At 36.0% G+C, this 71,721-nt stretch overlaps 1 protein-coding gene across 3 annotated transcripts; it reads right to left on the bottom strand.

Moving 5' to 3' along the window:
• Positions 1–14,659: 14,659 nt before the first annotated feature.
• On the bottom strand, positions 14,660–38,680 carry LOC107857885. 3 transcript variants are annotated; one of them, XM_016702663.2, is made up of 15 exons: positions 38,431–38,680; positions 37,063–37,214; positions 36,925–36,982; positions 35,311–36,823; positions 35,182–35,213; positions 32,529–32,661; positions 32,142–32,239; positions 31,728–31,772; positions 30,733–30,838; positions 29,818–29,944; positions 21,568–21,683; positions 20,583–20,659; positions 20,188–20,322; positions 16,186–16,254; positions 14,660–15,213 (listed from the first exon to the last, which is right to left on the bottom strand). In XM_016702663.2, exons 2-15 carry the CDS (start codon positions 37,206–37,208, stop codon positions 14,941–14,943), a joined length of 2,928 nt encoding a protein of 975 aa, XP_016558149.2. In that variant the 5' UTR covers positions 37,209–37,214; positions 38,431–38,680; the 3' UTR covers positions 14,660–14,940. The 3 variants fall into 3 exon arrangements, with proteins under 3 accessions (XP_016558149.2, XP_047262369.1, XP_047262370.1); XM_047406413.1 differs by having other exon boundaries at positions 37,063–37,228; positions 38,431–38,639; XM_047406414.1 differs by lacking the exons at positions 14,660–15,213; positions 16,186–16,254 and having other exon boundaries at positions 20,212–20,351; positions 38,431–38,641.
• Positions 38,681–71,721: the final 33,041 nt, after the last annotated feature.

Raw genomic sequence — 71,721 nt, 5'->3', positions numbered from 1 at the left:
TGACTGTAACTGACAGTCCTGGTCTACTGAAATCTGAAAAACTATCTGAGTTTTTTTACTGAGATTGGGACTGAAACTATGGGAGGTAGTTGCTTAACCGACATGTCCCAATAATGTATATAGCTAGGTTGGGGTCCAATCTCTGCCCCGACTGGAAGAGTGTCAATACCGCGCCACTGGTAAGGACAGTTGTGAGTGACCCTTAGTTGGCAGGTACTCGAATGAGAACGGTAGGAACCCTAAACTGACAGGTTAAGCGACCTCATCAACCCTAATCTGGCAGGTTAAGATGTCTCAACCTACGCTGCCTACGTAGTTCTGGAACACAAGGATGACTACTAAGAATCACACCCTAAACTGGCAGGTAAGTTCCCATCCTTGGGTTTACTCAGTGTTAACTTCTACTCCCATCTGAAGAGACAAAACATGATTTAAATGGCTGTACATGGACTGAGTAACTGACTTCCGTTGACTGATGGAATAGTACTACTATCTGAGAATTTATAGAGATCATGAGATTTCTGAGATTTCCTTAGTCACATAACTGACTGAGTTCTATAGATCATGGCTTGACTGAGCTTATCATTATAATGTGACATGGCTCTAGGCACAAAATTATATTTTTTGGGTACTAGTACCCTCAGGACTCGATGGAAGGAAACTGACACACATAACTGACTTGATCATAAAATTGAGTCCACAATTCACCATATCATAAGTAGGGGATTTCACACTAAGCATAGTTCTCAACATCATAGGTATGAAAGGAAAATTCATACAACATATGTATACTTGCATAGCTTCAATATCATGCTCAATCCATATCACAACAACGACGCATATCAATCACGGAGAATTTATGTTAAATCATAAAGCATAGAGCATGAACTTGTCATTTAAGCACTATTAAATCATGGGACATGAATTCTATCATCCTAGGCCTTTTATCAAACATTTTGCATGCATTCTTTTAGCTTAGGTGTTTTTTCATGAATTTCCCCATTTTCAACAACATAAAGTTCATGAATTTCAACTAACGAACACATATACTTCATGAAAACACCTTTAGATATCATCTTGAAACTTAAACAACAATCATGAACATGTACATGGTCATATCACAAAAAAAGAATCACAATATAATATTTAAAACATGGTTCTTGAGCTCTATGAACGAAATGGATCCACACTATGCATATCTTAGATGGAAGATTCTTGATGATTGATTGAGGAATTTGCTTGAACTTGAATCCCCAATTGAAAACCCTAATATGTTCTTGAGGGGATTTTGAGAGAAAGAGTATGTTTTGGTGAAATAAGGGCTTAATTCCATTTTTATGGAATATATATAGGGGTGGAAATATGACCCAAATACCCCTCTAGATGCGTCATTTAATTTCTGTGAAAATTACCCGATTTGAGCCCCCGATAGGATGCGGAGATATCACTTTGGCCCCTATTTGTGACCTGGAAACTCACCGCGATATGGTGGAATCATGGAGAGACACTGGAAATTGACAAACGTCATTTTGCCTTATGGTGCGATGAGTTACTGACTAAAATGACGCTGTTGAAACTTTAAATCGCCATAACTTCTTCACCGGGTGTCCGTTTTAGGCGAATTTGGTATCGATGGAAAGCTTATTCAATTATCTAAAATTTGGAGTTTATAAATCTGCCAAAATACCACCTATAAACCAAGTTATGCTCGTTCAAATATGACCTATGTGAAATCACACACAAAAACTTGGTGGATTCAAAAGTTTTTAGCTTGGCTTACTCTAAGTGACTCTTATGAACATGCTTACACATCATAAGCTCTATTATCACTATGATACTCATCCTAATTCATGTACTCTAATATGAATCACAGGATAGGAGGTTTCATGTGTAGGAATGACGGTTCATTTTCTAGCTTAGTAATATACGGGAATTATAATATCTCTCCCTTGGAAACATTCGTCCTCGAATGAGACTGACTAAAACTAGGAGAGATGATAAACTAGAGTAAGTACAAGACATATACTACTAGACCATTATCTCATGACAGACATGAATGATAGGCTAAACATATCATGTTGGACATGCATATCTAATGCATGAGTAACTGATTTATGAATGCATAAATGAGATTTCTGATAACTGAATTCTCCCAATGAGAATGCATATTTGATGCATGATTATACAATAGACTCATACATTAAAGCATGACTGAATATACAATGGTACTTGATACCATATTTGTGGTCAAACGTGAGCATAAACTAAATACCAATTTGTATAGAATACTGAACGGGAAACTAAATAAGCTTAAGGAGAATTATTACCTTGAGCTTGATCTGGATTGGTGGAGAAGAGGTGAGGATACTTGGTACGCATGTCTACTTCTGCTTCCCAAGTAGCTCCCTCAACCGACTAATGTTGCCAAAGAACTTTGACTAAAATGACTTCTTTGTTCCTCAGTCTACGAGTCTGATAGTCTAGAATTTCGATCGAAATTTCCTCATAGAAGAGACTGTTCTGATTGTCAATGCTCTGAATAGGGACTACGACTGATGGATCACCAATACATTTCTTGATCAAAGAGACATGAAAGACTGGATGAACTGAGGCTAGATCTGAAGGCAATTCGAGCTCATAAGCTACCTTGCCTAAGCGACTGAGAATCTTGAAGGGACCGATATATCAGGGACTAATCTTTCCCTTCTTGCCTAACTGCTTCACTCCCTTCATGGGAGAGATCTTTAGATAGACATAGTCATCGACCTTGAACTCGAGATCCTTTCTATGAATGTCAGCATATGACTTCTGTCGGCTCTGAGCAGCCCAAAGTCTTTCTGTGATTAACTGGACTTTCTCTAAGGTATCGAATACTAAGTCAGGCCCTATGACGAGGCCTCACTAACTTCGAACCACCCGATTAGATATCTGCACCTCATATCATAGAGAGCTTCGAACAGAGCCATTTTAATACTAGAATGATAGCTATTATTGTATGCAAACTCAATCAAAGGCAAGTGGTCATCCCAACTTACCTTGAAATCAATTGCACACGCCCTTAGCATATCTTCAAGAGTCTAAATGGTCCTTTCTGCTTGACCATCAGTCTGAGGATGAAAAGTTGTACTGAGATGAACTTTGGTACCAAGACCTTTTTGGAATGCTTTCCATAAGTCAGAGGTGAAATGGGTACCTCTATCTGAAATGATAGATAATGAAACATTGTGTAATCTGACCAACTCCCTGATATAGAGTTTGGAATAATCCTCGGCTGAATAAGAGGTATGGACTGGAAGAAAATGGGCTGACTTGGTCATTCTATCTACAATGACCCAAACTGAATCATGCCGATGATGAGTTCGAGGCAAACCCATCACGAAGTCCATGTTTACTTCTTCCCACCTCCAAGTAGGAATGGTGAACTCCTGTATGGAACCACTAGGTTTCTGATGTTCTATCTTAACCTTCTGACATATAGGATACTTAGCCACAAATTCTGCAATATCTCTCTTCATCCCACTCCACCAATAGATCTTCTATAGGTCGCGGTACATATTAGTGGCCCCTGGATGAATAGAATATTGCGCAGTGCGCTTCTGCAAGAATTTGCTGCTTTAAATCATCTACACCTGGTACACAGAGACGACCCTGACAACGAATGACACCATCTCTACCTTGGGAGAAAACCTCTACTTTCTGATTCTGAACTGACTCTTTTATCTTGATAAGGCTAAAATCCCTATCTTGCTTCTCTTTCACCTCAGAAACTAAAGATAACTCTGAACTATCCTAAACACATACACCACCCTCTGAAGAATCGACTAAGTGAACACCTAGTCTGGCAAGCTGATGGATTTCCTAAGTTATTTTCTTCTTGCTATCCTCAACATGAGAAACACTACCCATAGAGAGTCTACTGAGAGTGTCGGCCACAACGTTGGCCTTTCCCGGATGATAAAGGAAACTCATGTCATAATCATTCAATAGCTCTAACCACCTTCTCTAACGAAGACTGAGATCCTTCTGAGAAAAGACATATTGGAGACTCTTATGATCTGTTAAGACATCTACATGAACTTTGTATAGATAATTCCCCTAAATCTTTAAGGCAAATACTACGGCTGCTAACTCAAGATCATGAGTAGGATAATTCTTCTTATGGGGCTTTAACTGCCTGGAGGCATAGGCTATGAACTTACCATGCTGCATGAGGACACAACCCAAATCTACTTTAGATGCATCACAGTATACTACGAACCCATCTGAACCATCTAGAAGAACTAAGATTGGAGCTGAGTTGAGTCGAGTCTTCAACTCCTGAAAACTCTTCTCGCAAGGATTTGACCACTGAAACTTGACCTTCTTCTGAGTCAATTTGGACATGGAGGATGAAATATAAGAAAATCCCTCAACAAACCACCTGTAATAGCCAGCCAAACCCAAGAAAATCCTGATATCTGATGGACAGATAGGGTGAGGCCAGTTTTTTACCACTTCGGTCTTCTGAGAATCTACTCTAATGCCATCACGGGAAATAATATAGCCAAGGAATGCCACTGACCTTATTCAAAACTCGCACTTACTGAATTTGGCAAATAGCTAGTGATCTCTGAGAGTCTAAAGAATAATTTTGAGATAGTTTGAATGATCATGCTCTATGCGAGAATAGGCCAGGATATCATCTATGAAGACTATGACGAACATGTCCAAGTACTGCTTGAACACACGGTTCATCAAGTCCATGAAAGCGGCTGGGGTATTGGTAAGACCAAAGGACATAACTAGAAATTCGAAGTGACCATACCGAGTATGAAAAGCTGTCTTCGGGATGTCACATTCTCTAACTCTAAGCTGATGATAGCCTGATCTGAGGTCTATCTTGGAGAAATAACTAGCACCCTGAAGCTGGTCAAACAAGTCACCTATTCTGGGAAGAGAATGCTTGTTCTTGACCATAACTTTGTTGAGCTGGCGATAATCAATACATATCCTGAGAGAACCATCTTTCTTGCGCACAAATAAGACTGGTGCGGCCCACGAGGAAATACTGGGTCTAATGAATCCCTTATGTAAGAGTCCCTTCAACTGATCCTTCAGTTCTTTGAGTTCTACTGGTGCCATTTTGTATAGAGGAATAGAAATAGGCTGAGTATCTAGAATAAGGTCAATGCCGAAGTCTATTTCCCTTTCGGGAGGAATGCTTGGAAAATATTTAAGAAAGACATCTGAATATTCGTTAACTACTGGGATTGATTCAAAGCTAGGAGATTTGAAACCAGAGTCTTTAACATGAACGAGATGATAAACACATCCCTTAGAAATCATTTTTCTTGCCCGAAGGTAGGAAATAAGCTGACCCCTGAAAGATAAAGTACTACCCTTCCACTCTAGGACGGGCTCATTCGGGAACTGAAATTGAACTATGCAGTTTTTGCAGTCGACTGTGGCATAGTAGGAATGAAGTCAATCCATGCTGAGAATGACATCAAAATCAGTTATCTCTAACTCAACTAAATTTGTTGATGTGGCTTTCTGAAATATCATAACAGGCAATTCCTGTATACTCACCGAGCTATGATGGCTTTACCCACTGGGGTAGAGACTGAAAAGGGCTCTGCTAAAATTTTGGGACTGATTTCAAAATCGCCAGCTATATAAGGAGTAACAAAATACAAGGATGCACCTAGATCTAGCAAAGTGTAAACATGAACTTGGAAAATCTATAACGCACCAGTAATGATATCAGAAAAATTTTTCTGATCCTGTCGGGTCTGAAGAGCATAGAGTCTATTTGGGCGTTGCCTACTAGCAGCACTGGAAGTGGCACCCTACTAATTTAGGCAATCGGACTGGGTTGTGAAACGATTCTGCTAACCCTATGGACCTGACTGCGGACACTCTCTAATCTTGTGGCTTGGCTTGCCACAATCGAAACAAACATCGCTACCAGCTCTATAGGTACCCTTATGGTTTTTACCATAAGTCTAACACAGGGGATTAGTTTGGGCACTGCTGACACTGTCCTAAGACTTAGAGACTGGTGTTCGATCTCTGTTGCCGTCTCTGAATTTTAGAACTGGGGCACTAACGGAGAAAGGAGCTGGAACTACTGGCTTAAGATGGAACTGCGAACAGTTTTCTCTTTCTAATTTAGGTTGAGCAAAATTGAAACTACCTGATCTTTCTCTCTTTTTCTGCCTCTTCCTATTCCTAATCTTCTGTTCCTCTATTTGTTGAGCATGGGTCATGAGCCTAGATAAAGTCATATCACTGTTCAGCATCGCAGACCTACACTCATTTACTATATTATCATTCACTCCTGACACAAACTTACTCATCTTAGCCCTGTTGTCTGCAACCATATGAGGGGAATATCTGGATAGCTAAGTAAATCTAAGAGAATACTCTTTAGCCGTCATATTTCCTGCCTGAGGTTGATGAACTCGAGTACTTTTGCCTCCCTCGGCTCTTGGGGAAAGAATCTATCTAAGAAAGTCATGACAAATTCCTCCCACTCTATGGGACCTGCACCATCTACCCTCTCGAACTTCTACTATTTGTACCAAGTGTGAGCAACATCGACAAGAAGCAACTCTCATGATGTCTATGACCTTCTATACTTGGTCAATAAATTCTTGAGGATCTTCTTCAGACTTAGACCTGAAGAAAGATGGATGGTTCATTCGGGTGAAGTCCTGAATCCTAGCTGCGACTAGGTTGGCCACTGGATTAGCCAGAATAATTGGTGACCATTCATTTTGGGTAGCCACAGACTGAGCAAGTGTGATTAATGCGGCCCTAAACTCTGCATAAGAAACATGTTCGCCCAAAGGATCTTCAGGCTAAGGAGCGGGCTGGTTTCTTCTCTTTGGATGCATATTCTGAAATAAGAGAAGAACGGATTAGACTGCGAGTTTAACTTAAGATTATGCTCACTAGCACGACATAAATACTGAAAGAGGGGAAACTGTTCCTAAAACATCTCATAGCCTCTTGCACATAAATGTGGTGTGCAACACACCCATGCACAAGACTCTACTAGATATGGCTTTCAGACTTCCTAAGACTCTATCGAACCATAGGCTTTGATACCAAGTTTTTGCCCTAATTTTCTAAACCGGAATGCTACATGGTGCTTATGACCCTGAGGGACCACAAGCTAATCCATGACTCATATCTGTACTTGTACACTGCAAATATACTTGTAGAATGCAAAAAACATGAACAATAGGCCATAAGGTTCAACTGAATAGAATATTTGATAAATAATAACATCTATATAGGGTAACAAATATCCAAAACAACTGAAAGTTGAATCTAAAATCTAAACTAAATCTGAAAGCCTCTAAATACTGTCTAAAATAAGGAGTTAAAGGAACATATCTCCAACTAACTCCATCTAGCAAAACAGAACTGAAATAATAATAAATAAAATAAAATAATATCGTCCTTGAATAGATGAGGACTCACTGCAACTCTGCGATTGGAATGTTACTGTTGATTTGGAACTTGTGTCTCTAAACCTATGGTGTAGCATGAAAGAAAGTACCATAGCGCAAATGCGTTAGTATGACTGGGAGTACTGAGTATACAAGTGAGGTAGGCTAAATTTAAAAGGGTTTACATGTATGAACAATGCTAACTGACTGACTGATATGAACGTAAGAGTAAAAACATGCATACATAGTAACTAAAATCGTGAATACATAATATCTGGATCTGTACGCTAATACATGGTTTACTGTTATCTAACATGGTTGATACTGAAATTTTGATAACATGGATGAATGTGTCTGACAGTCCTGAATCTGATGGAACTACCTGAGTCCCATACTGTAACTAAATTGACTGTAACTGACAGTCCTGGTCTACTAAAATCTGAAAAACTATCTAAGTTCTTTTACTGAGATTGGGACTGAAACTATGGGAGGTAGTTGCTTAACCGACATGTCCCAATAATGTATATAGCTAGGTTGGGGTCCAATTTCTGCCCCGACTGGAAGAGTGTCAATATCGCGCCACTGGTAAGGACAGTTGTGAGTGACCCTTAGTTGGCAGGTATTCGAATGAGAATGGTAGAAACCCTAAACTGACAGGTTAAGCCACCTCATCAACCCTAATCTGGCAGGTTAAGATGTCTCAACCTACGCTGCCTACGTAGTTCTGGAACACAAGGATGACTACTAAAAATACACCCTAAACTGGCAGGTGAGTTCCCATCCTTGGGTTTACTCGGTGTTAACTTCTACTCCCATCTAAAGAGACAAAACATGATTTAAATGGTTGTACATGGACTGAGTAACTAACTTCCGTTGACTGATGGAATAGTACTACTATCTGAGAATTTATAGAGATCATGAGATTTCTGAGATTTCCTGAGTCACATGACTGACTGAGTTCTATAGATCATGGCTTGACTGAGCTTATTATTATAATGTGACATGCCTCTAGGCACACAATTATATTTTTTAGGTACTAGTACCCCCAGGACTCGATGGAAGGAAACTGACACACATAACTGACTTGATCATAAAATGGAGTCCACAATTCACCATATCATAAGTAGGGGATTTCACACTAAGCATAGTTCTCAACATCATAGGTATGGAAGGAAAATTCATACAACAGATGTATACTTGCATAGCTTCAATATCATGCTCAATCCATATCACAACAACGACGTATATCAATCACGTGGAATTTATGTGAAATTATAAAGCATAGAGCATGGACTTGTCATTTAAGCACTATTAAATCATGGGACATGAATTCTATCATCCTAGACCTTTTATCAAACACTTTTCACGCATTCTTTTAGCTTAGGTGTGTTTTCATGAATTTTCCCATTTTAAACCACATAAAGTTCATGGATTTCAACTAACAAACATATATACTTCATGAAAACACCTTTAGATATCATCTTGAAACTTAAACAACAATCATCAACATATACATGGTCATATCACAACAAGAGAATTATAATATAATATTTAAAACATGATTCTTGAGCTCTATGAACGAAATGGATCCACACTATGCATATCTTAGATAGAAGATTCTTGATGATTGATTGAGGAATTTGCTTGAACTGGAATCGCCAATTGAAAACCCTAATGTGTTCTTGAGAGGATTTTGAGAGAAAGAGTATGTTTTGGTGAAATAAGGGATTAATTCCGTATTTATGGAATATATATAAGGGTGAAAAGATGACCCAAATACCCCTCTAGATGCGTTATTTAATTTCTGTAAAAATTACCCAATTTGGGCCCCCGGCGTGACGCGGAGATATCGCGTTGCCCCCCATTTGTGACCTGGAAACTTATCGCTACACGATGGAATCACGGAGAGACACTGGAAATTGACAAACGTTATTTTGTCTTACGTCGCGATGCGCCACTGACTGAAATGACGCTGCTGAAACTTTAAATCACCATAACTTCTTCATCTGGTGTCCATTTTAGGCAAATTTGGTATCGATGGAAAGCTTATTCAATTATCTACAATTTAGAGGGTATAAATATGATAAAATACCACTTATAGACAAAGTTATGATCGTTCCAATATGACCTATGTGAAATCACATATGAAAACTTGGTGGATTCAAAAGTTCTTAGCTTGGCTTACTCTATGTGACTCTTATGAATATGCTTAACACATCATAAGCTCTATTATCACTAGGATACTCATCCTAATTCATGTTCTCTAATATGAATCACAGGATATGAGGTTTCATGTGTAGGAACAACAGTTTATTTTCTAGCTTAGAAATATATGGGGTATTACATGAAGAGATTCTAGTCAAAATCGTAGACTATCAGACTCGTAGATTGAGGAACAAAGAAGTCCCTATAGCTAAGGTTTTTTGGCAAAATCAGTCCGTTGAGGGAGATACTTGGGAAGCAGAGGCAAACATGCATACCAAGTATCCTCACCTCTTCTTCGCCAACTCAGATCAAGCTCAAGGTAACAGTTTTCCTTAATCTTACTCAGTTTTATGTTCGGTGTTTATCACAAACTTGGTATGCAGTTTCATGCTTATGTTCGCATTATAAACTTAGTATCAAGTACCATTGCATATTCAGTCATGCACTCATGTATCAGTTCATTTATGTAATTATGCATCAGACCTGCATTCTCATTGTGAGAAACTTAGTTCTTTAAAACACTCAGTCATGCATTCATGAATAAGTTACACATGCATCATCTATGTATGCTCAGCAGTATATGTTCAGCTTGTCAGTCATGTCAATCATGAGATCGTGTTCCAGTTATTCATGTTCAGTATGTACGTCAGTTGTCTTTTCTCCCCTCTTAGTCAGTCTCATTCGAGGACGAATGTTCTCAAGGGGGAGATATTGTAATACCCCGTACTTTTTTCTAGCTAATTTTATCTCAAGAATTTCTAGTATTAGCTTCTAAATTGAATGATGATTATTCCATGAGGAATTTTTAAGATTTTCACTTTTTGTCATGTGGAAAATTTAATAAGCTTTCCATCGATATAAGATTCATCCAAATTCGATAACCGGGTCATAAGTTACGACTATTTTAAGTTCCCATTGTAAAACTGTGCCATATTAGTCAGTGGCGCGCCGCGCCACAAGCTAAAATGGCAATTGTCCTTTTCTAGTGTCTCAGCGTGATTTTCTTCGCGTTGTGCCAATGTTCCAGGTCACAAAAGAATGGGCAATGCGATGGCTCCACATCGCGCCATCCCTCAGTTTCCCAATTATCAAATTCCAATGACACGGTGCGATAGCGCCGCGTCGCGCCAAATGTCCAATTTGGGAAATTTTTATTGAAATTACAAAACGCATTCAGGGTTAAAATGGTCAATTTTCAACCCCTATTTAAGCCCTTTAACACGTGATTCAGCCACTTTTCACCCAAAATACACTCTCTTCTCTCAAAAAACCTCTCAAGAACAACCTAGGGTTTTTCATAGAAGATTCAGAATCAAGAATTTTCTCCGTTAATCTTCATGAAATCACGAACTAAGGTATGCATAGTGTTCATTCATAGATTCCTTTCGTCCATGAAGCCCAAGAATCTCTTTTCTAAATTCAAGTTTATGGATTTTCTTATGAATTTCATAATTGGGCTGCTTTTATTCATGTGGATAATGAGAAATTGAATTCTAATCCATGTTGGGTGATAAATTCTATGTGGGTTAAATTATTATAGATATAGATTCATGCAAACCTATGACTAAACCCTTGAATGATGAAATTAGAATTGAACCATAATGTTTATTTATTATACAATGATGTTAACATGTACTATGCCTACAATCTATTTGATTAAATTCCTAAATGAAGGAAAAGTGCCTAAATAGCATGATACCATGAAATCCCCATGTATGTACAAGTTTATGCCTATCACACGTTTGATGAAATGCTTCTATAAATGTGGTATGGACTATGGTGTTAGTTATATATTCAAGTAAGTTATGCTTGGTCAGTTTCCTTCCATCGATTCTTGGGGGTACTTGTACCCAAAACATTAGTTGTGTGCCTAGAGCCAATGTCATGTTTTCACGTTACTCTCAATCAAGCTATGAATCCTTAGACTTCAGACAGTCTTATGAATCAGGAAATCTCCATGATCTCATGAACTCAGTCAGTTGTCAGATATCAGTAGTATTCCGCCAGTCAACAGAATTCAGTGACTCAGCCCATGTTCACTTCAGTTAAATCACGTTCGGTGTCTATTCAGATGAGAGTAAAAATTAGCACCGAGTGAACCCAAGGATGGGGACACACACTATCAGATGAGAGTGTGATCCTTAGAAGTCATCCTTGCGTTCCAAAACTATGTAGCCAACATAGGTTGAGAAATCAACATTATCCGATAAGGGTTGATGAAGTGGATAAGCACTGTCAGATAAGGGCTCCACCGTTCTCGTATAAGGGACTCTATCAGATAAGGGTCGCCCACAGCTTGTCCTTACCAGTGGCGCGGTATTGACACCCTTCCAATTGGGGTCATAGATTGGACTCCAAGTCAGTCATAATGGTGCATCAGGGGCATGTCGGTTAGATAACTACTTCCCACAGTTTCATATTACAGAATCAAGACTGTCAGATACAGTCAATTAGTCTCAGTAATAAAACTCAGATAATTCTTCAGATTTCAGAACTGTCAGATACAGTCAACTCAAATACAGTACAGAACTCAGATAGTTCCATCAGATTCAGGACTGTCAGATACAGGCACTCTTGTTATCAGTTACATTCAGATTCAGTAATCATGTTATCACATTATTAGTGTCAGTTGTTATGTCTTATGCATATATTCTCACGCTCATGATAGTTAGTCAGTTATTATTATTGTTTATGCATATGAACCCCATGCATTCACCCTACCTTACATGCATACCAGTACATTCAAAGTACTGACGTATTTACGCTATGGTGTCTTATACCATAGGTTCAGAGACACCAGCTTCAGAGCAACAGTAGATTCCAGATATCCACGAACAGAGTTAGAATTGAGTCTTCATCTTTCGAGGACATAATTATTTCCCTATTATCTCATTAGTCAGTTTATTAGTTGGAGTTAGTTGGGGACATGTCCTATCAACTCCTTACTCAGACAGTTCAGTCAGTTAGAGGCTTTTTAGGCGATCATGTTTCAAACTTCAGTATGTTCAGTTTTGTTATGGGTATTCTATTACCCCACACAGATATTAATCAATCAGATCATGTTCAGTATTGAACCTTATGGCCTTTCAGTGTATGTTTCTGAATTATTATGTCATATTATGCAGTGTACAGGTACAGATATCAGTCATGGGTTAGCTTGTGGTCCTTCGGGGTCATGAGTACCGTGTAGCATTTTGAGTACCAAGCTCGGGGCATTACAGTATGCTTGTTGAAAAAGTCTCTTTATGGCTTAAAGCAGTTGCGCAGGCAGTGGTATAAGAGGTTTGACTATTTTATGACCTCTCATATGTTTCAGAGGAGCAACTATAATAGTTGTGTCTACTTCAAGGAGGTAAGTGATGGTTTATTCGTGTATCTTCTCTTGTATGTTAATGATATGTTAATTGCAGCAAAGGATATAAGAGAGATAATAAAAGTCAAATCCCAGCTTCTTAAGGAGTTTGAGATGAAGCATCTAGGAGCAGCAAAGATAATCCTTGGCATGGAAATTATGCGAGTTAGAGAAAAATGTAAGTTAAATTTGAGTCAGAAAAGGTATATTGAGAAAGTGCTTCACAATTTCAATATGCAAAATGCCAAACCTGTAAGTACTCCATTGGCAGCTCACTTCAAACCCTCAGTCACTTTATCTCCAAAAATAGATGATGAACGTGACTATATGTCTCAAGTTTCATACTCTAGTGCCGTCGGGTGTCTTATGTATGCGATGATGTGTCCCCGACAAGATTTATCTTATGTCGTCAGTGCAGTTAGCAAATACATGGCAAATCCTGGCAAAGAACATTGGAAAGCAGTTCAGTGGATTTTCATATACTTGCATGGATCTGCTGATGTTTGTTTGTCATTTGGGCAAAATAGAGATGGAGTAATCGGGTATGTTGATTCTGATGCAGGAGATCGTGATAAAAAGAGGTCCCTCACAGGCTATGTTTTCACCATTGGTGGTTGTGCTATTAGTTCGAAAGCTACCTTACAAACTACGATTGTTTTCTCAACTACTGAAGCAGAGTACATGGCTATTACAGAGGCTTTCAAGGAAGCTATTTGGTTGAAGGGCTTGTTTGGTGAACTTAGCAAAGACTTACAGATTACTATTGTCTTTTGCGACAGTCAGAGTGCTATCTTCCTTACGAAAGATCAGATGTTTTACGAGAGGACAAAGCACATCGATGTTCGGTATCATTTTGTGTGTGAAATTATTGCTCGTGGTGATATTGTGGTGAGCAAGATTAGTACTATGATAATCCCGCTGATATGATGACCAAGAAGACATTACCAAGTGCCAAGTTTGAACATTGCTTGGACTTGGTTAGTGTTAGTTGTTAAGATGTGCCCTTAGGAGCTTTTGTGGAAGAGGTGAAGAGTTTGTCTAGAAATGAATTTGAGTTTTGAATTAGAATTTCTGTCAAGGTGGAGGTTGTTAGAGTTGTGACCTGAATTTTGGTTGATGGACCTTTATATATTTGGACCTAAGACCTATTTGTACGCACATAATATATAAGTGCGATTTAATGAGTTATTTTATTATTCAGAAAATTTAGTCTTCTCCACATTGTATTCTCTTTCCATTATAGTGAAACCTCCTATGCCTCTGCCCATGATTTTTCCCGCAAGAGTTTCAATGTAAATCTGTGTGTTGTTCTTGTTTTCTTTTACTTGTGTTTGCTTTTTCTGTCCGAATCCTAACAAAATCAAAGGAAAATTAAGTGAAATTGGGATATGATTGTCAATGACATCAAAGGGATATTAAGTGAAAATTGGGATATGTAAAGAATATACTAATGAAATAGTCTAAGGGAGTAACTGGAGAAGTTTTGGGAGTTAATGATGGAAATTTCGAGCATATATTGATCATGGGTTTAGACTTTAGATCAGTACTGAAGGTATGCAAATTCAATACCAAGAAATGGACATGACAAAGTTATGGATGGAGAGATAGTCAATCAAACCCATAAATTATGATCAAGTATTTCTTAGGTATTTCTTCTAGGAGGTTGCTGCATAAGAGTATTTTTGTTCACTTTTTCATTAAGAGGACCGTTGTTTGTTTTAAGAAAAAAGGGCAATTCAATGTACTAAAGTTCCCGCTAAATACCTAATTCAATCAATTACATCATAAACAACCCCAGCATCAGCTCTTTTTATTCTCATCGCCTGATGCATGCAGGAATTCAAAGTCTCTGATATGAGGTATGAGGTACTATAATTACAACATAAAAGCATAAAAATGGACAGAATTCCAATAAGAACATGCAAGTCTCTTAATTCCGTAGAATTATTGCCTCAGCCATATTTGATATTCTGGTCCTTTATCAACAAATTTCTGCCAGGCTCCATCCAAATGAACTTCCTTGGAAGGATTCCAGTCCAAATGACCAAGTTTCATCACAAGGGTATCTCCAATCTGTGCAACGTAACCATCACCGTTTGCATGATATATCTTTAAGGGGCTACGGCAATGGATTCCAGCTCGCCTCCGCGCCTCAATTAACTCGTTTATGACATCACGAATTCCAAAATCATAGAAGTGATCGTAAAATATTACAGGCTGCAAAAAAATGAATAAGAATTATGACCTCTCTTGAGCTTTAACTCAAGATTAAGGGTTCGTATAACCAACCATGTTGGAATTATATATGATATGATTTAATCTTGTAAGTGTGATCCATAGATACATACATATAAACTTAAATATGTTATGAATTGGCAGAAATAAAGCAAACCACAAGCAAAATAATAAACAAGAACACACAGATTTACGTGAAAACCCTTGCAGGAAAAACCACGGGCCAAGGCAGAGGATGTTTCACTATAATGAAAGGAGAGGAGTACAATGTGGAGAATGAGTATTTTCCAGATACACAAAATAACCCACTAAATGCTCTTATATAATACGTGCATACAAATAAGTCCTAGGCCCAAAAACATAAAGGTCCATACAGCGGGGGCGAAGCACCCCCATCGAGATCAGTGGTGGGCTCCGAGATAGAGGCCGATCACCACAGACCTCATTGAAAATCACAAATATGGATCGCACCGCGAAACTTTCAGGGCCGGCTCAACATAATTCGGGTCACAACTCTTAACAAAATACATTTAGAAAAACTGGCAGAGTGGTAACAGCTGGTAAGACTAGGTTATAGCAAGACAAAATAACTTAAAAGAGTTCTTTGTGAGTGCGTGTATATACAGACAAGTGTGTGGGTGCGGGTGTGTGGATATAAACTACAGATTACTGTAGGCCAAAGTATATTTAAATACATGATGCTTCTCATTTTGCCATAAAATCTGCAGTCCACAGTTCAGCTAGTATACCCATGTACTCAGTTTGGATCTGACTAGGGCTTTTCTAGTTTAAAAGCTGCTACTGAATGACAATGGTCAAAGATAACTGAAGGTTATTTGGTAAAAGGAAAAACGAGAGCTTTAGCTACTCTGTTTACTTCAGACAACCAAATTTTCTCTTCTCCTACTTCTAGGATCTACCACAAAAATAAAAGAAAAAGAAAAAAGGGATTACCGTTCCAGGATGGGTTAAAATGTATGCATATCCTTGCGTAAGCTTATCCCGAGGAAATGGCCAATGGCCCTGAAAGAAAGGAAAATTGGTTGTTATTACATGATAAGATATTTGGTATTAACATGTTAGAACCAGAATTAGATCATCCAAGTTGCAGCAGATCACTTTCAGCTCACAAAGTACTATAAAATAAGTGCATACAAACTAAGTTGCGCGGAATCTTTCAGTTTAGATGCCGCACCTGTGTCAGATTCTCCAAAAATACACTACTTTTGGAGAATCGGACACACATCCGTTGACATTTTTAAAGAGTCCGAGCAACATAGCATACAAACAAAAACCACTCCCCAATGCCAAGCAAGTAGAAGTCGGCTATATAAATCCTCATTGTTGCTCCATTTAAGTTCATCTCTAAATAGTGCATTGCAACTAAAACTCAAGTCATTTAGAGAAAAATTGAAGCTCAGATATAACTATTAATTTTGCTAAAGACACTTCAAATACCTAATATACAAAAGACAGCTGATAAAAGATCATTACAAACTTTGCAAACTCAACTCTGATAATTGACTTCTGCTGCTGGAAGTGTATGTGAAAAATTCAAGTTTAACAGTCTCATTGGGCCCCAATCATAAGCAAAGGCGGATCTAAGATTTTAGTTTATGGTTTCAATCTTTAAGGTTTTTAGTCTTGAACACGTTATATTTTTAAAGTTATGGCCTCATATTTAAGTACTATTTATTGTAATTTCAGTAATTTTTACACATAAATGTATACTCTGTGTCGAAAGTACTGGTTTCAGATAAACGAAGTACCTCAAATCTATATCTGCCACTGATCATAAACAAAGAAACTTGTGTGAAATTATTCTGCTTTTAAGGTAAAACATGTAAGTTGGATAGAAGGAACACAGATCAAATTTAGGACCATGATTCGAAAATGAGCAAGTAAAACATGGGAGCATATGTGAGCAGTGATGGAGCTAGGAATTCTCTAACAAGGGTATTAAGAAACGCAAAAATGTCACGCCTGGAGGATCTTGTAACCTAAAGTAATTTTTGTTAAACACCTTGCTGCTGTACTAGATGTTTTTCTTATATCAAGGGGATTTAATATTTATGTATAAACATAAAATTTATTGTTACCCTTAGCTCCGCATGTTTTTTTTTTTTTTTGGTGTGTGTGTGTGTGTGGCGGGGGCTTAAATCACAAATAACTCAAAGATATTGTAACAAGTTTCAAATGGTTTACGCCAAGATATAAGACGGTAATTAGTTCGCCATAAAATGCTGGCTAGACTTTCCGTAATAAATGCCTTTTAGCCAGGGTAATATCTCCTGTTCATGCTCAAAAGTCCTTGTACCAAATTTTGTTTTGGTATTTGACATCATAGACTAAAAATCATCACTTGGTGAGCTTAAAGTTTAGAATTTCAAATCTCTAAGTAAAGCCTGAGTCTCATGCTGAATTATTCTATTTATTTGATTTCCTATGCAAGTATAAAACTGCATATCGAGAGCTTAGGACCGAAATCTCATGGCAAGAAATTGGTCTTCTCCAGAACAGAAGTGCTCAAATTCTGAGGGACGAGATTCTAATTTTTTTTGTTTTTTGACAAGACAAAAGATGAGCTATATAATTAACCCTATTTGTATGAGAAGGCTGGCTTGGGACTTCCATGTCTCTGGCATGAGGTCTTAAGTTGTTCTCCGATGGAGTTTGGAGATCCCACTTACGGTTATCCTGAACCTTTGGCTTCATCATCAGCATACCTAAAAAAAAAAAGGGGCAGTCCGGTGCACTAAAGCTATCACTATGTGCGGTGTCCGAGGAAGGGCCCCACCACAAGGGTGTATCGTACGCAGCCTTACCTTGCATTTCTGCCAGAGACTGTTTCCAAGGCTTGAACCCGTGACCTCCTGGTCACATGGTAGTAACTTTACCAGTTACTCCAACATACCAGCTACAGAAAATCGATTTGTTGTTGAATCGCACTGGAAGTGAGGAAGAATGGCGGGAGAAGCCGCAGAAGCCGCAGAAGCCGATTCTATTTATATGTGTTGAAGTATGTGACCATCTCGTCTAAAAGCTTAAGTTCTTAGAAACGAACTTTTATTTACGTATTACTCCCTCCTTTTCATATTACTTGGCCCCCATAATAAAATTAGTTGTTTCAGTTTACGTGTCCAATTATGAAATTAAGAGAATTTGTTATATGTTTCCCTTTCTACCATTAGTATTAAATAACTACTCAAAGTAGTATAGTCAAATTTACAGTTCCATCGTATTATTAATAAGGTTAATTTAGTAAAACACACATCTAAATAAAGCTTTCTTAAGGGGCGTATCAGGTTAACACGGGTCAAGTAATATGAAATGGATGGAGTATATTCTTAGAACGCTCCCTCACATACAGACTTGCATGATTCTTTTTTTTCTTTTCGTGGGCTAAGCACGACAAATTCTTTTGATAATAAGTGGTGGTGAGATTCGATTTCAGGACCTCTGCCTGACCCAGTGTTCAGAGATGCGACCGCATCAGCGCATGCGATGCGACCGCATCAGCGCATGCGATGCGGGCTCCCAACGAGTCACATCTTTGATGCGGTGCAATCTGAGAATTGCAGGTGCATCAAGCCCTGTTGCATGATGCGATACGATGGGCCATGCGATCCGATGCATCGCATTATGGATTTTTTTTATTTTTGGGCAATTTTTAAATTAAAAAAAGGGTTGGAAGTGAAATTTTTTTTATGGGCAATTTTTATTTAAAAAAAAAAAGGGTTAGAAGTTTAAGAAAAAACCGATTAAAAATTTTAGGGTTTTTTTTTACCTGCGTTCTCTCTTCTCCACTTCTCCACGGAAGCTGCGCTGCAACAACTCTTTCTCCATTGAAGCTGCGACTAAGTGGAGTTGATGAGCGTCGTTATGGTTTAAGGGGTAGTACTTCAAGCTCATACGATAAGGGAAAAGAAGTTGCTACTTCAACAGGAGATGAGGAAGTTGAAGATGATGAGCATTATGTTGATACTCAAGGAATAGAAGAATTGGACAATCTTAATGAACTAGAAGAGCTTTAGATTGAACCACTATTAATTTAGATTTGATTTTTCTTCATTTTTTTGGGTTTGTTTTGCGTTGTTGAACTGATTTGTTGGTGTTTCATTAGAACTTTTGCTTAAATATATCGTCTTTATTGTTGATTATATAGTTGTTGTGGTCTTTTCAGTTATAACTTACTATTTGAATGCTCTATAGGTATTTTTTTTATTAAATTGCGCTTTATTTAAATGATGTGGTCGCATCGCATCACGCATCACATAATGTGTGATGCAGAGCCTTGTTGTTGTTTTTTGCATCACGCTTCCCTGAACACTGTCCTGACCTGATACTACTAAAATTTATAATACTAATAGATCACATAATATCCCTAGTTATTTTGATCTCTTTTTTGAAATTCAGAAATAGTAAGTGATTCCATAAAAGATTTCTAAAATAAGTTATATTGAAGCTTATGGTCATCTCATCTAAAAGATTAGGTTGTTAGAGAAAGCACGTTTTTATTTACTTAATTATGCTCTCAACACTATTTTCAGAGCCGAAATGGAAAGAGAAGAATCCCTAGCAGAAGAAGAAGAGTGACATTGAGTGATGAGCATAAGAATCGTGCCTGAGGGCAGGGGCAGCAGTGAGGTTCCAGACATGTGCTGCTTGCATGATTGTCTTTTTATCCAAAGTGATGATCTAATTTGGGACCAAACTTGCCAAGCTTTTTGAAAATGGAGAGCATATTAGAGAGATCTACTTAATCTTTTGGCCAATTTTAAAGGAAGTTTTGAGCCAAAAACTCTCAACACGGGTTTATATAGGTGAATGTCAACAAATTCAACCTCCGTGGCAGTGCATTTAAGTTGGAGCATCTGTCTCACTAAATGAGAGCACAAGTAGACATGTACATCTGCGTGTTTATGTGTGTGCTTGTTAGAACAAGAAAGAGAGGACCTGTGTGGATCCAGTATCATGATTCTCCAAAAAAGTGACAGCACGTGAGGGCCACCATCCCATCACACCAGTTGGTTTGCCTTGAGGATCAATTAACCTCCAATATTGGTTGTGTAAAGCAGAATGCAATATACCCTGCCAGAAAAATATCATTCACCAACAACCTGAAAAGCTAGCATTAAAATCTTTCTACACTAACATGAACAAGCAATATAAATCTAATAATGAGGATGAAAATATTACCTATAGATACCTCAGCACGAATTAACTATTAAAGGTTGCTTTACTAACGAGTAGATTACTTGGAACTATAATTTCCCAGGTCAGCGGGATAATTCTTGACCTTGGTGTATGATGTGCAAAACTACAAATAAAAAATGCTCTAATAGAAGTACCTTTGTTGTGACATCAAATGCTGAAGAGCTCCCACCAGTAGCATTGATCCAGTTAACTATGCGTTGGCGATGGGCATCTGGATGCATCAGAACAACACAATTCTACTATCATAAGGGACTGGAGGATGCTCCACATAATGGAAGCAACAACAACAACAACAACAAACCCAGTGTATTCCCACAAAGTGGGGTCTGGGGAGGGTAAGATGTACGCAGTCCATACGGCTACCTCCGAAGAAGTAGAGAGGTTGTTTCCGATAGACCCGTGGCTCAAGGTAAGGAATAATAAATAGAAAAAAGAAATAAGGAGTAAGAAATAATAAAATAGAAGTCAGAGAAATACGAAATAAGAGAAATAAGGGCACACGAACTAAGAAAATATGAACTAAGAAATAGGGAATAGGACACCCACCTAGTAGTAACATACACTCACAAACCAAAGACACCTGTGTACGCAGTCCTAGGATTACCAACCCGGCTACACAAGATCTCTCCTGACTGCTTGCTACCACACACTTACACTAGCCTTCACCCTTATCCGCGACCTCCACACCTTCTTATCTAGGGTCATGTCCTCGGTAAGCTACAACTGCTCCATGTCATGTCTAATCACCTCCCTCCAGTATTTCTTCGGCCTACCTCTACTCCTCCTGAAGTCATCCAATGCTTGTCTCTCACACCTACGAACTGGGGCATCTGCGTCCCTCCTCATCACATGCACTATATGAAAATTCGAAGTTGTGTAACCTCAATGTTTAAGGACATTGACACGTCTAAACAGGTAGAGAAATGAACAGTGGCTAGCACACATAGCTGGAGTATAACCACCTTTAGCTATTTGTGAATGCCAGCTTAAAAGAATTTGCAGAAAATGAAACGGTCAGTTGTCATAACCTAAGCTATGCACCACACTGGTCAAAGTATTTTTCTTTGGATCCATGCTGACCAAATAGTCAACTCTATGGCTAATCTAAATGAATCTCACCTTGGTTGTAACACAAGTTTCCACCTTCATAAGCGAGGCTATCCCAATACTCGCCAATAGAAAATGCCGGATTTGATGCTTCTATATATTCTTTCACATAAGCCCCTGAGAAGCCCCTGTGGACAACAACGAGCCTGTATTACTACATATGACCAAAGTCACCTTACCGAGCAGAAAGAATCCAGGATTGGATAGATCAGCCAGTTTATAAATATCACAGAGTATCTACTGAAACTGAAGTTAAATACTCCAGGAATTCATTAATAACAGTGCCGTGTCAGTTTCCCTCCCTAACATCCCATTCAAAGTGGCTCTTACATTTTGCTTCTGGGACACAATATTAGTTCTTCGGCGATAAATAAAGGATGATGAATTAAAATGGAGATCAAAATGAAGATGAAAAATAGCTCTACAAGAGGTCTGATGTATACTATATGAACACAATTTTCAAGAGTTCTTTATGTGGAATAGAATATATGACTACAAGTTTCCACCTTATCTTCATTTAGTTTCCACCTATCTTCATTTAGTTTCCACCATCTATTTAAGGGGAGACAGAAAGAAAGGCAGGAAGACAGAGATAGAGAAAATTTTAACAGATGCCCTAACTAAATTTCAGAAAGAAAGGCTAGCATGAATACAAAACAAGCAGGCGATGCAGTAGAACCACATATTGCAACAAAATACTTCTGTTTTTCCTCTTCTAATTCCCAAATTCTCTAACCAATATAATGCAAGATCAATGTGTGATACGGGTGTACCAAGCTGTCCAACAAGTTCACGATCATTCACACGTAGCCAAGCTCGGGAGTTACAAAAACTCCAAGCTATGTTCATGCAAATGGCCATGTGTGAGTTGGTACTTGAGCCTTCCAAAGGATTAAATGTTTTTAAGTGTGAAGAGGAGCCTTGAAGTGTAATAAACTTACACTCCAAGGCCACCCCTTGGCAAGGGTAGAATGGTCATTTGTTATCTCCCTTTGTGGACTAATATAAATAGATAGTGTTAGAGTAATTTTTGGAGTTAGCTCATTCCTATTATTCAAGAAACAAAAGACTTGTAATATTGGTGACTTCTCTTTCTCATTTTGGAGAGGCCAAAATCAAAAGCTCACTAGTAGAGTGATACTAGTGTTGGATCTTGGCTAGAAACTAGGGTCTTGGGGTTCTTGAGTTCCTCTTGGTCCAAATAAGAATTTGGTGTTGATATTCATTAGTCTTAGGGTCCTTTCTCATTGTTAGGGTTCTTAGATTATTGAATATTGTATGTCAAGTTTCTATACCTTTTGTAATCTTGATAACATTGTGTTGTTGAATCTAAAAGTCTAGTGAAGCCGTGTGGGGCTCTTTCGATTCACTAGCAAAATTGTCATTTATTGTTCTTGTTGTAAACTCATTTTTCTAGTCAAAACAAATGTTGAAGCCCTGTGTGGCCTCTTTCGATTCACTAGCACTTTGTTGTTCTTATTGTTGCTTCTTGTGTTGGCTTGAATCTCTAGATACACACTTAGTTTTATATCATTTGGTATCAAAGCTTGTGGTTGATTTTGTTCCAACAAAATCAATCTTGGGTTTGGTAGTTGAAAAATACCAAAAAAAAAAAAAGAAAAAAAAAAGGTTGCTGAAATCTGAAAATTTCAGAAAAAAAAAAAGAGAAATCTGTCCATCTTGTTCTTGGCCGAGAAAATTATGTTGTGTTGTCTTGGCCGAGATTGGTGTTTGTGTGTTTATATCTAGATGTTCTTTTGTTTGTCTAGTTTGTTTCTTGTGTTGATTTCTTTCTCATCAACACAAAAGGTGTCTAAAGCTAAGTTGAGCTTAACATATTGACATTGCTATTGTGGACTTGAAGTGGTAGTATGATGAACTTGAAGTAGGTTGAGTTTGTGTGTTGTTGCTTGACTTTAAAGTGGGTTATTGTTGGTGAATTGTGGTTGTGTTCTTGAAGTATTGTTGTGGTGTTCATCTTGATCTTCTCATCATCTCATATCTTGACCACTATAAAGACTAAAATAGATCCAAAGGGGTTGTAAGACAAAGTTGTAAATTTGTTTGTGAAAAGACTTGCCAACATCACTTCCTTGACTTAACAACCACTTTTCCTTAAAACAAGGAGCCTTGTCTTGTGGAACTAGTAAAGTCAAGCGTCATCTTTTTGAGTTGAAAAAAGTTGAAAGTTACAAGACTTTACTTTCCCTCCAAAAGCAAAGTCATCCATTACAAAATTGTGAAGATTAAGGCTTCAAGTTGTTGAACAAAATGTATGGACCCGTGACCAATTTCATGCGGCCACATCACCTTAATCACTGTTCACGTCATTAATTAAGCTCAATTTGGATATTCTAGTTTCTAATTATTGATTTTTAGTTTCTTCTAATTGACTCGAGAACTAATTAGCAAGCTAGGACATTCCTACTAGGTTGTCAATTAGTCCTTTGAAGCCTTGTATTCGTGTCATCGTTTGTTTGTGTGCTTTTGTCGTTTGAATACTTTGTAACTCCTTAACTCTAGTCCGACAAGAATTCCTTGAGTTTCAAACAAGAATCTACTCCGGACAAGAGCATACTCAAACCTTAAGGATTCATGGGTTACTAGCCAATCTACAACACTTGTAGAGCTCGAGTGTGAGTGATCGGAGAGTGTGTGAGTGAGGAGAGGTTTTAAACTAACTTGTTTGTTGCTTGTGTAGGTGATACCTTGACAATGGAGGGAACCACGTCTCAAACCGTGGATTCTAATGAAATGGAGAATATGAGGGTCACTCTTGAGGCTATGACCCGAGCTCTTGAAAGGTTCAATACGGAAGTAGGAGCCATAAGGGGAGAAGTGACGATTATTAGTAGGAGGTTAGAACAAGTGGAGAGTCAAAGGAACTCTCGTCCTTCTACTCCTCAACATATTTCGTCAAATAGACATGATAGAAATTCCTCCGCCACCGTTACTCCCGAAACATGGCCACAATTGCCAAATCCTTCACTAGCTCCACTAAATGCCGCAAGCCAAACCACTCATAACCCCCTAAACCGACACTCCAATAGACCAACCCATTCCCAAACTCTTTAAGTTCCGCAAGAGGGACTCGGACGTCAAATGCCTCCACAAAATCCGAACCCTCCCTTCCAAGCTCCACTAAACCAAAGACCACCACCTCCACAAAATCCAATCCCTCCAAATCAAGTTCCAAACGTCCAAAACCGTCCCGTCCACTTTGAGGAATATGGTAGAGAGTATTATGAAGGGTATGGAGCCTTTGACGATGCTTATATGAGGGAAGAAGAGATGAGAGGGGGACGTGTGGATCCAAGAAGATACCGAGGGTATGGAGAAAGGGGAAACCGACACCAAGAGAGAGACATAGGTAGGCATCAATACCATCAAATTGAGCCTACCTATCTTTAAGGGTGAAAGTGACCCCGAGGTGTATCATGCTTGGGAGTCGGCGTGTGATAAAGTGTTTCAAGTGAATGATATATCGGAGGAGAAGAAGAGCTGTTATGTCATAGCTCACTTTGAAGGCTATGCTAACACATGGTGGGAATATGTCAAACGGTTTGGTAATGAGCTGATTGATGGACAACCACCACCATGGTTTCGGTTGAGGTATCTAATGAGGCAACGGTATCTGGCCGAAAGTTATCGTCATGAGTTGCTTGCTAGGTTGTACAATTTGCGACAAGGGAATCGAAGTGTGATGGAATATATGATGAGTTTCAACAACTCATGTTGAAGCTTGATCATCGTGGAGAACAAATTGGCCATGACATCATTCGGTTCAAGTGTGGGTTGAACAAAGAGATCTCCACTCATTTGACGCTTCACAAGTTTGATACCGTTGAAGGAATTTTCCAAGCGGCTCTTGAGATTGAAAGGGAGCTTAAAGAGAGGTCGTCGTTCAAGGCAAACGGACCATCAACCTCGGGTTGGCCGAGGAGCAAAGATATGGTTCAACCATCTTCGGATTGGCCCAAAATCAAGGACCAACCCGCCACTATAAGGCTACCCGACCCTAAAACAGTCCACAAATTTCCTCCCCGACAAGAAGCTCACAAGTATCCTAATCCTAAAGGGTTCCAATGTTTCAAGTGCCAAAGTTGGGGACATAAAGCCAATAAATGTCCAAACCAATGCAATGTGATCCTAAGGGAAGGGATATTGTATTACCTTGGTGAGGAAGTGGGTCTTGAAAAAGAAGAGAATGAGGCCAAGCCTCAAGATGGAGAGGGACCCGAAAAGGAGCCACCTAATGATGATGATGATTGTGAGGATGCTTATCCACAAGAAGGGAAGTGAGTGATTCCAAACTTTGTAGTGAGGCGTGCCATGATTAGTAAGGTGATAGATGATCCTAGCCAACGGGAGAATCTATTCCATACTAAATGCCTTGTGAAGGGAAGTGTGTGCACTTTGGTAATAGATAGTGGTAGTTGTGCAAATGTTGTTAGTGTTGCTATGGTGAACTTCTTGAAATTGCCAACTACACTTCATACTAGCCCTTACAAGTTGCAATGGTTGAATGAATATGGTGAATGAAAGTCATGAGGCAATGTGTGATACGGTTTAAGGTAGGAAACTACCACGACGAAGTGCTTTGTGACGTAATACCAATTCAAGCGTGTCACTTGTTGTTAGGTAGACCTTGGCAATATGATAGGTCTACCAAACATGATGAGAGGTCTAATCGATATACACTTGAGAAGGATGGCCGAAAGGTCACACTTCATCCACTTTTGCCTTCACAAGTGAACGAGTTGCATCAAAGGATGAGAGAATTGAAAGAAAAGGGGAAGAAATCCAAAAATGAAGAAAAAGAGGGGGAACCCGTAGGTGGGGTAGTGGGGATATCCGGGGCTGCCTCAACATCAAAGGGAAAAGAAAACATGGTGATGTTGGTTAGAAAGAAGGAGCTCTTCGTGGATCATGATGAAGAGACACACATGCTTCTTTTTGGCACATTGTTTTAACACTAACCCCACTAATTCTTCTATTTCTCCTTTGATTTCTTGTGTGTTGCAGGATTATGAAGATGTTTTTCTCAAAGAACTTCCACAAGGGATGCCCCCGCTTCGGAGAATTGAGCACCAAATAGATTTTGTGCCAAAATCACAATTGCCTAACAAACCGGCTTATAGGAGCAACCCGATGGATACCAAGAAATTGCAACGCCTAGTTGAGGAACTCCTCAACAAACGGTATATCAAGGAGAGTATGAGCCCTTGTGCGGTCCCGATGCTACTAGTTCCCAAAAAAGACGGGACTTGGCGTATGTGCGTTGATTGCCAAGCCATCAACAAAATAACGGTAAAATATCGTCACCCTATTCCTAGGCCAGATGATATGCTTGATGAATTGAGTGGTTCGTGTTTGTTTTCTAAAATTGATTTAAGGAGTGGCTATCACCAAATCTGTATGCAATCGGGTGATGAATGAAAAACCGCCTTCAAGACCAAATTCGCTCTCTATGAATGGATGGTTATGCCATTCGGCCTAACAAACGCTCAAGTACTTTCATGAGGCTAATGAATCATGTGATGAAGCCTTTTATCGGAAAGTTTATTGTTGTCTATTTTGATGATGTGTTGGTGTATAGTAGGTCCTTAGATGAGCATGTAAAACATTTACAATATGTGTTTGATGTCCTCCGAAAGGAGAAGTTATATGCTAATTTAGAAAAGTGTTCTTTTGGTGTCCAAGAAGTTGTATTTCTCGGTTTTGTGGTGAGCTCAAGAGGGGTCGAAGTAGATGAATCTAAGATTGACGCTATCAAAAATTGGCCAACTCCCAAAACCATAGGTGAAGTGAGAAGCTTCCACGGGTTGACTAATTTTTATAGACGCTTTGTCAAAGGATTTAGCACCATTGCCGCCCCCTTGACCGAAGTGATTAAAAAAGATCGGCCTTTCAAGTGGGGAGATGAACAAGCTAAGGCCTTCAAGGACTTGAAAGCTATGCTCATCTCGGCCCCTTTGTTACAATTGCCGAATTTTGACAAGACTTTTGAGGTTGAATGTGATGCTAGCAAAGTTGGTATAGGCGCGGTTTTAATGCAAGAATTGAAGCCTATTGCCTACTTTAGCGAAAAGCTCAAAGAAGCAACTCTAAACTACTCTACGTACGATTTAGAGTTGTATGCCTTGATTAGAGCCTTGGCCACTTGGCAACATTATTTATGGCCTAAAGAATTCGTGATCCAAACGGACCATGAGTCCTTGAAGCATCTTCGGGTACAAGATAAGCTTAACAAACGGCATGCCAATTGGATTGAGTTTCTTCAAACTTTCCCTTATGTTATTCATTACAAAAAGGGTAAGGATAATGTGGTTGACGATGCTTTGTCTCGAAAACACGTTCTTGCGTATACTTTGTCCTCAAAATTGATGGGTTTTGAGATCTTAAAGGAATTGTATTCCGAGGACCCTCACTTTGCTCCTATCTATAGGGAATGCGAAGAATGGGGTAGGGACAAGTGGGATTCGACTAGGGGTTCAAATCCCTATGCCAAGTTTGACGGTTACTTGTTTAAAGGTAGGCGATTGTGTGTACCCTCTAGCTCTTGGAGAGAGTTGTTTGTGAGAAAAGCACACAATGGTGGTCTAATGGGTCACTTTGGGGTCGAAAAGACCCTTGGAATATTGGAGGAGCAATTCTACTGGCCAAAAATGCACAAGGATGTGTCTAGGATTTGCGGCCAATGTGTAGATTGCAAAGGAGCCAAATCTCGGCTCCAACCTCATGGGTTGTACACCCCGCCACCCACCCCTATACATCCTTGGCTTGATATATCTATGGATTTTGTGTTAGGGTTGCCAAGGACTAGAAGAGGTCGGAATAGTATCTTTGTTATGGTTGATCGGTTTTCTAAGATGGCACACTTTATTCCATCCTCTAAATGTGATGATGCACCTAGTGTGGCCTCTTTGTTTGTTGATAATGTTATCAAGTTGCATGGTGTTCCGAGGACCATTGTGAGTGATAGGGACTCTAAGTTCCTAAGTCACTTTTGGAAGTCCATGTGGGATAGGCTTGGTACCAAGTTGTTGCTCTCCACTTCTTGCCACCCACAAACCGATGGCCAAACAGAAGTTGTAAATAGGACTTTGGGTGGTATGCTACGTTCCATGATTAAGGGAAAATTGACTTCTTGGGAGGAACACCTACCATTAATTGAGTTTGCCTATAATCGTGTCATACACTAAAGTACGGGAATGACTCCCTTTGAGTGTGTATACGGCCTCAACCCCCTTACCCCTTTGGATTTAACTCCTTTGCCAAGTGATCTTATGATTAGCATAGATGGAAGAAAGCGGGCAGATTTTATGAAAAAGTTGCATGAGAAGGTGCGGCTTTGACTTGAGAAGAAAAATCAAGAGATTGCAAAGCGGGCAAAACAAAGGAAGAAAGAAACTCATTCTTGAACCGGGAGATTGGGTGTGGGTGCACCTTAGGAAGGATCGGTTTCCATCTCAAAGGAAGACCAAATTGATGCCAAGCGGTGATGGTCCATTCCAAGTACTTGAAAGAATCAATGATAATGCCTACAAGATTGACCTTTCCCCGGAATACCAAGTGCACAACACTTTCAACGTGTGTGATCTTTCTTTAGTGGATGCGGTTGAGGATGACCAAATATCGAATTTGAGGTCAAATTTCTCAAGATGGAGAGGATGATACGGGTGTACCAAGCTGTCCAACAAGTTCACGACCATTCACACGTAGCCAAGCTCGGGAGTTACAAAAACTCCAAGCTATGAGTGATACTAGTGTTGGATCTTGGCTAGAAACTAGGGTCTTGGGGTTCTTGAGTTCCTCTTAGTCCAAGTAAGAATTTGGTGTTGATATTCATTAGTCTTAGGGTCCTTTCTCATTGTTAGGGTTCTTAGATTATTGAATATTGTATGTCAAGTTTCTATACCTTTTGTAATCTTGATAACATTGTGTTGTTGAATCTAAAAGTCTAGTGAAGCCGTGTGGGGCTCTTTCGATTCACTAGCAAAATTGTCATTTGTTGTTCTTGTTGTAAACTCATTTTTCTAGTCAAAACAAGTGTTGAAGCCTAGTGAAGCCGTGTGTGGCCTCTTTCGATTCGCTAGCACTTTGTTGTTCTTATTGTTGCTTCTTGTGTTGGCTTGAATCTCTTGATACACACTTAGTTTTATATCAATGAGTTTACAAACACCTGAACTTGTATTTTGAAATGGAAGACACAAGTACTAAGTTCAATAGTATTAAAACCAACAAGCATTACAGCTTCACCTCACAAAGTCAAGGCGCCATCCATCAAAACCAACATCATTTCGGAGCCAATTTAGCCACTCTTTTATATCTTGTCGTACAAATTCCTGGGAATGATCAATATTTGGTGCAGCATGAAATATATCACCTACACTTCAACACAGATAAAGAAGGGGTAAGCAGAAAACTCCTATAAGAGGAAGCACTTAAGAGTCTCTTCTCACAAGTCTATGTCATCAGATCTGATATGCAGGTGAAAACTGAAAACAACAATTTTAGAGAGTATCCAGGAAACTCAAAAAAGTTAAACACCAAAACTGGACTAAACTCTAGACAATTCCTTCCCTTCACCCTGCTATACTGTCATAAGCATACTCTACTGTCTTGCAAAAACTTATACAAATATGAGCAGAAGCTATACACATTGGTGTTCTAAGAAAAGATAGTACATTGAACAGAATCCAAATGAAACAATAAAAGAATATTTTGCCCAGTCCTTAACATAATAAAAGCACATGGTTCAAGAGACAAATAAGAAGTGTACATGAGCAAAGATTTAGACAATTAAAAAGAACAAGAAGTATTTATAATGTTTAGCTAAACAGGAGCACATTAGCAGAAATTAGCATTGGTAGTTGCTTTAATCAAAGATTGAACAAAGATATGTGAGCAAAATAGTGGTATTCAATTGCACAGATAACTAAAGAAATATCGAAGGCTGAAAGTAGGAAGCTTGCGGCGCAAAGATGAAAACAGTTTAAAAGAGCACTAATGACAGTATATATCTCCATAAATTTTAAATTACAATTGCACAAACTAAGTTATAGGAGCTCTTTAATATCTAAATGTTCTTATATATAAACCTTTTGTCATCTAGAAATAAAGCACATGATATTTACAAATAGATCCCATATGCTTCAAGGAGAGAATCTATACCACTTGAAGGATTTCCACGGCCTTGAAAATTTGGGTCATCACACACAATTGCTTCAGGTCCCCATGCAAGCTTGCCTCCAAAAATGTTCCAAACACCATTTGGACTCTACAATCAGCCAATCAGATAAGAGGGTCCATCAAGACTTGCAGCATTAGATTGAGTCAAAAGGGTGATTACACCTGTTAGTTCATCTCTGACTTACTCCAAAGCAGTTTCTATAATTGTTTTATACAAAATGTACAATCTCAAGGAGCAGAGGAATTACACATAACACATCCACAAAAATTGGGTAGAGATGGCAATATTAATTTAGAAATATGTTCTTTCATACATTTGCATAGAAGATAAAGGTAATGTTATTGAACGGACAGGAATAAGCAAGACCACAAACAAAAGAAAACAAGAACGCACAGATTTTACGTGGAAACCCTTGACGGGAAAAACCACGGGCAGAGGAGGAGGAAATTCACTATAATGGAGAGGAATACTAGGAGGAGACGAAAGTCTCAATGACATATATTTAAAACCGCCAAAAACAACCCACTAGATCGCACTTATATAATACATGTGTACAAATAAATCCTAAGCCAAAAACATACAGGTCCATACATCGGCCCGATCCCTACGCTACCACCACAGATCCCCCAAAAAATCTCAAACATGGGTCGCACCGCGATCTTTTCGGGACCGGATCAACAAAATTCGGGTCACAAACTCTAACAGGCAATAATGGAACAAAGACCTTCATAATAGATAAAGCAAACTATATACACTGAAGAACTTGGACCAACTAAGCAATTGCATGTCAAATGATATTTAAATCACAGTCAGCAAGCAAAACGGAAAGGTGTTTGAAGCATGACCTCCAAACAACTCATAGTTGCTTTTAGAGCTGAAAGGTTTCCTTCATGAACGTTTCATTTCCAAACAAAACAAAGCTAACATAATCTCCGATATACTAAGAAACAAGAATAGCTGTTTAGAAAGTGATTACCTGTTTGTGAGCACATCGATGGTTCAAAACAACATCTCCCAAGGCCTGGAAACACAAGCAGAACAGCTATATGATAAACCACATTGCTCTGCACCTATCAGCAGCTTAATAACCTCTACATAATTCAGAAATTACCAATTTTGTGTAATAAATTACATAACATGCTCTAGCAACAGAAATATAGCAAATTCCATTTTGATGCACTAGCAGCAGACATATGTACTAGTTAACGACAGCTAAAACATAACAGCAAGCAATTAACATGTATTCTCAAGCTGCACCGACTTTCATCTCGTACAAAAAGAATACATGAGAAGAACCATGTAATTTAAAGGATCATGGTAACTGCCTGAATATAAAATATTAAACTAAAAATGCTAGGAATAACAAGTCAATCACTAATTAGATACAGACCAGAAGATCTTGGTTATGCATCTCTTCTATGCAGCCTTTAAGCTCTTCCAACGAACCATAAGCAGAATTCAAGTTGTAAAGATCAGAAGGCATGTAACCTGCAATAATCCAGTGTTATTTACAAAAGAACAAGAGCCGCCAGAATTCTATTAAACTAGATCTTTTTATATGAGGCAGTTAATTCAGGAGGTTAAGAAGCACTTCTTCGCCCCGTTTATAACAATCAATTTATATGGAGATTGTTCAATAATTAACAACTCTTTCGAAACAAATAACAAGATGAACTAAGAACAATCATCTAGAAAATGATATAAATTGAGCACCATATGCTGTTATTAGCAGTTCCCGTTTGGCTTATAAAGACAAATTGATCAAAGAGGTAAAAACCTTGAGGAGCAACTGATTCGGTTGGTGGTGGAAACCAAACCGCTGTGATACCGCAGCGGGACAAATCAGCAGCTTTATTAGCAAGCTCAAGATACCACTGTCTTCTCCAGCTTTCCCAATTGAAACCTTGGAACTTCAAAATCAAAGAGAGCTTATAGCTACTAAGGATCGAAATTAAAAAAAGCGACCAGAATGTAAAAAAGAAATAGAGGTAACAGTAATGATAGTGATGTAAGGCCAATGAAGAAACAGATGTCCTAAGTGAAGCCCCTGGAAGAGGATGAGAATTTCAGATAAACATTGGCTGCTACAAGAGCTGCATACAAGTTTTGAAACCCTTGAAGTGAATTTCTAGCCATTAGATGATGCTGAAAATGGTGGTGGTGCTAGTGTTGGTGGTCATGATAATGATGATGACAATGACAATGACAGTAATAATAATAATGATGACAAAAGTAATAACAAAAAAAAAATAATCGTAATGATAATTAACAGTTAAGACACAACGTATATAACTTCCTCTTTCCAAATTGAACATCTTAGTCTGACTTTCTTCATTGAAGAAAGCCATAAAAAAGTAGTTTTTTTATTCGGGAAACATGTGGCGCATAATATTGTTTCCTTGTTAATCAAGAATAGTTTATAGTATTACTCTGTCGGTGGCTTATTTCTTTTATTATCTAGCAGTGTGTAATCCCATTTTGTTGTTTATTTTTATGTTTTTTGTTTGTTATACTGTTATTTGTCCTGAGCAGGGGGTCTATCGGAAAGAGCGACTCTACTTCATATATGGTAGTGGTATAAACTGCGTACACTTTACCCTCCCCATACTCCACTTTGTGGGAATACACTGGGTGTGCTCATCAAGAATAGAATAGAGAAAAGATCTTTTTGCAAAGAATAGAAGTGTGTTTGCAAAGAATAAACGTGGTATCATATAACTTTTGGAGACAGTAAAATATTCTCAAAGGGTTTCTTTTAGTTAATAGACATTAGTTTGGGACAAAGTAAAAAAGAATAGGTGGACATCCAAGATAGGACTGAGAAAATGGTAAAACTACTAGTTTGCTCGGAATTTTGATTTTTCACCTAAACTATGTATTCTTGTGCACTAAGCAGTAGTAGGTAGCATCTGAGAGTACAGGTAAAGTCAAGCATCGATTGCAGGAATAGAACATTAGGAGGCAAAAAAAGGAGTGTATACTTCGATAAAGGGTTGCTTTATACCTATGTAATCATCTAGATTACATTTTACATTTCTGTAGAAAATAAAACTGTGAAATAATGGGGGAATTTTAGTAGCTTAGTTGGTTAGTTACCTGAACTCCCACCTTGTTGGTGAGGGTTTGATTCCCCACATTGTAATCCCCTCCCCCATTCCCCTTCCCCTCCCCCCAATTTTAAAAAAAAAAAAAAAAAAAACAGTGAAATAGTATTAATCGTTGAAGTAGAAATTCCCTGCTAAATGAAGAAAACCAGTGCTCAAGCCTCTCAGATAGCAGGGTCTTAGGAGGTCAGGCCGTCTAGGCATAAATTTTTGTGGTCCGTGATTCGACTATTTCTTCTGCTCAGTCCAGGTTATGATGAAATCTAAACTCCCACTAAGAAAACTTCGTAACATGTCAGAATTCTATAAACTTGTCAGTATGACATATGACATCCACATTGGCATCATCTTTCTAACAATAGTTAAAATTGGAAACTTTAGAAGCAAGGACTTTTCTTGTGGACTGTTATACGACAGCTCTTGCCGGGTAGAAACAATATTTAAATGAAAAATCTATGTAGATCAAACCAATTGTGTCAGCTAGTTCTCAAAGAAGGAAATTAATTACTTCAGTTTGCTTAGCAGTGGCATTTAAACATATGAAGTTATATCAATGAGCAGTTATATTTTTCTTAAATCTATCAAATAGAGTTAGAGAGAGGGACAATTATACTATAATCATTCAAGTCACAGAAAAAAAAAATTCAGCTATCAACTCAATTTTATGTTGATGCAAGCCAAAAACAAATCAACACGAAGCAGGATGTCTTAGGCCCTGAAAATGCTTTGGAAAAACAAAGCCCTATCCAAAATAGCATATTTTAGGTGGATTTCTGCTCATGATACATGCTTGACTCAGGATAATTTTCAGAAGAGATGCTTTAGTTTATGTAAAAGGTGTTTTTTGTGAGAAGGATCAGCTGAATCCATGAGCCACTTGATGTGGCGTTGTAGCCAAACATGGAAGATCTGCACCTTATTTTCAAACATATTGGTGTACATTGGGTGATGCCACAAAACTTCAAGATCTACTTAATATATGGCAGGCACAGAATTTGGAGAAAAGGTTGAAGAAGATATGGAAATTGACCACTTTATGCATCATTTGGACAGTATGGCGAGAGATAAATAGACAATGTTTCAAGGGAAAGAAGGAGTTGATTTCTTATGTAAGATACAAGTGTTTACAGAGTCTTGGCATAGGGGATATGTATTCAGCACAACTGAGTTTCTGGACTTATTTGGGTCTGCTATTGTATAATATTTGTATAAAGACCAGCTTATTTTTGTACTTCTGAAGTCAACCCTTGTTACTGCTATTATTAACAAAATTACTTTTTATCTTACACAAAATAACAAATCAAGTGAAAGCCGGTATATACTGACCACAATCTCTCGTCCAGTACCTGTCCCTGATTCTGCAACAAGTCAAATTATACACAATTAAGCACTTCGCTTGAAAAAACTACTTCTTAAGTGAAATGACCTAAGATCATCTGACATGAATAACTGCACCTAATTTTGTTTCTTCTGGAGTTCTCTGCCATTTAACTGTCTTCCGTTGAAGAGCACGTTCCAAAGCCTTCCTCTTCTTTTCAATAACTTCTTTCTCCATCACATGCTCAACTAGAGCATCTCCTTCCTTTAGCTTTTCTTGGGCAATAGACCATACTTCATCGGGTTTTGGTAGGTCCAAAGTTTTAAATCCTGATGTCATGTCCTCAGATACATGAGTTTTCCTAGGTGGAAACCTGGGACGAATAGAGCGTATCCTCCGTGCCATCCACTCAGGTGTTGGCCTGCGAGGACCGTCAGTTAAAAGTCTCCATTTCTGTGAATTATCATCCATAAGAAAATCTATTCTTCCACCATTAACACAATAAACAGCTTCCTCATCCCCTTCTTCAGGAGAAGTTTTCCTTAGTAACAAATCCTCGGCCATTTCTGCTCTTTGCCTCCATGTTTTTGAAGCAGCCTCAGCTGCTCTTAAGGATCTCTGTAGTGCTTCACATCTTCGCATATATGCCTCATCTTGTGAACGCGCTGTTTCTTTTGCTGCTTCAATGGCAGCCTTCATCCTCTCTATCTCAAGCTTAAATGCCTTGGAAGCTGCCCTCTTTTTCTCCGTAGCATCTTTTCTCACTTTCTCTAGTGATGATTTTATTTCCTCTTCCTGTTGAACAGCTGCTTTTCTGCTTGATTCCTGAAACTCAAGCAATAACTTCTCAACATCATTTGCACGGAGTTCGTATGCTTTTGCTTCTTTGCGTGCTTGTTTGAGCTCTAATTTCAATTTTTCAATCTCGTTTTTGTAAACCAGTAACTGAGACTCCAAGTCATTCACAGTGTTGCTTAACTTTATATTCTGAGACTGGACTGCTACGATCTCATCAACCCGGTCCATATTATCTACAAATGCAGCCATGGCATTTGTTGTATGGTCGCCAGCTGATTCAGCTACAGCTAAAGCCTTTTCTATGGCATCTTTAGATTGTTGTATAACACAGGTTATGGCCCCTTCAGAGGCAGTCCTTATCTGTTCTTCGATTTGAAAAGCTGCCTCTGCTGCAGAAGCTTCAGCAGCTGAAACTCGTAATTGTGCATCTTCAAGTATGTGAGAGGTTGCCTGCTGAAAAGCAATCTCAGCAAGCTTCTCAACTTGAACTGCAAGTTCAACAGCATCTTGTTTTGCCAGGACCAGCTTAGATTCCAATTTAAATTTCTCCTCCAAAGACTGTTCTAGCTTGCGGTTAAATAGGGCTTTGGCTGCCTCCAGTTCCGATATGGCCAAATCCTTATCATGCATTACAGTGGACAAATAATCCTTCTGTTTAGCTTCAGACCGAGCTAATTTTTCAAGCAATTGATCTCTTTCCCTTTCAATGGTTTCATTTCTGGCTTGAACATCAGAGAGAGATTTCCTAGTTGCCAACAGTTCATTATCATCAATCTCTACTAATTTGCTCCTCCCTAATGAATTACTATCCCCATCATCAAGGAAATCTGTGAGAGCTTCAGTTGAGTCATCCTGAAGAAACAAAGAAAGTTTCAATCGTAGTAGTCACTTAGCAGCCTAACACAGTTAATAACAAATAAAAAGATACTGGTAGAAGGCATAGAAATGTAAACCATGCACGAGAAAGCAACATGTCTTGTTTTGCAGACGCCGGCATCCGCGAACAGAACTCTGAAATAATCAGACTGTCAGTTTTAACCTCACTTGCATCCAAAAAGTTTAAAACTGTGTACTTTCTAATAATACCAAACCTTTTCACACCGGAACGCCTTCTATATGACGTGAAATGCGACTTAACAGCAAAAAATTGAATAGGGTCATGGTATCGGCGTGAAGAAATGACAGGGTGATATTGAATAGATCCAAATAATGCATCAGGTAATGTGCTTGTGCCCATAGATTCCTGTCAAGAGATAACTAATTTATAAAGGGACAAATTCAGTAAACATAGCATCAATCAATCAATCTACACAACTATTTCGCATAAGGCCGACGTAATAATTCATTGTGGAACTGTACTTATTCTGTTTTGGTTCATTAGTTACTTGGTTTTAATAAACACTCACTCCGTCTCAGTTTATTTGTCTTAATCTACATTTTAGTTCCTTTTTTGGAGACTCTTTAATTTCAACTTTCCACATGGCATGTTCAAGACCACAAGATTAAAAGATATTTTGGTACATTCTACATATCTTAGTTTAAGACCACAAGATTCAAAAGTCTTCTTTATCTTTTTAACAAACAAATTGAAGTGGAGGGAGTAATACATTAAGGGCTAAACTGTAATTGGTCAACTAAGAGTGGCTATTTTCTGATATTAACTAAAGGTAACATTCTAAATGTGATGGACCCTGATACAATGAAGTATGAACTGACATTTTAGAAACTGCTCCCCTCCCTAACCTAAGAAAGCACTAAAATTTCCATCAATTACATCATCTTAAAGCAAGAGGGTGGGACAAATAGAAATATAATTTCTCAAGTTTCGCAGACGGGAAACATTTATACTCAACAGTTTCAAGTAATGATCTCCAAGAATTGTCAGAGATCAAGGTAAAGTTTCAAGCTAAAGCAGTTTTTTTTCAAAGACCTTAAAGTCAATTATGACATTTATGTTTAACTGTTGATTTTTGAAGGAGAGTCTCGGAGTAACTGGTAAAGTTGTTGGCATGTGACCTGAAGGTGACGGGGTTCAAGCTGTGGAAACAGCCTCGTGCAGAAATGCACGGTAAGGATGCGTACAATAGGTCCTTGTGGTCCGGCCTTTCTGAGACCCACGCATAGCAAGAGTTTTAGTTCACTGGCTGCCTTTTTCTTAATTGTTGTAGATTATAAAAGCTATGAATCTTAAATTTCTTTCATTCCTTTGTATCCACTCTGCTCTATTCAGGCCCATTTCGTTCAAAAATTCCACAAACATAATACACTTACTTTCAAAAGTAAAATACTTAAACATTAAAACTCCTGAAGAAGAATGCAAATAGCTAAAAATGACAATGAGATGCAGAAAAATAAGAGCAGCACAAACAGTGCTAACAGGTAATCAAATTTGATATGAAGTGAATCAGATAGGCTAGCAAACTATTTAAATTGAAAGAGAAGGAAGCATTTTTATTGACCTGATTAGAGATGTTTGATATTTAAAGGGAGAGGTTCATTGAGTTTTCGAGATCTCACAAAAGATGAAGAAGGCAAGTTAAAGTGGAGGAGAGCTGAATGTACGGCAGTACGGGGGAGCACAAAACTGGAGAAACAAGAAAAGCTATTCTACTTTTTACTACTTTTTCAGCAGCAGAAAGAAAGGCCACTGATTGTTTAATGAGTACTCTCAAGTTGACTCCATTCATTGAATGACCCAACTACCCTTTACTAAGCTCCAAATACTTGGAAATTTTTTATTAGAATCTGTCTTGTATAACTTGTGAAACTGCATGTGTATGTCTCGTTTTATAATTTTTTATTATTTAAAATTAAATGATTTTATTTATTATAAATATCTTTAATAAAGTGCATTTTATCACCAGAAGTTTCAGATGGTTAATGTATCGTTACTTTATGTTTATCATGCAGTACCTCTTTTTTTTACTGCTAGAGGCTAAGAAAGACGCATTGATTTAAACCATATTTGTGGTACGATTATTTTTTATATATATATTTAAAATCTTTTCTTATTTTTAAAGTTAAATCTTTAAAAAAAAAAAAACTTGATTACTTACTTAAAACTTTTAAAATTTTGATACTTTTTATATTTTTTTAATGGGATAACTACACAACTTAACAAACATAGACTCTCAATTACCCTATTTAGCCTAAGTTTCAATTAATTACAATTTATAGTCCCCTTGCCTATTAATTACCCCTAATTACAATTCATAATATTTTTCATGTATTTTTCTTATTTATTTATTTATTTTCTATTACCCTCCTTTGTTTTCCTTTTCATTTTTTTTCTTCGTTTTCTCTTTTCCTTTTTTTTTCTCTTTCTTTTTTCACTTTTTTTATTTTTTGTTTTCTTTTTTCCATTTTTTCTTTTTTGTTCTATTTCTTTTGTTTCTTTTTATTTTTTCTTCTTTTTTCTTTATTTTTTTCTCTATAATACAAGTGTGAACTATAAAATATAAATATAAATGTAAACTATAAAATACAAATACAAGCACGAATTTTAAGACACAAATATAAATACAGTTGTATCAATGAATACAAAAATATAAATGACGGTGTGACTACAAATACGACAAACAATTGTGGTATTTACGTTATCATTCATGACTTGTGCTCGAGTAGTTATATTTTTTGAAAATACAAAAAACATAAAATAGAATTAAAAAATGCTAAAGAAAATAAGTACAAAAAAAATAGAAAAAATCAAAAAGAAAAGAAAAGAAGAAAGAAAAATAGAAGTTAGAAATAGAAGAGAGAAAAAACAAAAAAAAAAAAGGAAAAAAAATAAAGATAGAAAAAAATAGAAAAAAGAAGAAGAGAAAATGAGGAAAATGTGAAAAAGAAAAAATATAAAAAATGAAAAAAATGATAGTATTTTTGGTGAGACTAAATATGTAGTTTATTTGTGTTTTTTATGAATACAGACCACTGAATAAAAGTGAATACAACGGCAGTGAATCGAATACAATGGCTAAATATAGACTGTATTCGTATTTTATATGAATACAGACTATCGATAAAATCAAATACAGCGGGCGTAAATTGAATACAACGGCTATAAATGGTAATTATGTAAAATGTGGCTATGAAAGGTGGGTTTTATAACAACGGCTTACGAGGATTTGTCTCACTGGATTTTCCTTGTAAGGTTTTTAATGAGGCAGCCAAAATGCGTATTATTAGAGATGTGTACTCTTTTTTCTTCGCTAGATTTTTTTCCTACTGGATTTTTTCTAGTAAGATTTTAACGAGGCACATTATCTACCAATTAGACATTTAAGGGGGAGTGTTATAAATGTATTTACATTATAGTGAATGTCTATCAAGATATATCAAGATCTACTTTGATATCTATTAGGATTTGAAGCATCCGTCTTTTACTCAGACTAAGAGTAAATTTCTCCTATAAATAGAGGAGTTTTGTTCATTGTATTTACAATCTTATGATCTTTCATCCCTCAAGAGAAATAAGAATTACTCTCTATTCTCTCTCTACTCTTCTTCTTTATTCTTTCTTATTTTATAACACGTTATCAGCACAAGACTCTGTCAAATAAGGATTACAGTTAAGTATATATGATTCATGTTTGGGTGTCCGATCTGTTAGAAAGTTACAAATTGTGTGAAGGGAAACTGCTGATTCATTATCTCATGTTGCTGCCTCCATCAGTGTCCACTAATGTTAATGCATATCAAGTTTTAACCAATATCATCATGTCTTAAAGTATACGTGAGTAACTTTATTAATTAATATATATTTATGTTGGCTAACTTACATGTACTATTAATTTCTACTTTATCAATCTCGAGGAGCAGCATAGTTACATAGCTTGCATATTCTGGTGATATTCATATATTGTGATCTTATTACTGTTGATTATTAATTTGGTATAATATGTGAATTTTGTTTTAGTAATTTCTTATGTTATTTGTCTTTTGCTATTAATGATATAATTATTATTGGATTTGAGGAAAAATAATTGGTTTGGAACCATTTATGGTTTAAATTTATTCCTCAAGAACAATATTATCAAAAGGGATGATAATATGTTGGGTTTAAGTCCCATTAATTTATGCCTAAGACGCTTTTATATGGGTAAGACGTTGAGTTTGAATATCAATGCACCATATTGATGATATTATAATAGATAAGGCAAAATAATGGGTGTTTAATGAAAATTTATAAAATTAGACCCATTGAATATGCTCCATTTCATGAAGTGAATGTGGTAACAATATATGATAAGTCTAAAATATAACAACTTACTTCATTCTTGAGGTGTATGTGGTAGCAGTGCATAATATGTCTGAAAGAAGACAAGTAATTGAATGCACGAATATACGCATGGAGGGACAATATGATAATGATCATCAAATGTGATGATATTTTCGCATGCGTATTATGATCATAAGATATGTTAGAGAAAAATTCTCTAGATCATATGTATGCCTCGATTTGCTCCTAAAGTAGCAATATCATGACAGAGGCTATAAGCTATCAAAATTTGATAGGTTTAAGACACAATTCTATTCTATTCTTGGGGAATGAGAATTTTGATTATTATAAGCACAGATCCATTTCCTGGGGTGAATGTGATAGTATTTAGTGAAGTTTATTAATATAAACGTGTACTTGATTGTGATGGTATGACAACTCACTTCCGAATGAGGAAAAATAACTGATAATTGATTGTGATGGTATCACAACTCACTTCCGAATGGGGAAGAATAATTGAGAATTGATTATGACGGTATCACAACTCACCCCCGAATGAGGAAGAATAACTGAGAAAAGTTATTTTGAAATCTACTTCTAAAGTAGTAAATCTGAAATTTATTCATATAATAGTAAATCTGAAATTTACTAAAGCAAAAACACATATCATGGTAAACTTGGAGTTTACTAGATTAAAAGTTCATAAGTTGATATGAACGATTGTGACATCTCGAAGATGTGCATATTAAATATTAGACATGTATTGAAGAACTAGAAGATTCTTCGAGAATTGTTTATATCGTTTGTTCTCATGATAAGTTGGTTGGACCAACTAATATTGGGATTGGATTCCTTCAAATCTGAAAAGAATAAAAGGTGAATAAGGGCTCATTCACCTATCATGTGATATGTTGAAAAGATGCATCAATAAGATGATCATATGTGCATTCATGGTCAACCTACGTTTGACATTCATAAAGTTACTTGTTCAATATAAATTGAGCATAATTTTCAGATTGTGTAATCAAGATAATTCATCTTGATGATGATGATTTAGCATTGAATGCCTTCCATAAATAGTTGAACCATTATTAATGAGAACAAAATTTCATGTATTGGTATGAAATATGATATATTGCATACAATAGCACTTGTATGTATTAGACCAATAAATTATAATTATTTCTTTCCCCTCTCAATTGGTTCAAGGCCAGGAACCATCTAATAATTTTGATGTGCGGTATACGATTAATGAATGTACCATAATACACAAAGATGGATCCATCAAAGAAGATGGAGGATATATGTTAGCTTTCCTAACATAAGGGGGAGACTATAAGCAGTTATGAAATATGTTAGGAATTATCATCGGATCCTCATTCAAAAGATAATTCAAGTCAAATGTTGAAAGCATCTCATATTAAGCTGCAAGTGCTCCTATTTTGTGTTCCTAAAGGATAAAGTGTATGCATGCGTGAAACGTGGTAGACCAATCGGTTCCAAATGAAATAATCCTTAAAAAGGATAAGGAGAAAATAATCATGATAAGAAGGAAATGTGCTCTTGAAGAGCCTACAACATAACACTTCATGAAACCTTATGAGAGGTTTAGGTACCTGAAAATAATAAAGTAAAGAGATCTCAAAATGTTATGTCGCATTGTGAACCGATACTAAATGATATATCACTAATATCTTTGACACAATATTGGCGCAATATTGTGAAAGATTACGAGGATCTTAATTCTACATGAATTTAAGCATGTTGATGTAGAAACATTTATCAAGTGACATAAAAGGATGCATATTGGTACGTATTAAACTTATTTTATTTGCAGTCCAGATATTTGAAGATGTCACTCATAAAATATTGAATATTGTCACCTGATAAAACTTATGTGAAAAACTTTTAAGGATTCAAAATGCTTGAAGCATATAAAAGTTTCCGGAAAACTTATTTATAATCCTTATATTGTATAAGCTTATTGCTTGAATACCATTGAAACTCTTGGAGACTTTCCAAAGCAATAGATTATTTACTGAAATTCGAAATATATCGAATTGAATTGGTTATGAAGTACCATATCTTAGTGCAATTGATACACTCATCTACCTTGCAAATACTATAAGGCCTACAGCCTTTTCAATCAATTTGTTAGCAAGATATATTTCTGCTCCTACTATGAGACATCAAAATGGGATAAAACACATGAGGTTGTTTTATTCTAAAGATTGCAGTCCCGATCTTATTGGTCATGTTGATGTTGGGTACTTATCTGACCCGCATAAAGCTTGATCTCAAATAGACTATGTGTTCATATGTGGTGGTACTGCCATATATTGGAGATATACAAAGCAGTCTATCGTAACCACTTTATCTAATCATGCTGAGATAATAGCTATATGACAATCTACCCACAATTTTATACAAAGATAATTCAGCATACATAGCACATCTTAAGGGAGGATTCATAAATAGAGATAGAACGAAGCACATTTTGCCAAAGCTTTTCTACATACATGAGTTACAAAAGAATGATGATATTAACGTGTAACAAATTCGTTCAACTGACAATGTGATTGATTTATTCACCAAATCTTCTCCAATTGCAACTTTCAAGAAGATGTTGCACAAGATCGAGATTCAAAGGTCAAGGATGTTCTCATTAGAGGGAGTTAATATGCGCTGTACTTTTTTTTCCTTACGAGGTTTTGTCTCACTGGGTTTCCCTTGTAAGGTTTTTAATGAGGCAAACGAAATGCGTATTATTAGAGATTTGTATTCTTTTTTCTTCACTAGATTTTTTTTTCTACTGGGTTTTTTCATTTTAACGAGGCACATTATCTACCAATTAGACATTCGAGGGGGAGTATTATAAATGTATTTACATTATAGTGAATGTCTATAAAGATCTACTTTGATATCTATTAGGATTTGAAGCATCGTCTTTTACTCAGACTAGGAGTAAATCATCCGTCTTTACTCAAACTAGGAGTAAATTTTTCCTATAAACAAAGGGATTTTGTTCATTGTATTGACAATCTTATGATCTCTCATCCCTCAACAGAAATAAGAATTACTCTCTATTCTTTCTTTTCTCTTCATCTTTATTAGTTTATAACAAAACAATATTTCTAACACTTTTCACACTTTTAATATACTATAATAGATATATAATGTTAAATTAAGTACCAGTCTTTGTTAAAAATACTAGCACAAAATTTTAAGGTAAAAAGTGTACCTAAAAAGTAGCATATATCATCCTTTTTCAAGACTTTCATTCCTTCGTGCCGTAATTTTATCCAATTTTAAGAGTCCATGTGAGTTTCAAACAACTATGTCATTCCTAGCTAAATGATATAATATATCTTTTCGTTAGGAATTAAAATTCCATCAAATAAGTTGGACTTAGTGTCATAGTGATAATTAAAGAATATTTCAAATCAAAATAATGTATTTTAAACCATCAGAATTTATACCTACACGGTGCATTGATTTTATGTATATGTTGAATTGTCCATAAAAAATATACTATTGCTTATTATTCTACAATTTCAAGAATAAATTTAAGGTATCTCAAATTATAAGTAGATTTGTCTTAGTATTTATTGATCTAAATATCTAAATAAAAACACAAATAAAATTTATTGGCATAAAAAAAATTTAAACGTAATTAATTAAATTCTAAGCCTACTTCGCCCCTCCCCCCTCCCCCCCCCTCCCTCCAAAAAATAAATAAATTTACAGCAATTTTCAGTGGAAGATCCGAAACCTAAATAATTAAATCTTAAACTTATAAAAGAAAGATGCGGCTCTTTTGGTTGAAAACCCTAAAGGCGTAAACCTAAATAAAACGAAAGACGATATTTTATAGTGAAAATGCTCAAAAATATCATCGACTTTGAAAATAATTGATCTATATTATTCATTATAAGTTTGGTTTATTTATGTCATCATCTTTAAAAATTTGACTTATCTATGCCACTGTCGTTACAAAAAATTCATTTGTGCCATTATTTTGTTTGTAAAACTATATTTGCCACATGACCTCTCATTAGAAGTCCACGTTACCAAATCTAAATCAACCAATATTACTTAAATTAAAGAAAAAATCACATCCATTGAAAAAAAAATCGGCACAATTAATGGATTTGATTTGTATTTTTAATGAGTTTAATTTTTATTTTTAATACTGTGTGGATCAAATTTTATTTTAATGGTTCCGCTTTTTAATTTATAATTTTAAGTAATATTGTCTGATTTGGATTTGATAATGTGAACCTCTAATAAGAGGCCACATGACAAAATGATTTTAGAAAAATCACCATTACAAAATGATGGCACAAATGCACCTTTCTGTAACGACAGTGGTATAAATGAGCCAAACTTTCAACGTTAGTAGCATAGATGAGCTAAACCTATAACGGACAACATAAATAAATCACTAATAGTTTGATGACATATTTGAGCTTTTTTTAATTATTTTATATAAGTATGATTTAGACAAAAAATGTATTAACTTGAACATATTATATGCACAAATAGCAAAAAAAGTAAAGTACTAACTCGAACTAATTAGATTTTTTGGTTTGATTTTTTTTTTTTTTTTTGAAAATTCAGTTCGTTGATTCTACGTTCAACCGTCGCGATTCTTCGATGCATCAAAGAACCAAATGTTTATTAAAAGGATTTATTCAAATTAAATTATATTATATTTCACTCATTTAAATTTAATTTTAGTACTTCTTGTAGACACCTAATTTTGTCCCTTCCGAAAACCCAATCTATCCATTTTCTTGCCTCACTTTATTATACACCATCATCCATTTAATAATTTCTCCATAAAAGATAAAAAATAACTAACCTGACAAAAATATCCCACTTTTAACATCTCATCCTAACAAAAATAACAATCTACCCCTACCCCATACCCACATACCCCTACCCCTACCACTACCTCACCCACGGGATGACACACACAATTTATATACATACACAGCTGGACGCACTACACTCGGAGAATTTTGTACTCTCAGGGTGTGTTTGGTATGATGGAAAATATTTTCCATGGAAAATGTTTTCCTGGAAAATAAGTTGGTTTTCTACTTATTTTCTCATGTTTGGTTGGTAAGTGGAAAATATTTTCCGAAAAATATTTTATAGTGTTTGGTTGGTGAGTAGAGTATTTTTTAGAAAAATATTTTCTAGTGTTTGATTGGTGAGTGAAAAAATATTTTTTTAGAAAATACTACTAACTGTTAACTAGTGTATCAGTGCCTCTAGCAACTCAATAATTTGTAAGAACTAATTTAAGCATAGCAAATAATATCAATATCGAATACTAAAATATTACAATCACTAAATTTAAGCAACTATTAATTAGCAAATATAGGAGACACTTTTCAATATTTTGTCAGGACAATTTCAAGATACTACAAACAATAGAAATATAACGGAACGATAATTTTATTCAACCTCGTAAAACAAGTTTCATCGATGACAAAATGAAATATGCAATTAGCAAAAGTAACATAGATAAGTCTTCCTCTATGCATATGAAAATAACAGTACATTCAACGAACATTGGAAATGGGGAAAATTCAAACTTCACTATTTTTTATTTCAAGCAGTGAAAAATTGAAGCAAAGCATAGTGAAAAATATTTTTGAGTAATGTAAATTTTTGAGAAATATGAATTTTTTGAGTCATGTGAATTTGAGTGTTGTTGGGGTGGGGAAGAGAGGTGGGGGTGGGGTCATAAGTCACATTTGTCATTTTCTGGAAAATGACCTTCCTTGGCCCATGAGAGAAGTCATTTTCCCTCAAATTGAGGAAAATGAGTTATTGTAGAAAATGTTTTACAAACATTTTATTACAACCAAACAAGGGAAAATAGGAAAACATTTTTCAAAAAATATTTTCCATCATACCAAACACACCCTCATAGAATAATAGACACAAAATTCATCACTCATATTACGAATTCACACACAGTAACTCACCACACACAAAAAAAAACACAACCTTCTTTTTCAATTAAGAACACTCCTCACTGATCTATGCAAGAGCTTGACATAATACACCAAAAAATGTACACACGCACACCGTGAAGAAAAACTGGCAAAAACGAAAGGAGTTTGAGAGAGAATACAAATTGAGTTTGATCGAAAGTGATGAGAGAGAGGGAAAAGAAAGAAAATAAGTTTTGATCCCATTTTCTAGCAAAATTATTGTCGGAATCGTCAATCGAGGAACACCGCCAATCATCGTTCGTTACTGTCACAGCGAAAATCGATCGAAAACACCATATTTGGCGAAACCTAGCCCGGAGACCCCATTATGTTGACCGCCGAGTCAGTCAGAGCTCTGTTGACCTGCAAACGATAACCCAACCATGATTTCGGAGGGATTGGGTTACGGTTAGTTCAAAATTCGAGATTTGGGGTTTGTTTCAAGGTTTTCATTACAATTTTAAATCTATACTATTTGTTTTTCTCGATACCGAGTTGGAGTTATTCGTGATCGAGGTTTAAATCGGAGTTCTTCGGACACAGTTCTATCTTCGGTATATTAAAATCGACAATTGAGGTCCAATTCTTCAACTTCTCTCTTTATTTCATCTTAAATTTAGGAAATTAATTTTATGATTATATGTTGGATGATGATGATTGGGTGATTTTGTTGACGTTGATGTTACTTGTTGTAGATAATTGATTATGGTATGAATTCGATATTACTATAGGTTGGATAACCATATCTCGTATAAGAAATTTCTATTGAAAAATGATTTGGGGGAAGGGATTGAAAATCGGTAAAAGTAAATATCGGTGTGTGTTGATTAAACAGTTTGTTTGATTTGAAATGGATGTTAATTTCATTGAACTTGATAGTGTCATGTGTTAGGCCGAAAATCTATAGGCAAATAGTAGGTTTCGGATAGGCAAATTTAGGAACTATGATTGTTGAATGCTTGAATGGTTTGAGCAATTTTATTTTATCGCATTAAATATGTACTTATTTGGCTGGGGAATACCCCGAAGTTATTTGTACTGTTTTATCCGGGGAATGCCCTGAAGTAGTTGTACTCAAAGATGGTTCGTGATCAAGACCCGAAGCACCGGGTGGAGCGTAGTTTAGGATTAGTGTAGGTTAGCGTAGATTTACATTTCAGTACCTTTTATCTTGGGTCTATAATAAATTAGACTGGACACTAGTTTTGGTTTTCTTTGTTTGATTATTTGTTTTAGTTTGTTGTGTGTTTTGTTTGGTTTATGCATTTTATAGTGTCGTACTAGCCGATATACTCCAAAAAGGACTGTGGTCGAACCATCGGATCGAGGGGTGCCTAACACCTTCCCCTCGGTCAACAAAATTCCTTAGCCGAAATTTCTATTCGCAAATCAGTTTTAAAGAGTCAACAATCATTTTGAAAAAGGATTTTCAAAGGTGACTTGGCACACCAGATTTATGCCAAGTGGCGACTCTGAGTTTAAATGTAAATAATCATTTTTGAAATAAATTCTATCTTATGTCACGTAATATTAAAACCCTTTCAAAACCTAAAAATCGAATATTTTGGATAAAAAAGGGGTTGTGACAGCTCTGACGACTCTGCTGGGGATCTTTTCGAAATTTGAGCTTATTTTCGGAGTTGTATCGGCTTAGTTTGACACTATAGGTGTATAGACATTTGTTTTTGTTAGTGTTTATGCTATTGTTTTATCATTGTTAAGTGTGTATGTGCTACGTGTTTACATTTTTCTCTTATGTGTTACCGCTTCATATCTGGCATCATATGCATTACCCTGAGTCAATTTTTTCGCAACAAGTCCCGGAGTACACGTCATGTACACGAAATCTAGTTGAGTCACCCTTATTTTAGGAGGGGGATCCTTTGGATGTATGGAGTAGGTGGAAAGAAATCACAGCCACTATCGACCATATGTGCCCTCGAACAGCCTTATTAGTGGATCCAACCTTTAGGTCAATGCTTACTTGCATCATATTGAGACCTAGCAGGGCCTGCTTGGTCCTTTGTAGGAGACTCACTCCTAAGCATCCTTGCGTGCTAATTGTTGCATCTTTGAGGGTAACAAGGTCATTTGATGGACTGATTTGAGGAAAAACATGTTCTAGAATTAAATGAAAGGTTGTATGCAAGGAAAGGTTGAAAAAAATAGAAAAAGAAAAGTAGGTAAAAAAAAGGAGTTTCATAGTTTTTTTAAGTTCTTTATGGTTTTTGTTTTTTCATAATTCAAAAATTCAAAAAGATTTTTTTTACCCTTTTCACTCATTTTCACAAAAACATCAAAAAAAATTTCCTTTGTTTCCTTTAGCAAGCATCCATAATTCGAAAATTAAAAAAATAATAATTTAGGAGCCTTTTTATAAAATAAAAATTCAAAAAAAAAGGTAAAAGTTTTGTACATTTCTTATAACAAAAATACCAAAAAGATTTTCCTTTTATAGTTGTTGGTGTCATTTTTATGTGAAGTGTCAAATTGAAAACTCAAAAAGAGATTTTATTGACGTTTTTTCATCTTTTGTGTGTGGTCGTGTCTCTTAAGCTAAGGTTCAGTCGATTTTTTAATATTTAGTTGTCCAATCTGGACGAACTACGCACGCCTGATTCTCCTCTCTCGAGAGTGAGATACGTAGGCAGTCCTTCTAGGGCACGGTGATCTTATTCAAAAATCCAAAAAGATTTTCTTCACTCTTCATTTAGAGTAGGTGTCATATACGTATTTAAAAAGAAAACTACCAAAAGATTTTCCTTTAATAGTTTCAAGTTTCATTTTCATATGAAATTCAAAATCGAAAACCCAAAAAGATTTTTCTTTGGTAATCATAGGTTTCATTTTGTATAGGAATGTTAAATCTGAAAAATTCAAAAAGATTTTCATCAGTTCTTTTGACAATTTGTAACTTTCTTTTCTTCTAAAGTTACAGAAAAAAAGAAAAAGAGTTTGATTGGTCATTTTGTGGCCGAACTTCACGAACTACGCATACCTAATTCTCCCCTCTCGAGGGTGAGATACGTAGGCACCCTTCTTGGGTTCGGTAATCTTTTTTTGTTAAAAAATTTTTTTCAGAAACTGTTGAACTCTAACGCATTGGTTATCTTTTGTTCAGTTAGTTTAAGGTGGTTGGTTTGTGGTGTTTTTGCTAATCCTCCATATTGCACCAAGTCGAAAAAAAAGTTATGGCCAGCAAGCATACCGAGGTTGTTGTCACTAATCAGATAGAGAATTTGGGAATGAGAATTTTGGAGCTAATGAAGAGATTCATAAATTAAGGCAAGAAATGATAGAAATATATCGAGCTTGGGCTAACGGGTTGCCACCTCCTCCAGTTCCTACTGATAATCTGGAATATCTGTCTAGCTTGCCCCCGTGTCATATACATAATTTCCCATTGTTGTTGACACGCCACAACATGCATTAGGATCTACTCTGGGCCAACACTATCCAAACACTTCCAGTATTTATTTCCCCGCTCCTCAACACAAAACTACTACATGCCCTGCTCCACCCACTGTCCATTTTTTTTACAGTACTACCCCTACCTGAAGCTCCTACTTTTGATGATCATCCATCAGTTGTGCCTCCCTACTCTACGAGAGATCCTATATTGAATATTTCTGGTGATCAGCATTATGCTCCCGAGCCTACATTTAAGTCGACTGGTCCTTATGGCTACACTCAACCTCCTGAACTTCCTCCTAACATTGAGAAACTTGTTGTGACAGAAGAACATGAGGGCATGACACAAAAATTGAAGAGTTTAGAACGATCCATGAGGAACTTGCAGGGGTTCAGGGGTTATAAAAGTGTATCATATAATGATTTATGCATGTTCCCAGATTTTAATGTCCCTCCTAGTTTTAAAATGTTAAAGTTTAAGAAGTACGACGGGCACAGTGACCAGTGGCATATTTAAGGCGTTATTGTAACCATCTAAGGGGCGCTTGAGGGAATGAAGAATTACTCATGGCTTATTTCGGTAAGAGTCTTTCAGGTCTAGCTTCAAAATCATTTGTTGACCAAGACATCGACAAGTGGAATAATTAGGATGGCCTAGCTAATGAATTCGTGTAATAATTTCAATACGATTTGGAGTTGATTCCTGACGAGAAATCCTTAACTAATATGAAGAAAAAGAGTACTAAAAGTTTCAAAGAGTATGGGATTAGATAGCGTGAACAAGCTGTTAGGGTGAAACCGCCAATAAAAGAAAGTAAGATAGTGGAGGTATTTATTCAAGCGCAAAATAAAACATATTATCAACACTTGTTACCTGCATTAGGCAAGCCATTTATTGAGGTCCTTAAAATGGGGGAGATGATAAAGGATGAAATCAAGACCGGTCACATTGTGAGTTTTGCAACATTGAAAGCAACTACTCAAGCAATTCAAAGGGGTTTGGGAAGTGTTGGAGGGAAGACAAATGAGAAAGATGCATCTGCTATTGTAGTTGGACAACGGGCACAGTCAAGAAGACCACGTCATCATTACCCTCTGGCTCAAGCCCAAGTTCATACTCAAGCTCTACATAATTACTCCCAAAATCCATTATATTTCATTCCACCACCTTCATATCCAGTATATAATGCACAACCACATGTTCAACCCCCATCTTACCACAATTACACACACTAACTCCTCAGAGTCATTCTCCAACTCCACAAACATACCAAAACCCTTCTAGGCGCGATTTTAATCCAAGTCAAACAATGAAATGAGGCTGAAGTTGAGGGATAGTTTCACACCAATTAGAGAGTCATATGCCAGTTTATTTCAGAGATTAATACAAGGGGCATGATCACTCCTCTCCTTAGGTATACTCCTGACCTGCATTCAAGAACTTTTGATCCTAATGTAATATGTGCATATCATTTTGATGTTCAGGGTCACAGTATTGAAGATTGTCATTATTTAAAAAAAGAAATAGAGAAGATGATTCAAGGTGAATCGATTATGGTGCAGAATATTGACAGTGGTGAAAGCCTTAGTCATGCCGATGTGAAAATTAGTGGCTAAGATGTTAGGCTCAGTAATTGAGAAGTCACTCCCTCTCCTTACTATGAAGGGGTTTGGTAGTTTTTTTTCTTTTCTGTTATCCGAATTATTTCAAGGTTGTAATTCAGAATCCATCTTGTTTTTTCCTTTTGTTGTTTATGTCCAAACCCTTCTATCTTTCATTTCAACTAAATAGAGTGTCCCTTTTTCCTTTGTGTTTTTTTTTCTTTACATATATGTTTGTGTTGATTCTAATAATATGACGTGCATGTGTAATTTTCAGACGGATCTTAAAATCCAGTTTAATCATGAAACATTTAATCAGAGGGCTAAAGTTAGAAAAAAATTATCTGAGAAAATAGGTAGAGTGCTGAGACATTTGGTGACAAGTTGAAGTCTTCTTTAAAAATTAAGGCAATTATTTTGAGAATCACAAGAATAACTTGGTCATTAATTGAAAGACACGTCTCAATTAGGTCAAATGGTAGATGCATGATCCTATATCAAGAGGAACAAAAAGAAAATCAGCTCCACAAAAGCATGAGTCATTTGATATAAGGAATTCAAAACAAAGGTGGAGTTGTATGTTGGACAAGCGTAGAAGAAGTAGTGACGCACAGGCTCAGTTAAAGTTAGTGCTGTAAAAAATGTCACAAATGATCTTCATCTTTCACTTTCATATTGCATGATATGTACTTGCATTTTCAAGGATTGATATGATGAAAGCATTTCATTTTATTATCCAAACATTGTGTCATCCTTTGTTTACCCCGTTTGAGCTTTAGTTCTATTTTCTTCCATACCCCTCTTTCGGAATTAAGATAAAGTCAACAAATCTCAAAAGAAAAGTGTCGAGCAAAAGAATAAAGTCAGAAAAGCTTCTAAAAAAAGAGGAAAATGTGTCAAAAAGAAAGAGAAGTGATGAGTGTCAAGAAAAACAGAATAAAAAAAATTCCAAAGAGAAAAGAGTCAATAAAAGAAGAAAATAAAAATAAATTAGAATCAATTAAAAGAACAAGTTGTCGAAACTGCGTGTCACCTGATTCTCCTCTCTCGAGGGTGAGGTACGTAGGCTGCCCTACTCTAGGATCGGTCTAACCAAATAAATAATTTAGAATTGCCCAGTCAAAAGAAACTAGGGCATGAGTTAATTTTCATTATTTGAGTCGATTCTTAAAGTTGTAAGTCCTACCCCACTTCAAGTGCCGTTTAGGCCTCATGTTATCCTTTCTTTCTTATTTTATCTAAAAGCCAGTTTTTAACCAAAGAAAGATCTTCAGATCATTCTCTGAGAATGATAAAGTTAAGCATGAAATGCATATGATAACGCATTTTGGGAACTACTTGCCTTCCTTGGCATAAGAAATCAGGAGAGAAGTAAAAATGAGAGTCTTATCGGTGAAAATTATCACGGGCACCATAAGATGATAGTAAGTTGAGAGAGTAAAATGAGAGAGTCTTATCGATGAAAATCCTCACGGGCACCGTAAGATAATTGTGAGTTAAGAGAAATGAAAATGAGAAAGTCTCATAGAGTATTATTGGTGAAAACCCTCACGGACACCATTGGGAAATGGTGAGTTAAGAGAAAGAAAATGAGAGAGGCTTGTTGGCGAAAACCCTTCAAGGCGTCACTAGCCGAATGAGGTCTCTGAATACAATTGTCCCAAGGAAGTAACTCAATTTAAGGGTCATTAACTCAACAACAATTAGGGGGAAGATTGGATGAAAAGATCAGACAGCTTAATCCAAAATGCATGTCATAATCATTAGAGTTGACTGTCACTTTCAGATAAATTCTTCTCTTCTCTTTTTTCAATGGGGACATTCATTGTATTTTCTTCCTTCTCTATATTTTTATTTTTGTTTTCTTGAGTCAGTTATCCAAATAAAAAATTTTATCATTTTTCTGGTGTCTTTGAGTCATAGTCCATGTCAAAACAAGTGAGGAAAGATTTTAAAACTGGCTACCAACTTCTTCAATTGCACAAAGCAAGACAAAAGGCCAGCACATGAAAGAGACATGATTGTGAGCTGAAATAAGTCATGCAAAAAGTTTTGTCAACAGACAAGGCTGGGAACCCATGAAAATACCAAGGTTCAAAGGGTTTATCTGAGAAGCATGGCAAAACAGAGATATTGTGTTTGTTTCAGTCACTTTTAATAATCTAATTTTGGGTCAATGATTCAGCAAGTCAATGACATATGCTAATGGTTGGAAGCAAGGTTAAATGTGACAAGAACAAGAGTGATTGCTGCGAAAGCTAAAGCCACAAACCAACCACCATATTTTTAAACTCACAAGTTTTCTTTGTATGAAACAAGAAACATATTACCTTCAAATCAAGGACTTGAGAGCATAAATATTAAGGGTTGCAATGCCTCACTTCTACAAGTGCAGGAAGCAATGTTGTTGCATAGGTTTGATAATCAAATGATGGTAAAAATTCATCATCCTATATCCCTCGGAGGCACACTTCATTTTTCGGGTAATTCAAGTTCATTTATTAGGTGATGCACTTCCTAAATTGAATCTTCACTCCTAGAAGCCACACTTTCTAGTTGAGTCCTTTCATTTTAATTTTTAGGAGATGCATTTTCTTGTTTGGGTAATTTAAGCGGCATTTATAAGGCGACACATTTTCTTGTTTGGGTAATTTAAGTGGTATTTGTAAGGAGGCACATTTCCTTGGGTAATTCAAGTGGCATTTGTAAGGAGACACATTTTCTTGTTTAGATAATTTAAGTGGTATTTGTAATGAGACGCATTTTTTTGTTCGGGTAATTCAAGCAACATTTGTAAATAGACGCATTTTCTTGGGTAATTCAAGTGGCATTTGTAGGGAGACACACTTCATTGACTGGGTAATTCGAATTTTACTTATTAGGTGATGCACTTTCTAACTTAAGTCTTGACTCCTAGAAGATGTACCTTCTAGTCAAGTCATTCCCTTTTACTTCTAGAAGATGTACTTTCTAGTCGAGTCATTCCCCTTGACTCTTAGAAAATGTACTTTCTAGTCAAGTCATTCCCCTTGACTCTTAGAAAATATACTATCTAGTCGAGTCATTCCCCCTGACTCCTAGAAGATGTACCTTCTAGTCGAGTCATTCCCCTTGACTCCTAGAAGATGTACCGTCTGGTCGAGTCATTCCCCTTGACTCCTAGAAGATGTATCTTCTGATCGAGTCATTCCCCTTGAATCCTAGAAGATGTACTTTCTAGTTGAGTCATTCCCCTCGACTCCTAGAAGATGTAACTTCTGGTCGAGTTATTCCTCTTGACTCCTAGAAGATGTACCTTCTGGTCAATTTATTCCTCTTGACTCCTAGAAGATGTACCTTCTAGTTGAGTCATTCCCCTTGACTCCTAGAAGATGTACCTTTTAGTTGAGTAGTTAACCCTTAGGAGACACACCTCCTTGTCAGGGTAGTTCAAGTTTGGCTTGCTAGGTGACATACTTCCTAATTTAAGCCTTTACTTTTGGAAGATGCACTTTCTGGTTGAGTCCATCCATGCAACCCCTATGAGATGCACCTCCTTATCTGAGTAATTCAGGTTTCATTTATTAGGTGATGCACTTCCTAAATTGAACCTTAGCTCCTAGAAGCCACATTTTCGAGTCGAGTCATTGCACTTAAATTTATCTCTAGAAGACTCACTTTCTAGTCGGAATTCCTCACTTTAATTCTTAGGAGACGCATTTTCTAATCTTGGTCATGTAATATTACTCTCAAGAGATGCGTTTATTCATCATTACAATATGCAAGTAATTATAATTGGATTTGACATTTACAAAACTTTTCTGATGATAAACTGGGCAAAATTTAGTTCATGTTATTGAAACCATCATTTAGGATCCTCTTGAAAAATGAGACTTTATTTTTGAAAAGTGAGATTTCTATCATAACCTTTGTTTGGGATAATTTTCTTTCTAGTTTTGATGTGATTTCAGGAGCCCACATGAAGAACAGGATGAATAAATGAAAAGTTAAGTAACAAAGTAAAGAAGTTGAAAGTCAAGTAACAAGGTGAAGAAGTTGAAAGTCAAGCAACAAGGTAAAGAAATTGAAATTCAACATATTGAAAACATACCTGGAGAACAGGGTGAAGAAATTGAACGCCAAGCAACAAGGTAAAGAAATTGCAAGTCAGGAGCCCGCCCGAAGAATAAGGTGATGAAATAGCAAGTCAAGAGTCAAGGGAGGCTGCATAGATAGGTCTTTTGTAATTTCATTTATGTTTTAACCTGTAATTTTCATTTTTGATGTAATGACAGAGCCGCTGAGCAGAACCTTAACAGGACCTCAATCGATTCTCTAACTCGGTATAGTCCCCCTCCTTCCAACCCTTTGAGATACCTGTGACTTGATTCCCTCACAACTTAGGTAGGTAGGATGTCCTAAATCAAGATTCGGTGGTACTTTGTCCTTCTGTTTCTCCCATTCGAATAATGGTCAGGTCAAAATTTGATCTCGTTGTCTACTTCTTTGTTTGCAAACACTTTGTGTTTACATCCAAAGAGGGGCGTGATGTGGACACCTAATTTTGTCCCTCCTGAAAACCCAATTTATCCATTTTCTTGATTCACTTTATCATACACCCTCACCCATTTAATAATTTCCCTATAAAAGACAAAAAAATAACTAACCTAACAAAAATTATCTCACTTTTGACACCTCACCCTAATAAAAATAACAACCTACCCCTATCCCCATCTCACACACGGGATAACACACATAATTTATATACATACACAGCTGTACACACTATACTCGAAGAATTTTTCACTCTCACAAAATAATACACACACAAAATTCATCACTCATATCATGAATTCACTTAGAGTAACTCACCCCACACACAAAAAAACACAACCTTTTTGTCAATTAAGAACACTCCTCACTGATCTACGTAAGAGTTTGACATAATACATTGAAAAATGTACACACGCACACCGTGAAGAAAGATCGCCAAAAATGAAAGGAGTTTGAGAGAGAATACAGATTGAGTTTGATCGGAAGTGATGAAAGCGAGAAAAAAGAGAGAAAATAAGTTTTGGTCCCATTTTCTAGAAAAATTATTGCTGGAAGAGTCAATCGAGGAACACTACCGATCATTGTTCATTACTGTCACGGTGAAAATCGATTGAAAATACCATTTCTGGTGAAACCCAACTCGGAGACCCTATTCTGTTGACTGCCGGGTCAGTCGGAGCTCCGTTGAGCTTCAAATGGCAACCCAAACATAATTTCGGTGGGATTGGGTTATGGTTAGTTCAAAATCTGAGAGTTGGGGTTTGTTTCAAGGTTTTTATTCCAGTTTTAAATCTGTTTCATTTGTATTTCTCGATACCGAGTTAGAGTTATTCATGGTCGAGGTTTAAATCGGAGTTCTTCGGATTCAGTTCTATCTTTGGTATATTAAAATCAAAAATTGAGGTCCAATTCTTCAACTTCTCTGTCTTTATTTCATCTTAAATTTGGAAAATTGATTTTATAATAATGTGTTGGATGATGATGATTGGGTGATTTTGTTGACGTTGATATTACTTGTTATGGATAATTGATTGTGGTATGAATTCGATATTGTTATGGGTTGGATAACCACGTCTCGTATAAGAAATTTTTATTGAAAAATGATTTGGGGAAAGGGATTGAAAATCGATAAAAGTGAATATCGGCGTGTGTTGATTAATTAGTTTCTTTGATTTGAATAGATGTTAATTTCATTGAACTTGATAGTGTCATGTGTTAGGCCGAAAATCTATAGGCAAATAGTAGGTTTCGGGTAGGAAAATTTAGGAACTATGATTGTTGATTGCTTGAATAGTTGCTTGAATAGTTTGAACAATTTTGTTTTGTCGCATTAAATATGTACTTATTTGGCCGAAGAATGCCCCGAAGTTATTTGTACTATTTTATTTGGGAAATGCCCTGAAGGAGTTGTACTCAAAGATGGTTTGTGATCAAGGCCCAAAGCACCAGGTGGAGCGTAGTTTAGGATTAGTGTAGGATAGCGTAGATTTACATTTCAGTACCTTTTATCTTGGGTCTGTAATAAATTGGACTGGACGCTAGTTTTGATTTTCTTTATTTGATTATTTGTTTTAGTTTGTTGTGTGTTTTGTTTGATTTATGCATTTTATAGTATCGTACTAGCCGATATACTCCAAGAGCGACTGTGGTCGAACCACGGGATCGAGGGATGCCTAACACCTTCCCCTCGGTCAATAGAATTCCTTAGCCAAAATCTCTGTTCGCAAACCAGTTTTAAAGAGTCAACAATCGTTTTGAAAAAGGATTTTCAAAAGTGACCTGGCACACCAAATTTATGCCAAGTGGCGACTCTGATTTTAAATCTAAATAATCCTTTTCGAAACAAATTCTATCTTTTGTCACATAATATTAAAACTCTTTAAAATTTTAAAAATCGAATATTTTTGGTAAAAAAAAGGGGGGTGACACTTCTATTAATTGTTTATAATCCAAATATCTGTTAATTCAGGTTTAACACAAGGTTAGCTTTTCAAGTCAATATTAAAATATACAAAACTAATATTAAAGTTCACAAAAGTACTCCACTAAAATGCTAATCTAGATGTAGATATGACAGGACCATTATAGCATTTCTATTTTCTACTTTCCCTTTTTCGTCCACTACAATTCTCAATGTCAGAATTCGTTTGTCAGAAAGCACTTTAAGAAAGTAAGGTCATTTTGTTTTTAATTGGCTCTTGAAAATCATCTTCAAAACAGCAAATCAAATGAAAACGAAGTTGAAAGAAAACGAACCGGATTGAAATAGTTCGATATGGTGTTCGATGTTTACTTTTTAAAATTATAAATCAAAGAATTGAATCAAAATTTGATTAAATCGAATCAAAGTATAGAATATGCACTCCTAATCAACACCTTAACAACATAAATCGTACTAATATGAATGAGAAATAAAATTTTGAAAAAACATGCCTTCAAATTTTCTCGTAATCGGTACAAAGTTGCAATCCCACACTCAGATAATTTTTCTTTACCTGCATATCATACGAAAGCCAACAATTGAAAGTATAATAAATCATGCAATAAAAAAAACGATAACAAAAGATGCATAATTTAATATAGTTGACCTACAAATTAAAAACACAAAACTAATCTTCTCTTGAACATATTCTTTAACAATTAAATTGTGAATGTTATTATGTTATTTGTTGGAAAAAAATTGCTCAATATATAAAAGTGCAAAATTTTGCCTTTTAAAAAAGAGTTGATGAAACATGGAAGAAATCTAGTCTAATTAGGGAAATTTTTTTCCATAAAAAAATAGTTATTGTAGAAAATCAAGACAGACAAAACTTAAAAGAAAAAAAAAGGACTCCTAATTAAATCAAAAACCCTACTTGTTTTCTTTTTTCTCTCTTGGACATATACTGACTACAACCTAGCAGTCTAAGGCTGCATTTATCTTTTTTAAGATTCAAACATCTGAATCTGAATGCATATTTGAATGATTAAGATGTTGTCTTTAGATCTGCAAACTGAATGATTAAGACTATTTGTTTTTCAATAATCGAATGTGCAAAATTATTTTATTTGTATATATAATAAAATAAAAAATACAATTCAAATAAAAAATTAATTATATATTAGAAAAGTATGTAATTTAATCCAACAAAATTATTATATGATTGATAAAAAATATTTATGTTTGTTAGTGATAGTGGAGATGGCTTATAATGGTGGTTGCAGTGACAATGATTGATGTTAGTGATTAATAATGTTGGTGGTGATAGTTGTGGTGGTTGGTATTGTAGTGACTGTTATGATGGTGGTGATTGATAGTGGTGGTGGTGGTTGTGATGTGACATTGCTTGATGTTAGTACTTAGAGGTGTTGATTATGATGGCTGAAACATGAATGTATGATGGTTGACGATATGTTAGTGCTAGTTGGAGATGTTGTTAGTTGTGATGGTGGAGTTGGTTGTTAGTAGAGATAAATTGTTACAATGGTAGTGGTTGAAGTGGGGGTAGTTGGCGTTACTAGTGATAATGGTGGTGGCGGCCGAAGAATGTATGGAGGTTGTGATGTATTAGTGGTAGTTAGTGATGGTACTAGTTGTGATAGATGAGTTGGTCGGTAGTAGGAATTGACCAGTCGTGGTTAATGATGGTGGTGGTGTTGACGACGGCGGTGGTGGTGAATATAATTAGAATAATAGAGGTAGTAGGTGTGGTAGTGGTTGGTAGCGATATTTATTATTGATGACGGTTGTGATGGTGGAGGTGGTTGGTGGTAGTGGGTGGTGGTTGACAATGGTGGCGGAGGCAGAGGTGGTTAGTGATGGTGACTGCTGATTATGAATAGAGTTGTGAATATTATCCAACATCAGAATATCTCTTCAGACCTATTAAAACTTAGTTCTAGATCTGAATGATTAAGACCTATTCAGACCTATTAAGATCTAAAATCTTAATAAAAATAAATGCACTGAATGGTCTGAAGTCTGAACTATTCAGATTCAGACCTCCATTAAGTGCAAACAAATGAGGCCTAACACTACTTAGTATTCTTTTTTCCTTTTTGAGGTGAGACGTATTTTTTAATTAAAAATAGTTAACTAATATAAAATATTAAAAAAAAGTTTCTTATTACGTACTTAAAACTTTTAAAAATTTGATATATCTTAATTTTTTCTCATTCTAAAACTTTTATATTTATTTCTAGATTTTCAAATCTTCTTAAAATCAAATTTAGTTATTTTAGAATTCCTAAACTAATGAAAAACTTATTAGTTGTCATTAATTCCGATGACTTGTAATAAGGAAAGGTTTTATCTTAAATATTTTAATTAGTTTTTAACTTTGAAATATTAAAAAAATAGTAAAAAGACGTTTTTGTTTAAGCAAAGACTCTTAATGAAGGACAAAAAGTTCAAACAACATTTCTAAGACCCTTCACGCTTTTAATATATTATAGATTATAGATATAGATAGGAAAGGGGTAAAACTTGTTTTCACCCCAACTTTGTTTTAGAAATTTAATTAGAATAAAGAGGAGAGTATGACTATTGTTCAAAGTTGAGGAGACGAGTTTGACTTTTAAAACAAAGTTGGAGAGTGAAAATGAGTTTCATCCAAATTTCAATAGGAAAAAAGGATTCTCTACAATGTTATTACGGTAAATTGTCTCACCTCTAGAATAACTCGTTTGGTTATGTGAGATTAAATTATAATATGAAATCATGATTTAAAATCATGAGGTTGAAGTTTTGTTTGGACATGCAATTTAAACTTTTTATGTTGTATGTTTTTCGTAAACATAAAAACCCTGTAAATTGCAAAACCTATCAAAATTGTCTCAATTTTTTATACAATTTTATCAAACTAGTTTAACCGCACGTGCCTTGCACGTGTAATGTTGATTATTTAAACTTAAATTATTTTATCTATTGCAGAGATTTTTAATGAAGTGTAAAAATTTAAATCAATTTTTAAAGATCCTTCACAGTTTAATATAATACAGTAAACATAAACATATATTTTAGTGTTAGTACATATATATTTTACATCATCACTTTTGCGTTTGTTATGCAACACCTCTTTCTCTCGGAGACTAAGAGAGATGTATCAATTTGAACCATATTTGTCGTACGGTTGACTTTCTAAATCTTTCCTTATCTTTAAAGTCAAATCTTTATAAAATCATTAATTACATTCTTATTATATACTTAAAACTTTTAAAAAAATTGGTACTTCTTAAATTTTTCTTATTTTAACGCTTTTATATTTATTTCTATATTTTTCCAAATATTCTTAAAATCAAATTTAATTGATTTAGAATTCTTAAACTAATGGAAAGAGTATTAATTGTCATTAATTCTGATGATTTCTAATAAGGAAAAGTTTTATCATAAATATATTTTATTAATTTTTAACTCTTAGATATTAGAAAAAATAGTAAAAAGATGATTTTGTCTAAAGTAAAGACTTTTAATGAAGGGCAAAAAGTTCAAATAATATTTCTAAGACCCTTCACACTTTTAATATATTTTAGATTATAGATACAAATTATGGATATAAATATAGATTATAGATTATAGAGATAGATATAGATTATAGGATAAACAAAAGTTAACAAAAGTAACATAAACTTCACAAAGCTACTCTAAAAAATACAAGATTTGTTGATCAAACTTTAGTTCAACAAAAAAAGTAAAACTGAACATGTGGTTGATTCCTAATAAATTTGGTTGGTGAATGAATTTGGTGAATAATAAATGGTAAAGTAGTGACTTGAAGTAATAGTAAATTTTATTTTGGTGAAAGTAATGATATGAGATATAAATGATTTAAAAGAGTAATAATATGAACTATAAATTTTATATGAAATAAACGATTGGTAGATATGAATGGTGTTTTTTCTTTTACAAAATATAAACTAGTGAATTAATTTTTATATTTGAAAAATCTCAAATCATGATATGAAATCCTAAATCAAGTTTTTTGGAGAATTTGAGATTTTATCATGTGATGTAAAATCATGAGATTAAATCAACATCAAATCGTAATGTTGATTTCATCTCATGATTTAAAATCACGAGGTAAAATTGCATGTTCAGGCGTCTACTAAGATTGTAGAGAAAATTGAAAGAAAGGTGTCTTTTAAGTCTTAAATTAAGGATTGATGACATTGACCAACTTAAAGAGTCAAAATCATTAGGAAACTTGATTAAGTTAATTATGGACTTGATTAATATTTTCAATACTTTCTAATCTTTTCAAAAATACAAATCAACCCACACCCCTCTTCAATCCAAATCAACTAGTCTCTCTCCTCTCTCTCTCTTGACAGCTTCTCTCAACTCTCTCCCAACCAACAGTTCTGCTATATTCTCCCTTCAATCCCCGGCGACTTCAACCTCTGGCAAAAAATAGTTGGGCAAGTTTCCTTTTGACTTTCAACTATTAATCAACGTGAAGACTTCTCTGGCGACAACAACTTCAAGTTCTTCGCCGTCCCATTTCTTTTTTCACAGGTAAAAAATTATGAAGAAACAAAGGAACTTGAGTCAACTACTCTTCTAGTATTGAAATATGGACTGAATAAAATCCTAATTTCTGGTATTTCTTCTTCTTGTTTTCGTACTGTTGATTCAAATTTGTTAGTGATTTTTGTTCACAATTGATATTCTTAGTGGAGACCCCTTCTTAGTGTGTGTGTGTGATGTGTTGGTATTGCTGGGTTAATTTGTTATTTTTCTTGGTAAAAATGGTGTTGCAACAGATGAAACATCTGAGCAACATATGAAGACATCTGATGCAGCAGATAAAAATATCTGATGCACCAGATTAAAATCTGATGCAACTATGAAAATATGATACAACAGATGAATAATCTAACAGATCATTAATTTGTTGCGACAGACGATTCTTTTGTTTGAAAGAAATCTAAATAATATTGATCCAACAGATAACTCATTTTGTAACAGATGAGTGATATGTTTCAACAGATCAGTGATCTATTTTTATTGTTTCAATGGTTTACTCATCTGTTGCAACTGGTCAGTTATATATTACAACAGATAACATACCTGGTGCAACAGATTAGTGATCTATTTTTATGAATTTGAATGGATTACTCATCCATTGCAATAGGTTGATTATATGTTGCAATAATAACTACCTAGTACAACAGATTAGTGATCTATTTTTATTATTTCCAATGGTTTACTCATCTGTTGCAATAGGTTGGTTATATGTTGCTACAGATAACATACCTGGTGCAACAAGATGTGTGATCTGTTTTTACTATTTTCAATGGATTACTCATTCGTTGCAATAGGTTGGTTATATATTGCAATAGATAAACTACCTAGTGCAATAGATTAGTGATTTGTTTTTACTGTTTCCAATGAATTACTCATCCTTACGACAGGTTGGTTATATGTTACAATAGATAAACTACCCAGTGCAATAAATTAGAGATTTGTTTTTATTGTTTCCAACGGTTTACTCATCTGTTGCAACAGATCAGTTATATGTTGCAATAGATAACATACCTGGTGGAACAAATATATGGTCTATTGGAATTGTTATTTTACCTTACCATTGTGCATGTTAAATTTACTGTTATCCTTTTTAATGATGCATTAATCAATTATAATCTATTTTATGGTCCTGTTAATTTAAGATAATATGGCTCCCAAAAGAAAAAAAACTGAATCAAGTCCAAGTAAAGGAACAAGTACAGCAGTTCGGTTACATCCACCACTTTATGACCTTGCTTTACAAACGTTATCTCAATCAAGAGTAGAAGATAATGAACACAGGGAGGAGGAATGTCTCAAAAGAGATGATTCAAATGCTAATAGACCTTCCACCGAAGAATTGATCAAAACCTTCAGCATTGATCGTTATACTATAAGAATAAAGTGTGATGGTGCCGCAGATTTAATGGGTGATTTCGTGGTTAAGTCAACCATGGAAAAATCTTTTGACGCCTTCAGAAAAATACTTTGAGAACAAAAATTGGATGCTTATTTTAGGGAAAGCTGCTTTGGGCAATAGCTTGATTTGCTGGAGGACAACATAGCTCGTTTCCAGATAAAAATGGTATACGATCTTCTCAAGGACAACAAAGCTTGTCGGCCAAAATCGATAGAAATGCAAAATTTCTTGATTTTTTCAACCTCCCCCCAAGGAAGCAGTAAGTCCAATTCTAATCAAATTTTTATCTTAATTATTATTTTAAATAATTTTATCATCATTCTAATATATGTTCTGATTTATTTTAGATTGTCCATTCGTGGCTTGTTCTGACCAACCGAGAGTTGAAGATGCCATTTTTTCTTACTTTACGTCTGTGCAAACTTTACAGGACCTTAAGTCGTTGATGGAATAAAAATAAAATTTTTTGGAGCAACAACCATCACAAGAAAAATAATTTTGGAAGGTGGGCTTGTTGCTGTTAACGATGGTAGTGGTAGTGGTAGTGGTAGTGGTGTTGCTGTTGGGGCTAATGATGCTCCTCTTACCATTTTTGAAATAACAAGCCATTATGATTGTGATCATACAGGTTGTACATATTTTTCTCCAGATTTTGCCACATCTAGCGAATGTTCTGCATGCAAATGTCAAGACTGCAAGGCAAAACACGATGGAGTGATTAATGCTATTAATGCACTAACTGCTTCTGTAAAGGAAATGACATCTAAGAGAGGTGTCATTCCATCAAAGAGAATTTCATATCCATACACTCCACTAGAGATCATGGCGGCTAAGAGGAGAAGGAAAGATACTTCTAAGGCATCTTCAAACATTGAAAAAAGTAAAATTGCAACGCTTCTGTCTTTGTCTTGCACTGATGTTCAGTGTGTAAGGATCACAGGAGAGTAACATGAGCCGAAGAAGGTGAATGTACTTCACCTGTTCCAACAAACAAACATGCACATATCTATTTCAACAGATGATGCATCTGCTGAAAATTATCAAACAAATATATACATCTGTTGCAACTATTGTCTAACATGTTGCATCAGATGTTTTATCTATTACAACAGATGAGTCTTATGTTGCAACAGATGGGTCATTTATTTGAAATTATCGTACTGCTCTGATTTACCTATTCAAATTCGTCCCAACAGATGATCCATCTGTTGTAACATATGGCTCTTTTATTGTAATAGATGGACAATATGTTGTATATCTATAATTAACATTGACAATTTTGGCTTTCCAGGTGGATGTCACAATAAAAACCACTGTTGAAGATCATAATATCACAGTTGATAATTTATCAACTGCTTTCAAAGAAGAAGAAAAAGTGGAGCCTGTTAGTTCGGGAGAACGAAAGAATTACCCATTTGAAGGGTTCAACATCTTGGACGAGCCACCAAAAAAACTAACACAATTGATCAACGACTATTCAGAATGATTGCCGATGGGCTGGTTAAGCAACATGCTGGCAGGTACATAAATTAATTTTTAAAGATATTGGTTTATACTATTCTTGTTGTAAGAACGTAACATTAGCACATATAAATCATCATGTAGAAAATAAAATGACGAATGATATAAAGTGAACGAATCGAGTCTTGGTTTTGATATGTTCGACTTTGTTGTCGCACATTCTGCAATGAAGAATTGGTTCTATTTGATGTCACAACCCCAAACTTGCTGGAATGATGAGGTTTAAATGTCATACATATTACTATTACTTAATACTTTATTTAATTACATCTGCATATTAATTTTTTTGTTACGTAATCCAAAATATTTGATAATATGTGCGACACATGGATTTTATTTTTTACTACCTCCGAAAGAAGTCCAAGTTGCAAACACAAGAATAATATAGATACACTATAGGCAATTATTTATACCAAGTTTACATCAATAATGCCTACAATAGGTATTGTCAACAACAACCAGAAGTTTTTCGAAATGAGGAACGCTTAAGCAACATCATCAAAGATTTTAGCATTCTGACTGGTTTACCTTGGCATTTGATCGACGAAGTGTACATCCCAATCAATTATGGTGATGAATTCCATTGGGTGTTGACTGTCATCATTCTAAAAGAGAGGCTTATCCCAGTTTATGACTCGATATTGAGAAGGCGACGTTGCGGGCCTTCTTCTGAGATACAAAAACTGGCCAAAATATTACCTACTTGCCTTGATATGAGTGGCCTTTTAGACCAAAAGGTTCGTACTGATTGGTCGACGATTGAAGCATATCAGTATAAAATGGGTAATTCATTTGATGTACAATATGTTGAAGGAATTACTCAATAAACCATTTGTAGCCTGTAAGTATAAGTGTCATGATTTAGCTTTATTACATAAATTTCACAACGCTTGCATGGACTGCAAGATATGGATTATCTATTTTTTTGAAATGCAAAAATTGTGGTCCTTTTGTTGTTGCTTACGCAGAGTATTTGAGCGATGGATTACAAGTACCAAATGATGGACTTGATGCCAGATTACTTCGCAAAAGATATGCTGCTCTTTTATGGAAATACGGAGAAGCGAAAGCTCAGAAGCTGTACACAAGCGACATTAAAGATCCACGATGACCAAAGCCAAATTTCGTAACATCGGATGAAGAACACCTTATCCATATTGATTAGATCTTTATATCATGAGTCTGTCAATGTAATAACCTATCCTTCTTGGTTTAACTTGTATATTTATTTGTAGAGTAGATCATTTGTACCCATAATAATTTTTTTTATATTTCATTTCTTTGTTGAGTTATTTTATGTAATTTCTGAAGGCTTTGATTTTTTTATGTTGTCTATAAATATAATTTAATCCTTAGTTTTGAACATGTTAATTGAAATGGAATACTAGATTCAAATATCATAACAGATAATACATCTGCTGCAATAGACGACATATCTTATTAAATAGATTAGACATATGTTGCAACATGAGATGCAACATGTAGATAATCTACTGGAAATTATATAACAGGTCTTCCTACTTTCTTAATTTTTCCAATAGATTACCTATCAGTTGTAACAGATAGATTATATATTGAACAATAAGATATTTGTTGCGATAGACAGACTGGGAAACATCTATTAATGCAATAGATGACCAACCTATTCTAACAGATAATCAATCTGTCACAACAGATATTATATGTGTTACAACATATATAAAATCTGTTGCATCATAAAAATTCAACTTGGCCAGACCTAAAACTTACTGCCACTACATGTAAAGTGAAGTGGCTTGAAATAAAAAATTATTATCGTGTTCGTTTCTATCTTTGTACATATTTTTTTATACATAGGCTCCAACCATTTAGTTAGTACCCTATACGCCCAGACCCATTGCATCTTTCTCACAGTGGCATCACACATACTGGTCATTCTGTGCCGGTCAGTAAACACTCGATTTATGCAAGCGAGTACGGCCCACACGCTGCACCGATTTTATTTTTTGGAGATCGATGTTCTTATTTCGACCTTCAAAATCTCACGATTCCTTCGTCAAGACTTCAGCCGGCAAATGATCCATCAGCTTACTCTGCGTCAACAACTTGGGCAACAACTTCAAGAGTGGCTGCATGTGAGCTAAAAATATGTCCTCGCTGAAGACAGGTAAGTTGCAGTCATAAATCTTAATCTTTTCCTCGTAGAGTAGTATCTTAACAACAATAAAATATTTGACTTCTACGTTCATGACTGCAAGGATTCTCTTTTCCTTGGTCCAGCTCTTGCCGTGTGGATATAGCCTCTTCCCTTTAACATATTTAATCGCTTCTTCATCCCATTGGAACGTATAAACTAACTTATCAAATCTCGGGCCACCAGAATCAACTAGCTTATGGAGATCAGCGTACCTATCTATGAAATTATTGTAGAAGTTGAGGTCCATTATCCTATAGGCAATATCATAAGCATTCGGGTACGCTAATTGCCTGCCCCTCATGAGGAAGAGAGTTTCATCAACATATTATGGTATAAGAAGATAATTTTTAAATAGGTTAGTAATTATAAAGAATAAAAACACAGTGGAAAGAATCCGATACAGAGGGTTCTCTGAATCAGTTCACAGATTACCCAGCCAACGCAACGTATGCAACAGATGTGTATTATGTTACAACAGAATACCAAGCTATTGAACTGATTACACATCTGCTGCGTAGATTCTTCTTCGTGGAGTAAATTGGAAGGCTAGGTTAGAAAAAGTAAACTTACATTGTCCTTGTACCACACATGCATATTCGTCATATTCGTGAAGTCTTTAGTAGTAAATGAATGCGTCGTGTATTCTTTTTTAACCTTCGTTATGCCATTTATGATTTCTTGCAGTTCCTTCTTTTTATCCTTGACAAGTGCCGCGAATATGTCCGCCTTCTTCAGCGGCCCCTGAACTTCAACAACTCTTGGAGCGGGAGGAGTTGCAGTTTTTGCTGTTTTCAGAACAGAGAGAATTTGTCTAATTTTTCTTCTCTTCCTCCTGACCTCCACTGTAGGAGTGCATGGTTCCTTTACTTTATTGGATGGTATGACACCCCTTCTGGATTTCAACTTCTCGGCAGCTTCAGCAATAGCCTCTAACTTTTCAAGATATTTATCCTCTCTGTCCTTGCAAACTTTACATTTGCAATAAGAACATAAGGGTGAGGAGGAGTGAGAGGGACCACTTTAAGGGTGAGAGGGACCGGTGTAGAGGTGAGAGGGACCTGTGCAAGGGGTGTTTTCAAAAGTATTTATTTTTTGCTGAGCACAAACATTCTCATAATCACGACTGGCAGAAGCAGCAGCATCAGGATGACTACTACCATCAAAAATAACTCCACCAGCAACACCCCCAGAAGAAGCACCCGGATCTATTGCAGTTTGAGGTTGGTCATGAAGAGCTTCAACATTAGGCTGACCTTGCCTAACTGCTTTTCTTATGGATGTTGCTCCAGCCAATTTTTTCTTTATTAACTCCACTGTTGGGTCTTCTTTTGTATCAAAAAGACCTAGAGTAAGAAAAAAAGTCATCCTCAGCTCATCATCGGTAGGCATAATCCAAGGATGCACAACCTATAAAAATAGGCAGGAGGCATTTAAATCATATAACAATAATTTGCAGTTAGTTGGGTTACATGGATGTTAACACAACCAACTTATGCAACAGATGATCTAACTGCCACAACAGCTGATCTGTATGTCACAACAGATTGACAATATGTTGCATCATATTACACATCTGTTGCATAATTTGCATCAGATTGGTAATATGTTGAGTTGGGTTTAGATAACTAGAGCAACAAATAGTTAATCTGTTGCAAAATATGGATCTTCTGTCATAAAATATTACCCATCTATTGTACCAGTTGCAGTTGACGGGTAATCTGTTGCAACAGATGACCCATCTGTCGCAACAGATAAAACATCTGTTTTAATATCTTTCTTTGAGGTAAATTTGTTTAGTTGAAAGAAGATGTACTGCATTATCCGAAGGGTTAAATAGATCAGCATCCTGCTCTTTAATATTTTTTTTTGCCGCTCTTTACAGCCGCCAACCACCTAAGGATCCTTGGATGAGAAACCTCATCTTTCGGAGGGGAGGAATGACATCACATGACCGAGCCTAAAAAAATGTAAACAGGAAGCAAGAAAAAAGTCATAATAAGTATATTCATTATAAATTAATGGATGAGTAAAAATAGTGATCAATTTTACCATGAAAGCCTAGGGAGATCCGTATAATGTGATTGTCCCTGTGGATAGCTTTGTCAGTAAACATTGGACAGTTAAGTAGTAGCTGTCATATCCCTAGGGATAGTTGTTAAATTTGTCAAAATCATCAGCAAACGCCAACAAATCGTCTTCTATGACTTTCTTGACGTCTCTTGCTAATAAAAAGGAATGGACAAATTAAACTAAGCATAATTTCTCCCTGCAGTGCTTTGTTATATTTTTATCCTCGAGATCTGCTATCAAATCTGCCACTTTGTAACTACTACGTCCAACAACCCATTTTTTCCCTTGCATTTGTTGGACCCTTTGTGGGATGTTTCCTTGATGAGAGGTTCTTTTGGACGATCGCATCTCAAGCCCATCACTATGGCAAACTCTTTCAACCCAAAACAAATCGGCATGCCATAGTAGTTGATCCAGATTTCATCCATCTATTTTTTCCCTCCATAAGATCTTTACCATCCCCTGCGTATTTGATCCTGTGCTTGAGAAGACCGTATACCATGCTCATTAGGAAATGGAGAGTGCAGTCCTTAGGCAGCTCGAGAAAGTATGCAAAGCAGCTCTTGTTAAAAAATCCGTCTATGTTTTCATTCTTCATAATTCTCCTTAATTCATCAAAACGCTTCCCCAACTGACATTTAAGTACAAGATCACCAGTTACTTTATCAGGGCTATCCATCGGCGTCGTAACTCAAAACCTATCGATACTAATGGTTTTGACAAAATCATGCTGGGATTTCGATATTATTTCACACCCCATTGGTGAGAAGGTGTTATCACTTTCCTTGGCTTCATTTTTCCCCAAGTGAGATTGTTTAGAAAGTTCTCCGAATCTATTTGTACTCTAGCCATTTTTGCTGGGTGGTCAGAAGTTGATCCACTTTCAGTTTCTTTTTTTTTTTGGGAGATATTTTTTAACTACAAACAATAGAAAAATAAAAAATACATTGCATTTGATGTCTGCATAATTTTTTTTAAAAAAAGGTAAGATAAATTTCAATAAATTATTCTACGCCACATTACAAAAAAAAAATACTCTAACAGATAAGCCATCAATTGGAACAAATGGAGAATTTGTTTGAAGACCTATTTAATATCTCCCAACAGATATTCCACCTGTTGCAATAGATGGACCACCAACACCATAACCAATACCACCACCTATGCCACCAAGACCACCACCAATTCCACCAATAACAACACCAAGATCACCGACACCACCACCAAAAATATAAATACCGACACTAACAACAACATCCACCAACAACACCACAAACACCATCCAACAATACCATGACAGT

The sequence above is a fragment of the Capsicum annuum genome, chromosome 2 (assembly GCF_002878395.1).
Source record: "Capsicum annuum cultivar UCD-10X-F1 chromosome 2, UCD10Xv1.1, whole genome shotgun sequence".
Lineage (NCBI taxonomy): Eukaryota > Viridiplantae > Streptophyta > Magnoliopsida > Solanales > Solanaceae > Capsicum > Capsicum annuum.
This window is presented reverse-complemented; position numbering and strand designations above follow the sequence as displayed.

Bases quoted from the DNA above. Each gene is read 5' to 3' on its own strand.
- LOC107857885 (XM_016702663.2), bottom strand. From the start codon at position 37,208: ATGGGCACAAGCACATTACCTGATGCATTATTTGGATCTATTCAATAT. The intron at 32,240-32,528 runs GTTTTTACCTCT...GGATTATTGCAG, and splicing joins CGAATCAGTTGCTCCTCAAG to GTTACATGCCTTCTGATCTT. The intron at 30,839-31,727 runs GTAATCACTTTC...GGCTGATTGTAG, and splicing joins ATCGATGTGCTCACAAACAG to AGTCCAAATGGTGTTTGGAA.